General features: G+C 41.4%; 1 protein-coding gene and 1 long non-coding RNA gene across 5 annotated transcripts; both read right to left on the reverse strand.

Moving 5' to 3' along the window:
* Nucleotides 1-2,119: 2,119 nt before the first annotated feature.
* Nucleotides 2,120-11,840, reverse strand: LOC106499880 (uncharacterized). 2 transcript variants are annotated; one of them, XR_001295287.2, is made up of 3 exons: nucleotides 10,942-11,840; nucleotides 8,107-8,169; nucleotides 2,120-4,679 (listed from the first exon to the last, which is right to left on the reverse strand). It is a non-coding gene; the product is annotated as an uncharacterized lncRNA (long non-coding RNA). The 2 variants fall into 2 exon arrangements; XR_001295286.2 differs by lacking the exon at nucleotides 10,942-11,840 and adding an exon at nucleotides 10,571-10,934.
* Nucleotides 11,841-25,634: 13,794 nt separating this feature from the next.
* Nucleotides 25,635-38,466, reverse strand: GHITM (growth hormone inducible transmembrane protein). 3 transcript variants are annotated; one of them, XM_067299827.1, is made up of 9 exons: nucleotides 38,390-38,466; nucleotides 36,580-36,738; nucleotides 34,816-34,915; nucleotides 33,686-33,797; nucleotides 32,167-32,308; nucleotides 30,295-30,403; nucleotides 28,506-28,694; nucleotides 27,780-27,951; nucleotides 25,635-26,936 (listed from the first exon to the last, which is right to left on the reverse strand). In XM_067299827.1, the coding sequence occupies exons 2-9, from the start codon at nucleotides 36,706-36,708 to the stop codon at nucleotides 26,849-26,851; spliced, it is 1,041 nt and encodes a 346-aa protein (XP_067155928.1). In that variant the 5' UTR covers nucleotides 36,709-36,738; nucleotides 38,390-38,466; the 3' UTR covers nucleotides 25,635-26,848. The 3 variants fall into 3 exon arrangements, with proteins under 3 accessions (XP_067155928.1, XP_067155929.1, XP_013816962.2); XM_067299828.1 differs by having other exon boundaries at nucleotides 38,374-38,433; XM_013961508.2 differs by lacking the exon at nucleotides 38,390-38,466 and adding an exon at nucleotides 38,074-38,278.
* Between the last annotated feature and the right edge of the window lie 33,623 nt (nucleotides 38,467-72,089).

Below are 72,089 nucleotides of genomic sequence, written 5' to 3' on the forward strand. Positions count from 1 at the left end.
ACCACTGATCGTGACACAGGGCTCTGCAACAACGCAAACGAGAACTTTTGGCTCAGGAGCCCATGTAGCAAACATGGTATTTTCCAGTATGCTCCAGGCTTGGGAGCTGATTCTGAAAGCATGTTATAGAGATTGGATTTTCAGAAATCAGGGCAAGCTATATTTGCTGAAGACTAACCAAAAAGCACCTCAAGAATATCTTTCCCCTGCTACAGTTGGGATCACCACTGATGACCAAATGACATCACTGAATCCAGCAGCACTTCACTGAAGGACCTCCAAGTGTCACCTTGCCTGTCAGGTCAGGCAAGCCCTGCCGCTATTTAACTTCCGGACTTAGAGGTCCTACTACCCCAGGAAATATTAGTTACTTTGACTGCACTACACTTATCACAAAGGCATATGCACATTGGTGTTGCTCGTGGACTGTACTTGTGCCTCATGCGCAGCTGATCACAACCAGCCCCTGAGCAGGCATTTTTAGGTGCACTGAACTTCTGAATGTTTGGATTTGGATGTCTCCCATGCAAGCTTTAAGTCTTCTTCTGTGAGCACCTGTGCTGTACTGCCAGCTGAGGCTAACCAGCTCTTGAACTAACATGCCAGGAACACAGTTTGAGTTTCTGACAGAAACTCGGCTTGGTTTGACAATTTCTTGTAATCATAGAAATTTGAGTGTGTCGGGCTGCAAAAGATGGACAAACCACGTTCAGTTTACCATCTCTCAGACACAGTGACCTGATTTCTCTTATGCTTTGGGAGGCTGGCCAGATGGCATTATGACAGTAAAGAGCTTATCCTACAGCAAATCCCTTCCCTTATCCATTTCCTCATGGAAGAAGCATCAGACTGAAAATGTGGAATTAATCCCCCACACCTGAAGATATTCACAGGCAATGTCTCTGAAACACAGACACATACTGACATAAGGGATGAGTGATGAATTGGCCAAATACACTTCCAGACAACTGCTCTTTCAGCAGAGAGACTCCCGCCACGAACACACTGAAAACGCATAAGTCACTCCTTCTGCGCCCATAGCCTGGTTCCAGGCTTATAGACCGAAGTATGATGAAACGATTCCAGTGTTTCCAAAATCAGCGTAGCTGGTCAACGAAGCAATGCCTGCCCTCCTATAATACTGAAGGGCTACCGAGAACCAGTGACACAAGTGGACTGGAATTAACACTCTTTCTTGCGTCACTTAATTTGCACAGGCAAGAAGCTCTCTTTGCTTCCCACTAGTACTTAAACAGTTGATGAGCTCTGCAGAAGAACTGGCTGTGATGGAGACAACTGCTCAGATCTAAGGGGAAGAGGTGGCTGCTTTGAGGCAAAAGACTGATCCATAAGAGGGTTTTCCCCTCACCTTCTTCAAGTGAGGAGAGAAAGTCATTGCAAAGCTTTGGACAAATTCTTCTTGGAATAAACTTCAGTCAGGAGTGGACAGGAAATCCAATCTGCATTCACCATCTGGCAATACTTTGCTGTGAAGTGGCAGTTAGCTATAATGACAGATGGGATGGTATCAGACAAGACATCTCCAAACTTGATCCAACGACCACTTAAGTCTCGAGGAGTTTGGAGAGCAACAGTTATCCTGCAAGAGTACTTTCATGAGAAAACTACAACAGAAAGGGTTTAGCCCTCTGCTTTTATGTTTCACATGAACAAGCCTATTATTTGAGATTGGAGGTTGTTTTTCCTTAGCAAATGTAATCACAAGAAGTTGCCATCCTGGCCCACACTTGGGCTTGGCAGAAATTCTCCAGAGAAAATCTTGCATTCTTCAACTGGAGACAGACTTTGACATCATTTGTGGGCCAAAGTCTAGAGGGTTGAACAGATAAGAACCCCATTATAACTGGGCTCATTTTGTACAAAAGAATGGGCAATTATTTCTAGTAGCCACTTTGAAGGAATGAAAAACCTCAAAACTGCCCGTGCCCCCAACAGTGCCTGTCAGCAGCAACTGTTCTTCCTGTGCTCCTGACAATTCCCAGTCACAGGGCCATATCAAACAGACTAATTTGGTGCCAGTTGGTGGAATAAGGGTCACATGGCTCACTCAGCTGAAAAGGGCAGATCAGGATCCATCATCTACACTGGCAGGCACAGAGATGCTTCAAAAATATCTTTACTGGAAGTTGAAAGCTGTGCAATTCTCATGCTCAACAGCTGAATGCACACAAGAACACAAGATACAGACAAATGCATCTGTCAGCTTGGACAAGCTTGATTTACTTCTTTATATAAACATACAGCTTTATACTTTGAAAAGCCACTGAGTAAATATATTTTCTCCTCAGGTAGTGCCAGACATACACAGAAGTGAAAGGAAAGCAAAAAGGAAGAACAGGCATGTTTTAAGTGAAGCCATGATCAGACTGTAGCTCTGTTCTACCACATGGGGAAAATACTTCAGGAAATGAGAGTCAAACTTTTGTTGAGGAATCACCTTCAGGTGCTGACACATGAGCTCCAGGTTCCTCCAGGCCAGGCAAAAAGCCTGCTTAAGCAGCAGTCACATCCATGCCGAAATAGCTTGATTGTTCCTGCTTTAGTTTGTTCAGTCAAGACTAGGGCCTCACACAAGTAATATTTTTCATTTGAATAGCCCTTTTACCTTATATTGAGGCTAGTCTGGGTAACTAGGTGAGTAAAAATACGAGTGCATCAGATGATGTCCCTGAATCCAAGAGGCCCAGAGTATTTCTGTAGTACTGCTGATATTCTCTCTCAGATAGCAATAGCATAAGCCCCAGGGAACATTTTGCCTGAAGAAACTGATGTTTGTGGGGCAGGGAGAGAAACATATAGCATTTTTCAGATCTAAAACAAATGTGTTTAACTTCACATTAGAGAAGAGAATCCCCATACCTGTTAGCAACTCTTTATACAGATCTGTAAACACACATGGCCATATCTTATACAGTAAAACCCTGCTCCCAATCCATTTACTACACAAAATACATTCTACATTTACTTGTCATTTGTATTCTACAGATTCCTTCTGTGAACTACAAAAGATGAAACAGAAATAAATGTGTTTGCCCAAAGATCAGCAGCAGAATATTCAAACACAGCTCTTTCACCAACCTCCTGACTGAAATCTTACAAGCACTTGCAGCTCTTTTTTTGATATAAATGCTTTGCAGGGACAGCTCTTCAAAATTAGGAAACTGATGGTCAGATCTAATCTCAAAAGCAATAGAAGTAATAACAAAGGAATAGCAGAGCCAGAAATCGGTGCAATTGCTCACTAAAATAGAAACACTGTCAGTAAGAAAGTGCAGCCACACATAAATGCCCATTAACTTTAGTCTTGGGAATTGCATTTGCCTGTGGGGGTTATAACAGGCCCCTGACTTTCCCCATTTAACTCCCTCAAATTACTGAAGGACACTGAGACCATTGCTATCACACAGGAAATTATCTTAGGGAAACAGCAGTACTCTGAGTACTGAGAGTGCAAAGAGCTTTCCACACCTCAGTCACTACAAGGAAAGCCAGGTTTATTAGCATCCAAATAATTCTGGTTCAGGAACTCACCACAGGCATAGAAGTAGAAGCACATAGAGGGGAAAGGGCAGGAGACATGAATGAAGATCTCTGTGACTGCTTATGATGTTAGCAGAAGGAGCTTCTGTTGCTCTTACTCAGACCTTTGGTATCAGTCTTAGCATTTGTTTTATTTCATGCTCCAGCTTCAGTTTTGTTTACTCTGAGGTGATATCACAATTCAGGTGCCTTAGAAGAACAGATGCCCTCTAGCTTCAGGAGAAGAAAAGATTTAATCTAATAAGCCCTAAGACCTTCTCAGAATGCTGTTTAATAACCACCTGGTAACATTCTTCTGAGAAGCTAAGGACAGACACCCTTGCTTTTAGGGCTTGATTTAAACCCCAGGGCAGATACTGGAAAAAAATTTACCACCATACTTTGATCTGGCCCTCCAACACTATGTTAACTAAATGCTAACCCAGTTTTTTTAGCTCTGTCTAAAGTATGAGCTCTTTCCCACTTCCTAGAATTCCACTTCCAAGTGGATTCCAAGCACTGAGAGCAAAGGATTCAGAAACAAGTTCATCATGCACCTAGCTACAACTAAAATCCTTTTGTCAATATAAAATCATTACAAAGGTTAAATATACATGAAAAAGGTTAGATATACATATATACTGTATATATTGATAACTAGAAACAAAAACATCAGCCCTTTCTACCCTTTAGGCAATCCACAAACAAAGTGATTCTGAGGAAAGCTCTTCAGCTACCTTTTCTCTCCCTCTTGTTTGAGGAGCAAAACACCCGACTGATGCAGATGAATGATATGCAACTGACACAAGGTCCAGTGGCAGCCAGACAGCTTTGCCTGACCCTTTAGCTGCCAGGGCTAATGTTAAAAAGATGAAGGCACCTGAGGGAAAGAATAAACATTACACCAACTGAAGCTTTTCCCAAACAAAAATAATATACACTCATGACCAATCTGTGAAAGGAGAACCCTCAACCAAATAAAGCACCGTGAAACGCGTTGGCAAGCAGATGCCCTTCACTCTGCTCTGAGTCTGCTCATTTCAACTGCGGAAGAGGTCCAGGAATCCCTAGAGGGACTGGGTGAGGACAAGGCTTGCAATATTTCCTTATTTCCATCAGAGTCATTTTGGGATTCACACCTGTAAAACAAGGATGGAAAGAAGAGAAAACAAGATGTTTAATCAGGAGTGCTTAGAATGGCACAAAACATCAATACGTGGAGCTGTCCCTTGTTTGTATGGGCAGGCTTAGGTGACTGGTGAGCTGAAAACAAAAGGGATATGAGGCAATCTTCTCTTCATTAGATTGCTGGAGATGACTCAATCCTAGCAGCTTCTCTTCCTGTGCAGAGGGTGCACAGTCACTGAAGGTACCATGATACTTGCTGCTGCTGTTGGCAGTGTCTACAAGACAGGTGAAGGTCTTCAGACAAAGTGGCAGAACTACACTCTCCCAAGTTCCAGTCTTAGTGTCAAGACTTTACACAGCTAATGTATTACACTACATAGCAGCTTTTCTGGAAAGAAACCATAGGCTGACATTTGCACCAAACATTTGCTTTCTGGGGCAGCAATTATTTTTGCTTCGGAGAAAGAACTAAGTTTTAGGAAACAAGGGTTTTTGTTTCAGAAGTAGTAGCCAGTATGGTTGGATTATCCCTCTCTTTAAGCCACACTGAGTTAACCTTTAAGCAGCTTTGCAACCACTTTTGCATAGGTCTAGCAGGAAGAACAGAGCAACACTTAAAAACATTGTGCTTGCCTACAGAGTGTAGGAAGCAAGTAACACTCCTTCCCCTAGAAAAAGCAGCAACATGGAAATAAACATCACCCAGAATTCTAATACTACTACAAAATGCAAGCCTACATCGTTCAGTTCCAGTCCAGAACTGAATATGAAACAAAACACTGCTGTGTTTAGCTTTTGGCAGTTGCTGCATTAGGCCTGTTTTTAGGTCTGTCTCAGTAGAAGTCAAACAGATTCAGATCAAACATTTTCATATAAGCAGATCTGTAACTGAGGGACGAGCAGTAGCGCGCAGCAGACCAATAGGCACTGTACAGAAGCAAAAAAATGGCAATACTGATTTAGAGAAGACTTGGCTGCATCCGGGGACAAGAGACAGTTATAGGAGGTAGGCTAGGTGCTCACAGGGAACCAGAGAGCAGTCAAACAGGGTACAAAGATCATCAGGTATTATTGCAGCAGAGGACAGCACTTTGGATTCCCCTCTTAGAGATCTTTGTGGTGAATTTACAGGTTTTAACAGGTTTCTTCACACATTTTTCCCCCACCTCAGAGGAGTACTAAACACTGTCCTGGGAGACCAGTGTCATTGTGTTTTACCCATGGGAAACAGCTGGCCTGTTTTCAAGGAGATATTCTAGTTTAGAAGCACTTCTAATCAGGAAGGGCTCACGCCCATTGCACAAGAAGGCCTGAAACACCTGTTACATTGTCGGACAGTGGAAGGTCCCTCAGATCGAAAAGTAATTGCTATGCTTATCTCATGAAAGCTCAGTATTTTGGAAAGGTGATAGGTTCAGCTCAGATAAGACACGGTCTGTCTCCAGCCAAGAGTCACCTCTGTGTATGCAGTATTGTAATCCAGTGACATTGCAGCTGGGTTGGGAATACACTGCCCTTGCTGTAAGACATAATACATAGCTGAATAAGCCCTCAGTTGCTATTCCATCTGCCAAATAAAGAAAAGAGGACAAAACTATACACCCCTGACCACAGGCATAATCCTGTGGAGTGTTCACTGCCCCGATATCAATGGGACTCTGCTTTTCATAAAATAAAGCCCATGATACGGAGAGAAGCACTGGCAGGCTGCAAGGGAATGATCATAGTCACCACCTAAAGGAAGCCTGTAAGAACTTTTTCTGTAGAGAAACGTGGATTTCAGCTAGGTTAGGCAAATACAAAAAGGAATAAAGAACTGAAGGTATTTTAGAACCAAAATTATTTCACTGGAAGTTTCAAAATTAATAGTTCTATGATTAAGGGCTGAAAGAGGGTAAATAAGTCAATGGGAAATAAGCTATTTCCAATCAAATATTATATTTTTAAAGTTTAATAAAAGTTACCAGCTAACTCTTTTTAATGAAGTTAGAAACTTTCTAAAATTTAAAATATTATTACTCTGCAAAACATACATGGTATCCATGTATAAATGCTACTGTAATATTTAATGATATCTAAAGAGCATATCTAATATTTTAATATTAGACTTACTCATGGTTTAGCTTTTTACCAGGGTCACTGAAGCCAGGGAAACTACAGACATACAGAAAGAAGCAATCTGAGTGTTTTCAGACTACTGCAGGTGTTGAATCATCTTGGTAAGATATATGAGAATTAACACTACTTAGGAAACTGTCATTTATTCAGCGGAAGCACTGATGTGATGACAGGAGTTCCAGTAACTGCTTAAAAAAATGCATGCAATTCTTTCTGCAAAGTATTTCTTTTGCTATCAAAAGTAGCCCTAACTAGAAACTGGGCAAGTAGATCTAGTTCTTCTACTGTCCTTCTGAACAAGAAGCTAAGTTAAGTCCCAAATGACTTACTTGCTTCCTTGCTTTTGCTTTCTACAGAGCCAGGCAAATGGAGCTGTTTGCAGGCCTGTGCAGGTACCCAGAATGTTTTATGTAAACAAAAGAAGGCACACAAAGAGCGAACCCTGAGCCTGTAGTTGGAAGTATTTGCATCAAACTCCCAGCTCTCAGTGAGGCACCAGTCAGGTAGGAAACAAGGAAAAAAGTGAACTATGATCAAGGCTTTATGAAAGTACAAATGCACCATCTGAAGTTCCTACCAAAAATGAGGCTACTTAGAAAGCAAAATACTTTGCCCTCACTTTAAAGACTATGGCTTTTCTGCATTCCCCATTAAGAACAGGTGGTCTTGAAAGACTAGAGGGTGGCCCTTGCCTTTCACTCACTCAAGCCAGGGAACACAGCCTAAAAATAGCTCCAAAGTACTTGAATGCAAGTGTACTCTTACTTGTGTAGTCCTTAGAGTCTGTCCTAAGCAGGGGTGTCTACCTCAGGCAGTTCTTGAACCCTGAACAAACTTTGATTTTTTTTTTTTCTTTTGAATTTACAGAATCACACTTTGGTTGTTCTCTCATAAGATATGGAGACGGATGCAGTCACAAATAGATGGTGACATAAAGGAGCAAGGAAAGCCACCACAAAGCTCTTCACTTTTGCGGGTTCTCCTTATTCTTTTGAATAAGGAACCACAGCATGATATTATTTTTCCTGCCCTCAAAAGAAAAGCAATATCTTCTACAAAGCAGGAACTGATATGAACAGTATGTTTTCAGACTATCAGGCTTCTCTGATTGTTTTACATGGTAAGCATTAAACGGTTTCCCTACTCGCATTTCTTCCCAATCCAAACACTGATGCATCGGATGATTGAGAAAAAGTTATTTTTGTGGTACAACGAAGGTAATTCTCACCAATGTGGAAAATTCTGTGAAGTTTACAGATGAAAAAACAAAGTAACATCAAATTTTTACCATTATAGATGAATCAAAAATGTGGATATTACCTTTCTGTGCTTTTTTGTTGAGTTTGGTTAGTTTTGAGCAGCAGATTTTTCTAACCTTCCGACCTAAGGGTGAAAAATAATATATTACCAATGGAGACAGAGGATGCAGTTATCTGTGTGCATTCACCAAGCAGGTTAAACTCCTCAGACATTTTGGCTATTGCTTTACATTTGAAATCCTTGAACAGAGATCTGCAAAACAAAGGATCATCATGACTGATTTTTCATTACTGCATATAGCCTTATCCGTAGGACAGAACAGGAATGAATTTTTCTTTCCCATCATTGCTAGTGGATACACTACATTAGACAAATTGTGGAGATTTTCACCGTCGATGAATTTCAATTGCCTTAACCCAATAAACAGACTTTGCACTGTTTTTATAGTTAATTACTTAATGAAAAGTATAAAAATTATTGAGAGAGAGACTGTGTAGCCACATGCACAGGGGTGTAGAATAGGTTACTATCCCCTGCCTACTAGATCTAAATAAGAGACTTTGATTGCATACTGAACGCTGGATACAGAGTGTTGGCTACATTAGAAAAGAAAGGTCAGTTCTAAAGCGACCATGGAGCAGAAAGGACTGCGAGCAGTGAATCCTCACATATGCTCAGTGTTTCCAGTAATCTTGGTGGCATGGCTCTACAGCTGCGGCTAGCGATGGCAGCTGCTCTAGCATCCTAGGAGGTTGGGGTTTCTTACCAGTGTTGCTTCCTTCCGATCTAACAGGTTTCAAATGACAAGACACACAGCCAGGCACTTCTACCGCAGCTAGAGCGGGTAACGCTGCACTGAGGCAAGAGAGAACTACACAGACGAGAAGAGAAGGACAGACGCTGGGCAATGCCTTCAACTGCAGGCATAAGTAGGTTTGGGTGAGGGTGCTTGGCTGAGTGTTAAAGGGTTGATTTATCTTAGCCAACCCCAATCGGAATAGGGGTATTTTTCTCAAGGAGCAGTAAGAGGTGGCTAAAGCTTCTCCCAGGCTGTTCCCTCACACTTCTGCTCCAGCTGCACTCAAGCACACTCACATGCTTAAGAGGCTTTGGCAACCTCACGCACATTACTGAAACTGTGTTCCAGTCAGTGTGTTTGCAGATAGTGTCCTTTGCACATTTCCTCTCCCCTTTCTGACACAGGGAAGGGCTAAACCTCTAGGATGCACACTAACAGAAGGGAACATCATTGCAGGAACCTGCATGTTTTGATTTGGGTTTTTAATCAGGGGTGGTTTTCTCCTATCCTTCCTTCTGTGCTCCTGAAGACTCATCTAGCTATCCTTCTCCAACTCCCTTTGCACCATTTCTTCTCAAGTTCCCCATAAGGGGCCTGGGAAGCCTGAATAGAAGTAAAAAATGCAAAGGGGGCAGAAACACTTCAGGTATATACATACACACTGATATTTCCCTAGTTTTCACTCACCCTCACCACAGCTCTAGCCAATAGCTCTAACAGGATAGATAAAAAGACTGGCCTGCTCGTCTGACCAGTCTTAAAGACAGCTTCTACATGTTTCTCCTCAGTCACATGCACACTTAAAATGATTCCTATGAGGTTTCTAGAAAATATGAAGCACAACAAATCTGCTGCCCCTGACCTTTGGACACTTAGCTTATTTGTCTTTCCTTATCTCATATTCATTCTCTACATCTATGTAAAAGCTAAACACCATGGAACAATCATGCCATCTGAGATTTACAACATCAAACATTAAAAAGCTGAACAGATAGCTACAGAAGTTAACACCTTTCAGATCAAAAATCTGCTACATTGCCCCCTTCAAATCCAGAATGACATCTCCAGATGCGTTGCAGTAGAAAGACAAAACTCCACTTTTAAAATTTAAACTGCTTTGTGAAGCTCTGTGCATTCAAATACTGCAAAATGCTGAGTGGCACAAAGTAATACAGTAATTAAAACATGTAGCATCGGGGGGTGGGGGGGGGGGGCAACAGTTTTTCTGACTGAGGGTCAGAAGAGCTGTTCCCACACGCTCTTCAGCAAAGAACTCATTTACTCCAGTTCTGGGTATCTGACTTAGCTTCATACTCTCTTGTTCCACAAGGACAGCAACTTTATCCATTAAGGTATTTCCTGATTAGCAAGAAATATTTTTATATTGTCAAATGGATATCTACTGAAAAAATAACAGGAATTCTTTTCAGGGGAGGGATTATTTCAGGGAAATTAATCATGCTGAACTACATGCAACAGGTAGTAACAGAGGCCTCTGCAAGGCAGAGGAAACACTACTGTGAAAGCCAAATGAAGCTTTGATACACAACCACATTCGGCAACTCTAGATTCTTTTCCAAGTTAATTTTGCCCTTCCATCTCTATTGCCAAGTTTTGTTTTCTAGAATTAAATCAGCATACAGTTAGAGAATAAGCATTTTTATATCACAAGAGGAAAGAACAGGAAAAGAAACAAGGCAGTTGTGTTAGAAGAAAGTACTGTACCTTCTACCATAAAGGTGCTGAAGCACAGAAGTAAGACAAACAAGAAGCTACAGAGTGCCAGCAGCTTCATCCTTTCAGCTAGTCAGGAGGCTTCTCCAATGAGACCGAAAGCAGCGTTCTGGTCTGCCTCCAGCATAACCTTACGTTTTTATAAGGTAGATCGGAAGGAATGCTGTGTTCAGGATGGGTGGAGATTTGGCCTTTGTATTGCACTTCAAGGGATGGAAAGAAACAGCCCTCCCTACTAGAAGAAACAGTTGACTCACAAATCAAGCAGCAATTAACTTACATTAGAGAGGGTCCTTCCAGTTAATGTGGAGAGCCTGGCTTTGAGTACCAGAGTAAAGGGATGCTCTGAGGCACAGTCTCACCTTACAGCCGGGTCCTGTGGTTCTACAGCAGCTTCCTTAGGTCACCTCATGTGCTCTTTTGAGTGCTTGCAAAGGCAGAAAGCACTATGAAAAATGAAGCTGTGTGGACAGGTAACTGGAAAAGGCAAAACAAACCCGTAGTTTATTATTAACTTCTCAGTATCTATCATACCTGGATAATGAAGTCTCTTAGAGACTCCTTTTAACAGTCAAGATAAAGAAGTCCACCAAATTCGACACAGTACCAAGGTTCAGAGAGAATGTATTAAAAAACTCTTTCAAGCAGGGATGAGCTGCAGAGCTGACAGTCTCCTACATCAGGCAGGAATTTAGGTTTGGCACCACCAGCTTATTCTGAAAAGATTTGGTTCCCAACTGGGAGAATAAGCTATGAGAGTCAGGCAGCCTCTGAGGTACAAGCGGTATCTGCAAGCTGCTCATGCTTGAAATGGCAGTGGGAAAGGAGGTTTCACGCTAGCATATAGCATGCAGGTACACCCCCACCACACACGTACTGAAATTCAGAGGTTTCACATTTGAGGTTCTGGATTTGGTTTCCTTCTTGTGCCGGACTGCCAACCTTCCAATCAGGTCATCCCTTTATCTACCAGTTTTAGCTAAAAACACCCTTGTATTTCTACATTGCTACCTTGTGATGTCCAAATATTGTGAGATTTGCTAATGCCCAATAGTCTTTTTTGCCAAAGCTGACATTACCAAGCCTGTAAGATGAAAATTAGTAACAACACGTGCTACAGATAGCATTATCTTCAAAGCACTTTATGAACAGTCCTGCCTTACCATTAGCACACCTCAGAACATGGTATGGTTTCCAGTTCATAACACTGCTAAGCCTCTCAGAAAGTACTCTTACAGTTCAGTCAATAAAAAGGAAAAAAAAAAAAAGGACAAGACAGCTTTAGTGCTGCTTTTGTTCTTGGGTTTCTTATCAGGAGTACAAACATACAGACATAAGCCTAATCTTGCACTTTTAAAAATCAGCAAAATATTTGCCAGTTAATAGAGAATCAATCCTATAATTTGTAGAGAATTTTTATACTCCCCTCTAATGGTAGAACAGTCATTAGCACAGCCAAATTTGATTTGTTTTTATATTTTTAAAATATAAATAGTTATATTTAAACCAGAAGTACTATAGGAAGTGTTTTTGACTTGGAAACATCTAGAAAATCCATTTTATTAACTAAATCAAATTTAGGACTTCGGCGCACCAACAGAGACATTAAATTACTTTAGATGTACTCTGAACTGGGAAGAATATTTGAGCCATAAGCTTAGAATACAGGATGAAATCTAAGTTGATTACAGCTGAATCTCTTCTGAATGGCTTTCCTGGAACAATCTTTTCAGTTCCATCAGTAAACTTCTATTTTAACAGACAGCTTGATTTGTGGCTAAAGCATTTCAAACATGCATTTGTGGAAGTTGTGGCACAGTCCTTCCCACCTCAAATTAGGAAAAGCCTTGAGTGCCTTTTTTTGTCCATTCTTGTTCAGGAAAGTACTCACCTGATTTTAACAGGGTGGCAAATGACTCTCCTGTATAGGGAACTACACCACACAAAATCAAGACTGAAATTCTCAGTTTTCTAGGCTAAATGATACTCTCATCAAGACAATGATAGTTACCTCTTCTTCCTGTACAACCCTGACAGCAAAGCTGCAGATAGGGAGAGGAAAAGAAAATGAGATTTTAAATAGGATACGTGACCTGCCAAGCTATTTAAATTCTTCCAGATATTAAGTCAAGTTTTATTAACTAAAAAGAAAAGCCGGCTAGGTGGTATTCACTGTCAGCAAAGGCACTAGGAACACAAGAAGGGATAGTACAGGTAGTCAAATTTTGCTGAGGGTGTAGTTCAGCACGCAGCCCTTGCAATTGTCTCCTTACTAGCAATTAAATTAAGAGGACAGAAACAACGCAGTTTTCTGCCATTTGTTTCATCTTTTCCTTCAGAATCTCCAGTATACAGAAACTTTCTCACTGGATAAGCCAAATCTTTGCACAGACAGAGCAAGTAGACATGATCTTTTTCCAAGAAAACAAAAAACCAAAAAATTCAGCCTAAACTGAGCATGTAGAACATGCTGGGAAACATCACAGGCTAGTCATCCTAGTTGCTAAGATCAGCAGAACATCCAACATGTTCAAAGGCAGGAGAGAGGACAGGTGGGAGAGTCATTTCTCTGCAACATTCGATCAGGCTGCTTGAATAATGGTAGTGCTCAGGCAGGTAAGTACCTCAAACTACAGTATTTTATCTCCATCGCACTGGGAAAATTCCAGGCAAGCTCATGTATATAAGAGGACATTGCACAATACAGGGAGATAATTAACACTGCAAAAGGAGCCTAGCTGTTAGCAGTAAGACATTTTCAATATATCTGAGAGCTAAAGTAAAACAAACAAAACAAAACAAAACCCCCCACTAATTCCACAGAGTTTAGTCTACTACCCCATGAATTTGAATCAGATCTCACTTAAATCTGGAAGTGTTTAATTACTATATGTAATTGTTATCCCTGTAAAAGCTAAGAAATCACATCTTGTTTTAAATTTTGGTCTTGTCAAAGTCAGTGAGGACTTTTCTACTGAGTGGACTCAGGCCAAATTTTTTTGTTTGTTTTTTGAAACTGAAATCCTCCCAAAATGTCTGGGAAAGATGGGGCAGCAGGGATAGTGCATGGAGTCTGAAAGCTAGAGAGGGAATAACTGTGGTGATTATTCCATGTGTTTTGTGATGTATCACTACATATACTTGTAGTTCAATTAACTCTGCTTTATCTGTTAGGGATAAAAACTGTACACTGAACAGAAGACTGAAAGATATTTTTCAAGAGCTGTATTGCTTTGGTTTGCTGGAAGAAAAAGGTAAAAAAAATCCTGATTTACTGGCAAAAAAGTTAACTTCGTTACTTAGCATAATCATATGTAGGTAATAATCATGTGAACAGAATGCTTTAACAGTAACCCACAAAATAAATATTGGAAATCAAAGTATAGCCTCTCTAATGAGAAATGGTCAAAATTCTCATGTTAAAACTTGTTACCTATTCTGATCTATTAAAGCCATCTTTTTTTTTAAATCTCAAAAATAATTTTAGTTTCACTGACTCTAAGGTGGTTATTTCTGAAACTCACTGACACTCAAATCTTCCCATTCTTCTCTGCCAAGAACGAACTATTATCTTTTTTTCCTTAAGAATGACTCTGTTGATATCAGGAAGACAACAGAAAAGAAATTCAAGTCACATCTCAGCTCTGCCTCTTAAAATGGCAGCTGCCTCACCCAAACAGCTTTCTTCCTTAAACATGAAAGTGAAGTACAGATGAAAGAAATCTCATAGAAGGTACATATTAACTCAAACCTACCACGACTTTATCCCCAAGGAATACAGGTCTTTAAAACATTGAATAACACCGCTGCCTTCCTTTCCTGCGTACAAAAAAAATAGCTTAATATAGAAAAGGAAGTTAGCAGGTAATACTGGATATCAGTTACAGAAGAGAATCTCATCACAAGATGGCTATTGACACTTCCAGTTACATTCATTTAATTAAACTGGACGATTGCTGGAATGTTAAATGCATTACAGCTGCTGCCAGCATCTACCTCAAAGAAAAAAAATATTTTTCTTCTGAAATATTTACAACAGAACATTGGCAATAGGAGTGTTTACAACGACTTGTTTTCCTAAATAGAAATGACTAGACCGCAACTTTACCATCTGCCCTGAGCAAGAAGCGAGCAAGCGCTACTTGAGGGTCCCCTTTGTCTTCCGAGCAGAAGACACAGGCTGCTGCTAGGTCTCCCCTTCTGCAGCAACCAAAGCCTGCCAGCTACCGTGATTGAACCTGCCTCCTTTCCTTATCCCTGCACACCCAGCTACGCCACAGGGGGGAAAAAGAGCAGGCGGCAGGAAGCTGTGCTATCTGCCCAGGAGAGCAGTTTTAAACTGTTCACCCCTCTTCTGCCCGTAAAGCCTGCTCTTGCATTTCTTGTTCTGTTTTTAGAGAAGCCAGTCAACCACTTGTCTAAAACCTTTTGTCCCAGAAGAGCGCAAAGGACTTTGGCAGACGAGTCCAAAAATTGCCCACGAACCTCCAAGTCCGCTTGCCAGTAAGGGAGGCTGCCACTACAACTAAGGTGCACACAAGAACGAGCAGTAGGACTTTATCTGCAAAGCGTTAGCTGCCCTCCGACCAGAGGGGATCGGCAACCTCTTTCAAAGCACAGTAGAACAGCCAGCTTCTTTATTTTCTCTTCTCCAGCATGTCCAGCAACTACAGCCTTCTCCATTCTGCTGAAAACACATCACCTTTTCCAAGATAAGTTTTCCTTAGGCTTATACAGTTGGATCCTTCACCTTTACTTCACACAGTCTGCCTGTAACCTTTGCCATCGCTGAGCGCCCGCATCCCCTAGTCCTCACGGGAGAGGAAGTTCAAGCAGGAAGTTTCCTGTTCATTGAATGGCCACACTATCCATTCAAGCTACGTCTCATGAAACACTGTGGTTAGAAACCCTACCGATGCATATAGCAACTCAGCAAGGAGGCTGCTATGGGGCAAAAAGCAACGAACACGCTGTCAGGTGGAAAGCTCGGCCAGCCAGGAAAATGGAGGCAAGGGGCAGAACAGTAGCATTCCCAAGTTAAAGCATATGGTTTCTAACTTGACACTAGCTGAGCATTTCTGGCTTGGAGCTGGACTCAGTTAGCTTTTGAATTTTTATAAGCCAAAAGCTTTCCCTTGTAAGTAAGAAATGTCTACTCTCATCAGCTCTAATCTTGCCATCAAGCTGAACTTGCTCTCTCCAGAACTGCACTCGCCTTCCCCCCAGGAAACCCACGCCTTCCCCACGGCAGCTCTCTCCTGTGTCCCAGCACGGCCCACCATCCGCCCAACCTACTGCAACAGCATTCACCTGCCTGTAACCACACCAATTCCCATGAAGTGCCTTGCTGAAAACCATAAACTCCAGGACCCACAGCTGCGATTTTATTTTTAAATGGGCCTTGTGTTTGCTCTGTATATACCAATGAATACATCCAAATATTTCACAGTATGCCTAATTATGAGTGGAAAGGTCAAGAGTGCTCTAAGGTGGTGGGGGATTTTTTTGTTTGTTTTTTAAAGAAACTAGTATCTACTCACCCTTTTGTTAAAAGCTCCCTGCTCTTCAACAGGGCTTTGTCATGATATATACGCTAAGGAACAATACGGCTGTGGCAGAGGTTGAGCCTGTAACTAAGTTACCCTCTTATCATAGGCCAGGACTACAACTGACTGTGCCATGTCCCACGCACTATGGACGACATTTATTTGAAGCACTTTAAGTCATCATTTTAAAATCATAAGTTAGAGCAGCAGCAGATGTTAATACCTGCTGTTAATCCTGTTTCAATCCATACACATTTGTTATTTTTCTAAGGAAAGGTTCACCACAGCTGGTTAATATAACCATAATTGTCAGGTCAGTTTTCACAAAATATGGCCTTTGGCCACAATCCACTACTTTTTTGCATAGCCGGAGGAGGTATAAACACTTATTTTAACATTTACTGAGCTCAGTATATGCTTATTCTGCTTTTCAATGTTTATATTTTTAGTATGGCAGATTAATGTACTAAATTTTTCACTTATGATTTTTGCAAGACTGTTCTGCTAACTCCTTTCTTTACAGCTGGAAGTCTCCCCTTTTTCCAGCATTCATAATTCCTTGCTGCTCTGGTAGGATGAGTTATTCCTGGATTCACTAGCTCTGCCCTTTCTTCTTCCCTCCATTGCTAAGGTTCCACGCAGGTCTTGGTTAGATAAACCCTTGTCATTATCATAAGGGTTTAACTTTACTCCTTCCAATATTTATCCCTATCATTCCTTCTTAAAGGGCAGCAGCTGAGGGATTCTTTATTCTTTGTTCCTGTCAGAGCTTCTCTTCTCTGCCTTACACCCTTGATTACGTTGCTTTCTTTCAAGGGACATTCATTCAGTTTGCCAAACATGCTCTAGCTGGTCCTATAATTTCTGTTCTTTAAAACATATTTCAGCTCATTTCTTACCCTGCTAGTTTTCCTTTCTCTTCCTATTTGATATTATAGTGCAACATCCGGTGCTTGTTTAGTGTTACATATGTACATATAAATAGGACAAATGGCATAACTAATTATGACCATAAAGCTCTGTGGCATTATATGCTGCTCCAGACATGACTCAATTATACACAAACAGAAGTCTGCTAAAAATTCCCCACCTTTTACGGGAATTCCTTGTTCCGCTGGGTATGCCAAAGAACAAACAGGGCATATGCTTACCCTGTAACTAAATTAAAATCTGATCCTAAGTACTGACTACAGTTGATATTTCTAAGGACTCCCATGATGTTTCAAGTAATTCTACTTTAAGTCATGATCTAAATAAGCAGTTGGAAAACACTATTAATAATTGATTTTCACTTTTTTTTTTTGCAACCATACACAGTTATTTTCATAAGAAAGCGTTCTTTACAAGCGGCTGGTATAAGCAAGAAAGCCAGACCTATCTCATAGATACATTTTCAGTCTGCACAGCAGAAAAGACCATGAAATTTGACTATTTTTGTAAGGTAAGGTCCAATGTAATAAGCATTGTACCTTTCATCCAACTTGGCCTTTGCCCTAAATCCAGCACTGTTGTAAACCATGAGGTAATATGCTCTGGCCTTCAAACCTATAAAATAACATATCTATAAAACAATAACACTTAGCATACCTGCTGCCTTTATAAAACTTGAATTGCTCTCCAAAAGACAAAGACGATTCCTTCCTACTTCTGCCTACATTAAAAAACAAAATTAACTCTTTAATATTTGAAGAGTTTGATAAGGCAGGTTGTTTATAAATGATCTTCAGTTGTAGCAAACAATCTAAAAATAGTTGCCATAGATTCACTTTTAATTTTGAAAGGACCTTGCTTTGAAAAATGAAAAAAAAATGCATTCAAATACCCCTTCCACCCAGTATTTCAGTAAGAACTGGGGTTTTATTTCAACACTTGGCCGTCTCAGCGACCTTCAGACATCAAAACAGGGAGGGGGCTCTTACAACACAGGAAACTGAGTAAATCAGTCTGTGGAAACTCTTGGTGAGGACAGCTGTTCAAACCTGTAGTCTGGCGCTGGAATACCAATTGCTATGACGGTAAATAACCTGCCAGTGCAAGGCCTGAGATCAGTCAGTAACCCAACATTCGCCCACCCCCATTTTACCATGCAAAGAACATTCTCTGATCAGAATTATAATGTAGAGCTGACACACTCCAGGAAAGCAAAACGTGATTCATATAGTCTCACCTGCCATGTCTCCGACTGATTACGTTTAGATCCTTTGCCACACTGCTTTTAGAGCCAAAGATGAAGGGGAATGTGTTCAAAAAGACACGTTGTCTTCATTAATTCCCCTCACCCCTTGATTTTAATACTTCAAGCCCAGAAACAGTACTATTAATGCTTACCAAGGCATGAGTTACTACCTTAGATGTTCTTTTTTTCCTCCACGTAAACATGACAAGCAACATTAGTGGTACTTTACCAGCAAATGCAAGCTAGTTGTCGCACGTGTCTGTGTTAAGTTTCTGAACAATTCTTTAGGCCTACTGTAAAGCATTTTTTTTTAGTAACTTGCACGCAGAAGCTAAACTTCAAATGAAAGACGGGGAGCGGGTTGTATGAAAGAGACATCTGTTAATAAGTTATGTGTTGCCGCTTCCTGATAGTGGTCCTGACACCAGTAAAAGTTATTGCAAATTTTTAATTACCAGAGTTGTATTTAAAGAAATAGCATGACAACATTGTCTTCCTGGAAACAGAGTTGGCCAACAGAGAATATGCCAGGAGCAGAAAAAAACCTGGAGCTTCTGACCATTATCTGCAACAAACAGCTAAACACTTAACCGGAAAAGTCTTTTAAGATTGAATGCAACTGCATGAAACATACTAGATTCCCATTCTCTAAATGTTAACGTGGTCTAGGTATCTGCAGAAGTACTAGAATCCTTCCTAGATGCTAACTCATCACCACTGCAATGGTGAGACAGCAGAGGCACGATATCTGCATTAAGGTAATGGCTGTTGAATTGCAGGTCTTCATGTACTAAGTGCAAGTCTAAAAATCACTACATCATCCCACCTAGACCAGACACAGGATGGCACCAATCTACCATCACTGTTAATTCACTTCACTGATGGTCCAGAAAGGAAGACGTTCCGTTTTTCCTCCTGGATAATACAACACATCCTCTCCCATCACCATCTTTTTCTGAGAAAAATATCACAAGAAAAGTTTGAATAACAACTGCAAAACCAAACAACTGCATTTCTTAGAACATTGCTTCCTTCAGGATTTTTGAATAACTTGTAGAAGTAATTTAACTTTTTTTCCCCCAAGACAATTTAATGAAACAAAATTCCAGGTATGTTGGCTAATTCTATTTGTGCCCCAAGGGAATGAGAAATACAAGCTGAATAGAAATGCAAAAAGCCCACTATCCCATGACTTACATCTCTTACTGAGATCGATTCAGACAAAACTTCGGCTCCCAATAAAAGCTTTGCTGCAGTTTTGCTAGCCCATCAAATTTCTGGCTAAAAGTAAAGTCATTTTTCATGAACTGCGCATTTTCTTCTATTCCTGCGCAGCCACATAAATACAACTGAGATGACCATAAATGCTTTGGGGAACAGACTGTGTTCATTGCATTGAAATGGTGCCCAGTGAACTGGATCATGGGATTTTTATCTCCTGCAAGCTAACACAAGTAATTACCACTAAATCAAAGGATGGAACATTATTCTCAGACAACTGTCTCTAGGTAGGAGCTGGGGGAAGGTGGAGGAGTTAAGATTCATACCATTCTAGAAGTGCAGACAGCCTTAGCCTTTGCTTCTAAAGGTCTTAGTTCAAATTCATTTTGGTTGTGTGGAATGATCAGCGTACCCGCAATCCACAGAAGAACCAGTAAAAGAGCCATAGCCGCTGAGCAACAGCATTTATGCCAATTCAGAAGGACACAAACTTCCTCTGCTGTCCCTGCCTCAAGGCACTGCTACCAACTCCTGTCTGATCAGTACAGACAGTTTATCTACATTTTTAAGTAAAAGATCAATATACAGATTAATCACAAAGTCTTCCTGGAAGCCCTAGAGGCTGACAGCTGCACAGTATTTTCTCCTTTGGAGGCTTGCCAGCTGAATTAAATGGCTTATCTATTCAGGAAAAGAAGAGTGCAATGTCTGCCAAGACATTTGTCATTGTACCACTTCGTTTTCTCATATTAAATTTTCTGGAATTAAGCATTAGATAACCAGACTAGTTATTTTGTACAAAATACCTGATGAAGTGTCTTGTATTCTCCTACTATCTTTCTGAAGAAAAAAGAAAAAGTATTTTCTTAAGCAGCAGCTGAGAGCAAAACAGAGTGGAATCTTTTAGAGCAAAGATTAATAGAAATAAGGATAATCTTTCCCCTTTCGGTGCCTGCATTTTCCCCCACTCTGCAGAACAACTGACATGCAGCAGGAACAGAACTGCTGTCACAACCAGAAGGTTTTGCAGCTCCTCTGGTCATCTTGTCAGAGAGATGTGAAGCTCTGGCACATTAGCTGTCCATACCAGCTTACTAACTTACATCTTGCTTAAGCAACTGGGCCAGAGTACTAGTAGTGCAATAAGAAAATGTTATTTCTCTCACATGTAGCACTGCATCCAACATCAGTATTTTTGGACTGAGGCCTTGGCTCATTTTGGTACACCTTCAGAGGCCAACAGCTACCATGATAAACTGGCCTTCATCCCACCTAAGGCCTTGAAGGACGAGAGAGAACGGAAATCACACACAAAAACACAGGGGAAGCAGGGACAAAGCTGTTACTACAACTTTGCCACCTTGCCTGTAGGGGGAAAGTTATAAACAAGCAAAATAAATGCAGCTACAAACCTCACCTAATAGTGCAAAGCCATCCAAAAGAGTGACCTGTTACAAGAGAAGAGCGAATACGCACAGCTTGCAACAGCGAACAAAGCATACAAGTCTCACAGGCGCATCAGATGCTGGTTTTACAGCAGGATTACTTGCAAGGCACAAACTCAGGAAGTTACTAGAGATTTGCTGTAAAAGCTCTGTGGAAAAGAGAAATTATTACTTCAGTTTTGCTCTTTACTCCAGTTTTTACTAGTTACTATATCCCAGACACTGTCATTATTACCTCTTTCTAATACAGAGAGTAAATACAACTCCAGTAAAACTATGCAGTCTGCAGTTTCTACAGTTCATACCCTTCTTTGAAAAGGAAGGCCAGTGTATACTCCTATAGAACCACAGTGATTCACAATTAGTCTAACCTGAATTAAGTGAACTTTGTATCCTGGAATTTCTTAATGCTTCATGCTTTCCCACAACTCCAAAGTTAGAGCTTTCATTTATCACCAAATTTAACAAGACCTTTTTCTCCAATTGTTTTATTTTCCTTATGCTACAAGCACCTGCTTCAACCTGGTTAGAGGAAGTTCTCATATGTGAAGCACAGATTTTCCTTATAATGGCATGAGCTTCTATCATTAGAACCATACTACCATACCATACAAGATTCATTAATTTTGTAATATTTTAGCATACCACCTCCAGAAAAAATGAGTACACAAAAATTAGAATTTTCAGAGTCCATCCAGCCTCTTACCAATGCAACTGCTAGGAAAAGAAAGCCTTGAACACATCTGAATTTAACCATAAGAGCTCAAACTACCTTTTTACATGACAGAGACATGCTTTGACTTTTGAACATAAAGTATTAGCAACATGAACCTAAGGATACATTCCTTATCTCCCTGGATGACCGAGAAATATTTCCCTTTGTACTTACTTTCCAGCCCCATACTCACCTTGAAAATAGCAGCAACCTCTTTTCAACTGCAAAGGTATAATAAAACATTTGCTACTCCTTTTGTAAAATAAAGGCTTCAAACAAAAAGGCTATTGTGTCTCAGACTTCTAGGTAACAGACTCTGAAGTCAGATTTGCTTGCTTTACAGTAATTTGTGTTTTCATTGAATCTCCTGTCCCCAATCCCTCTCCTGATGCACTTTTAAACTTATATATTCTTTGACCTTGTTACACTTTTCCCTCTTCTTAGTGAGTCTGGAGATGACACTAGTTCATTGCTTCTAGTCTTCCATTTCCAGTTGGCTCAACAATGTTTTCTGCCTTTCTGCTTCTCCCGTCTTATCTTAGATTGAATTTACAACGGACTTTTAATTCTCTTCAATTCCCCAAACCACAGATGGAACCTTACAAGGAAGGAGGTCCTCACTCTTCCCAACCTGTGTCTGCTGGAAATACTGCACTTTTAGCAGGTTGTTTCCGTGGAGCTTCCTAGCTTCGCCACCGCCTGTCCGACCTGCATGCCCCCCACCAAGGCAGGTGCTGCCCCCCACCAACACCCACCTCCACCCCGCTGCCCAGACAAGCAACACCCACAAACACACACTCCTATGCCAAAGGGCACATGCAGGATGCACTGCACAAAGCCTCAATTAACTTCAGTAGACAGCACTCCTACACTCTTACCCTAGGATATATATATTTTTAAAACATGCTTCTAATTACATGGAAGTCCCTTTGAAAACCAGGAAGCTACAGACAAAATTTATGCAGACATTGCGGACAGGATTCACTCAAGAAATCAGTGTTTTGGAAGCAGTCTGGCCACATAAGCCTCCATTTGCCATTAAGAACCTGAGGATGGATGAATCCCAACATCCTTCAACTGCCACCTCCAAATCGAGGGCAGATTATCCACCCTGTTTGAATTCAGCACCAGGCTGTTCAGGTGCCATCATGGACAGTGGAACTAATGAAAAAATAAGTTACAATGGGTCTAGCCATAAACTCGATGTCGCTGTATGTTAAGAGTAACATAACAGGCAAAACAACCCCCCAAACAAATGAAAACTCCACATGTTGCTCCTGACACAGTTCTTACCACCTTGGACTAACCAAGCTGGAATCACAGCACACTTCTCTGTCCACCTTCATGCTGGTATGAGCTACTAATGTGATTGAATTCACTGTAGCCAAACAGCACAAATTCCCACTTTCATTGCCTTTGGAGAGAAAACAAGCAAACAAACCAAAGAAAAAACCCAGTCTTTTCCTCCTCTCCCTGTTCTTCCCTTGTAACTCATGGATGCAACTCCAGTCCAAGCCAACAAGTGGTTCTGACAGATGTTGCTTCAGTTAAGAGATGAAATAGACCCTCGAGTGCTGCTGCTTTGTAGTTTCTATAAAGAGTTTTACATTTCAAGCTTAAGAAAGGCTGCAACTTGAACATCCAGTACAAACTGCTGGGTAACTCCTGCAAAAAAAGCTGCCCCGTAACCACTGTACCTCCCACTTTACTACGAAGTCCAAACTTGACTTAAAATCTTCCAGCAACAGGGAACCAACTGTATTTCCTGTTAACATACAGTTACTTTTGAAGGCCCCCTGCCCCAGCAATGTTCCCAAGTTCTGCCCTATTTTATTGTGATTTTAATAAACTACTTCCGGTTAATGAAACTTTTTTGCTATACTTATATAAAAATACATATAATTTTCTCCTGTATTTGTTGACAGCTAAGCTTAAACTTTTAAAAAAGTTTAATTTAAACTGCTTAAATTTTTTCCTCTCTAAACTATATTAAGCTTTTAAATCTCAAACATGAAAACTGTGTTTTAACTATAGTCATAGTTTGTTATTTACTTGAAACAGAGGAAGCCATGAAAATATTCAATCTTGCTTGCTTTTGTAACTGATTTCTCTCACTCCCCTTAAACTTAAGGCAATCATTTAAAAAAATCCCTGCAAAAATCTTCAATATAGGTTTCTACTAGTAGTCAATAAGGGAATAGTTATACATAATCTTCTTCAGTCTGAGGCAAGAGACTGAATCAAAGGGCAAAAAGAAACTCCTGTGACTTTATAACCATCAAAAAAGTGAACAAGAACATCCCAAGGGCAAAAAAAAAAAAAAAGAGAAAAGTAACATCCTTGATCCAAGAAGATATTAAGATTTACTCCCCAAACAGCTTTGATTTCTGAATTTATACCTACTGTTGACAAACATTTTTCCCCTTCCCTATTTATAGGGCCACGTGTAATAGGGCATTAAAATAAGAGGGTCTAACCATAGAGGTGATTTTTTACAGATCAAATGTTTAAGGTCTGAAATATCTAATTTCCTTCTGAAAGTACTCAGTGGTTGGGAGGAAGGCTGAAGAGATGGAAACAAACAGTGGAGTTCTTCCTCAGCTGCATTTTCTGCCCAAATTTCTCAGTAAGACATACTTCATGGATCTTAATACAGTGTTAAAAGACTCTCCCAAGTTAAAATTCAGTTTTACAATTATAACTCCTCATTCTTCAGGAAGAAACACAAAATAAAGTTCCTAAAATAACAGTGACCTAGTAAGGTCTAATTGATAAAGCTTTAGAAAATTTCACTTTTTTCAGAGTTTACATTCCAAGAGAGTAGCACTGAGTATAACAGCACAACAGCAAGCTCTCAGACAGATGCGCTCTCTCATCTTTCACCATTAGGAAAAACAGGCATCTGTTCTTGTGCTCATCACAAAGCACCACATTTTGGATTTTGATCACTCCTTGAGTCAGAACTGTTTTAATTGAGAAAATAAACCTTAATTCTTCACTTAGGACTTTATGCGTAAAGGAACAATTCTTAAGTCTGTTTTTCTCTTTGGAGACCCCCACTAAATAGCACCAACACAACTTCCTGCTGATACAATCTCATCCACAGGAGTCGAAACGCATCTTTTCAAAGTATCAAGCACACACATTAGTGCTAGTGCTTTTTCAGACATTATTTAGCTTATTAGTCTCTCAAAAGGCACTAGACCTTCTTGTTGCTTTTACTTTCCACCAAACATCTCCCTAAAGCAGTTCTACACCTCACTGTTTCAAATAACCCAGGACCCCCCTCTTGGTTCACACAGTCAATCTCTGAAAGCTTTGCCATCAAAATTCAGAAAAGAGTACCTTCCCCAGATCTTCTTTCATTATCTGCACAGATATGAGAATTTTGTTGCAAGACAGGATTTGAGGACAAGCGCACTGCTGTGTTCAGTTAAAACAACAGTATGTAGAATTTGAGTATGCATTACAAAATTGCTTAGCAAGATAAAACCCTTTAAACAGTCTACTTACACTTGACATGATCCAGAAACGTCTTCCTCCTAAGTACTACAGATTCCTTCAGCTGTAAAAGTGCTGGAAGTTAGACTGTGCAATGGACACAAAAAAGGAGTTGTCAAAAGGTTCTTCGCAATTCATTGTTCCTTCCCTATTATCCAAGATTGTAAAAATACTGCAGCATACTACAGACAAGAAAAAAAAAAAGCAGCATTGGCTGTACTCGGTAGCCAACAAGTCACACTTACTGGGCCACTTCAAGAGAGTGTAGATCAGCATCCTTGTCTGGGAAACATCCCAAAAAGCCACTGAAACTGGAAACTATCTTTGTGGATTCTTTAGAGGCATATGCATTAGCGCTCTCACAAAGGAAGAGGCAGCCAACAAAATATTTACAGGGCTCTTAACCAAGTTATTTGTGCAGGGTAATAAAATATTTCCATTAACACAGAAGTGAGCAGTAAACTTGTGAGGCTAGAATTTTATTGTTCCACAAGTCAATACATGAGCATAGCATATTTATCAGAAAAATGAAAGTTTGAGTTGTTGACATTTGCTCAAAGCTTCCTTGTGCCCAAGAACTCACCTCTTATTCCAACATATAGCAACGGAGTTTGGCAAGTATGCATTTGTTAATGTCAAGTCAACATCACTGATAGGGAACATTTTAGACCGAGCTAAACATACCAATTTGGAGAAGAGTTAAAAACGGAGGAAAAAAGATACAAAAGTATGGTAAATTTATGATACTTGGGTTTACAGCAGGACATCCTCAATTGCCTCTTTCAGTGCCAACTGCACAAGCTTGTAAGAGAAGCTGAGCACTGGGAGTTCTTCCAAAAGACTGTGCTTCACCTGCAATACTGAAATTTAATCACTAGGGAAAAAAAAAGACACACCCCTATCATTATTCAGTGACTGACAATTCTAGCATCAGAAGAGCCTAGTTGCTATTATACCCAGTCAACTTGAAAACTCGTGTCTAGTTTCCAGTGCTTTAATATATGCTCCAGAAAGAGACTAAGTTTTCATATGGAACAGATGCTGCATAGCTTCCTCTTCTTGTCCCCTTTCTATTTTTGGTCACCTCATCCATCCAGGCCAAGGTATTTCTAACAGTTACCTAAGCGTTTCTGAAGCTTCTGCCCAGGTAACAGAAGGCATCGACTGCAGTTAGTGCTGTATCCAATTTGTTCAGTTCTTCATGTGTCACTAGATCATTTTACACAATCTTTACTGAAAACTGTTTTATCTCAACAACATTTCCTGAAGTAGCTTGTATCCCTATTTGCATAAGGGATACCCACTTTACAGATTACCTCCTTTACTATGCAGTTATGTCAAAAAGGAAACAACAGAAACTGCTGTCAAGCCCATTAAAATGTTGACCAATTGTTTTACTCAATATATTAAAAATAACTTACTTTCCCAGAATAATGTACAACTAGAAGCAGTTCACACTATTTTAAACACAGAACTGGAAAGCGTTTGAGGAAAAACTATTAAGTCTGAATCACATTGCACTGAACCAAGAGTAATTTGCTGAAATGCTTTAAACTTCTGACTCCTGCAGCAAAGCTGCTTGTACCCATGAGTTTTTATTTAGTATATGCACTAGGCAGACAACCTAGAAGTTTGATCTATCAGACAGTTGCAGAGAGTCTTGGTTTACTTTCTCCTGGCACTTCCACCAGTGGCAAGCATGGTGGCCACCCGAATGAAGATGTTTAGTGTATCTGTGTAGATGCGCAGGCACCTAGGAAACAGGAAATCAAAGTTAATCTAGTTGAACAGAAGTAGCATTTGGTGTCTCATACCATTGTACTTCATTTTTAAAAGCCTCCCTTAAGGGCCTGTGACAAAACTCAAGCATATTGTGTCCTCTGCACTTGGTATGTACAAAACCTATACCTTGTTTTAATCAGAAATTTGCCAGCAAAAGGTATTTGCTAAAGCCTTGACAGACATCATACTGTTCTCAAATAGTAGCCCTCAGCTTTTATGCTGTACTTCTGTCTGCTCACCTCCAAGTATTTTTAAAGATCAAGAGTATTACTCTACTTTAGAAATCGGAGGAAGGAAGTAAACAATTCACCTAAGATCAGAAAGACAACACAGCAAGGAAGCTACTTGCTTAATCAGACTTGTACTTACTGAGGGTCAATTAATCCTTCTTTCTATACCTATTATGCTGATGAAACTTTTTTTATTTAGTGATAAAGACTTACAAATATAAGGTAACTACAAAAGAGTTAATGTGCCTTGTCTGAGGTGATACTGACAGATAGTTTCAGAGAGTAGCTATAAAAACTCTCCCTTCTGAGTAAAAGAATGCTTTCTGAAAAAGTTAGTATTGTTGGAAGCATGTAACATTTAATCATGTTTCTCTAGGCAGATGCTTTCAGTTTTAACCCCAGGCAGCTATTTTCACATTGTATTTCAAAACCCCATGATTTTTCACATTTTACAGCAATACACTTTTGGACAGTAAACAAAGGGTTTTGTTTGTTTTTTTTTTGGAAAGCATACTTCCATATCATTTGAAGCAAATTCTTATACAGACATTGTGATCAGCTTTGTGCTAACACAGAATACTTACGCATTGATTGGATCATATTTAGCTACTCCATAGTATGGAATAGTCTCTGCACGCTTGATAACATGCTGTGTATCATACAGCAGGAACATGCCGAAGAGTACCAATCCACCATAAACAGCTACTGAATACAAGCCAGCACCAAAAGCTGATGTAGGAGGCAAGAACATGGATCCTAAAAAGACACGTACAAGAGTGTTAAATGAAAGCTACTGAAAGCATCTCTGCTACTCTGGATAAGGTCAAACTTCAGTTACTATTGCAAATATTTTTCAAGCAGTACTCAAAAATTCTCATCAGTTTGTAGTGCATTTGCATACCAGCTGTTTTCATACACCAGCATACAACAGCTGGAGATGATGCATATACGAGTTGATGCAGTAATTTTAAGCACACTAGGGAATCATGTACTTTTCTTTATATGAAAGTAGTTCTGCCCCTGTGACTTGTACAACAATGCCCAGAAACACAGAAGGGAGAAGAATGAGTGGATCAGAAGCTAAGCTCATGCTTACTATCTCCCTAGTCACCCACCGACAGTAGCCAAAAATAGAAGCCACCACTATCAGCCATTTGTCAAATTAACACTGGCCAGAATTGTAATTTTATGTTTTCAACTATAGTTTGTTTCCAACACAAAATTTAACATAGTACCTTCTGCTGTGCTAGAGTTACAAGTGCTACTTAAGGCAAATCTTAACTGGAGACAGTATCAAAACAGTATTTTACCAATTGAAGAGGCAAGAACAAAGCCTAAGCCTATTCCAAGTGGTCCTCCCATATTCAGAAATTTTTCGCTCGGGGCACACATGGCCACAGTCGAGAGCCCTCCAACGATTCCAGCTGTATACCAGGCAGCTCTGATCAGCAGAGGACCACCCAAGAAGGCTAGCGGAGCCACCACTGCACCCATCACACCTGGACAAAGGAAAACAAAGCAAAACTCATTAGGAACAGTTCTACTGAAGACTCCACCTGCCAAAATCATGTTTTTTTCAGCCAGATAATGTGGCTCAGACTATACCACTTACATGACAAGATTACCATCGCGCTTGACTGTATCTATCTGGAAGGCATAAAGGCATGACAGACTGGCAATCTTAAAATAAGTGACCTACTTTCATCTAGCTTTAGGGAATACTCCAGGGAGGTGGTCTGTGGAAGAAAGCTTTAGTACCAGACAGCATATTGATCTATTCAAAACACAGCTGGTGAATAGATACTTTACATAGACTTATCAGCTACATAACAGCCAGAGGAACACTCAAAACTGAAAAGCAGGACAGATTTCTGCTACAAGAAATAGTTAAGCAAAGCAGTCGGACTTTTCCCTGGAGTCTTGTATGAAACCTCCATCTGTTCCATTAATATTGGATTAAGTTATGTTAATAACAATCACTGAAATAAATTTCATTTCCTCTTAGTTGATAAAAATCTTTAGCTCCAGAGAGACAAGTATGATTTCAGTGCCTAACATTTGTCATTCCTGAACCATAAATTGTTTCTGGCAAAACAGTTTAGAAATATGAAAGCCACTGTTACTTGAAGTAGCCAATACCTTCAGTGAGAAACTCATCTGTAATCCTGTCTTACATACCTGATAGAAATAGGCATGCAAGAAGCTGCAGTTTAAATACTAAAACCCCATGTTTCTGGTCATTTTTCAAATATTCTTCTATCCAGTACATAGAAGAGATTCATCACAAGATCAAGAACAAACATTCTTTCATATCTACAGTAAATAGTAGAATTTCCTGCTGAAAAATGCAGCCCTTCTTCTTAAAAGGCTTTAGGAAACAAGTCCCCTTTTCCAGGAAAGTTGCTAGGAATAAAACCAATTCACAACATTGCAGGGGCGGGAGGATGGAGGACGACAATGACACTTCACACAACAGCAAAAATAGCTGCTAGCTCATCTTAGCATAAAGTTAATTCAGCACCTTCCTCACTGCTTTATTAAGCCTAGAAGCTTACTGGAAAGATTGAACAAACAACTTGAAGGTAGGCCAGAAAAAAAAAATTACAATAAGTGCAGAACTATTGCTAAATATTAGTGGTAATAGCATGTTTTTGTGGAAAAACTTGATCCAAACAATACTTGACTTTCACACTGCAGCAATTCTTGTAATTGAGAACACCAATGTTCGAACAATTTCACTGTACAAAAGAGGTGATATGGTAAGTGTACACAACAATGCTTGTAGAAGCTATGGTCCTATAAAGTGGTCAGTAAACCAAAACAATTATGAAACTATTTAATTCTACCCACCAGGGCATATTTGTATCTCAAGTTTAACTTGAGCATGGCTTTTTACAAGATTATGAAGTATCAGAGTTTTGTGAAGGACACTTAAGAAAGCTCACTGACATTCAGGAGTTCTCACAGGTCTCTCTGAAAACTGTAACTCTCCTAAAACAGTATCTAAAGTTTACTTTAAAAGTCAAAGCTTTGTTAGAGTAAGTGAACATAATTACATTGAAACAAACATCTCTATAATGAAAAGTAAAAATAACATACCTGAATGCATCATCCAGGCAAGATGTTTAGCTGCAGGACTATCTTCATAGGATATAGACCTGACCAACATTCCAGCACCAATCATAGCTGCAAAAGTTGCACCTATTGCCTGTAAAAACACAGCATTACATAGCTCAATTTGGCATTAAGACATATGGTCTCTGTTCTCTCCCAAAGTCTGTTATAACTTGTGGTCTAGAAATTAACAGTGTAATTCTGAAAGAAGAGCAAAACCTTGTTTGCAGTAACTTCTGTTTTACTTTTACTCAGTCTTTTAGGAATCTGAGTTCAGTGATAAGTTAGCAACAATCTCCTACTTGCGCAAGATGGAAAGAAAACATATAGTACACCCCCTTACTCATCTTCATAAAGGTACCTGAAATGCAAACATTTTTCTTGTACATTTCTCCACCCAAAGCCAACATTCAGTTCATGTGCTTTTGCTGCCACTGGTTTTTAAACCTCATTGCCTCCCCTTACTGCTGCTTCTGAATGGAACCTTCCAGCTGCTAACAAACTGGTCAGAAAGGTTCGCCTTCTAGTTAACCACCAAGGATGCATTATTAAACTAATCTCTGCAGAATTATATTGATGCCAGCATTTAACTATCATTATTCCACTACACTTATCACACATGTACTCAGCAGACACATCTTATAAACAGTTTGCCTGTGTGATTTGACTACCAGTATCATTTTAGCCTTGGCAAACAGAAGACAGCTTTCAAAGAGGTATTGAGAAGGGCACAGGGTGGAGTAAGAATGCATAAGAATGTGTCCAGTTTTAGAAAATGATGGAAGTAGTACCATTAACCTCTGATGGCTACTTATAACAGGTTCTTATTTGCAGATAGCTAGCTAGTCAAGATAGCATAGAATTTGTGTAAACAGTTTTTCAAAGATAAGCTATCAAAGGAACATACAAGGTGCAAGTCAGCAATGTAATCAGATACCATACAGAGGTTGAAAAGTACCGTCTTTAGTATGTCAGCGCTCCTGTCTTAGGAAGCAATTGTTCTTAAAATCCAAACAAGCAAGAAGTAAAGCCATAATATTTGCAGTTTTGCTACTCAAAGCTACCAAATCATATAAGACGGAAGATCAATATTGCTCATGCCACTTTACATCTAAGGCATCTAGACCCACTTGGATAAACTTCTGACCCTACTCAGTATTCACAAAGATGAAATTATAAATCACACTCTTAAGAGCCAACAGCTTTGAAAGATGTGTACTGCTCTTAAGAACTCAAGTCTCTAAAAAGTAACTCCACCTACTGAAAGCAACTTCTACTTCTCTCCGAGGAATCCAACAATGCCTGCACCCATATTCTCTTTGGATCTATGAGGAGTCACTACTTCACAAGTTTAATACTTACATAGGGTGGCGATGTATTTCAAAAGCCTCAATGTATTCTTCTATAAGCCTTTCAGCACATTTCCCACCGAGCACAGCACATTAATAATACTTTATAAAGCCAGCTAGCAGGGTGCATTCTAGTTTTATGGAGTTTAAGCTTTCGACAAGTCTGCCAAAGCTGTGTAATGAAACTACTATGATTGTCACCGCCCACCTTGACTGATGCATGCCTGTGAGACCCAGTTCCCATTGCTTTTATCACTGCAGTTCACACCAAGACTTGTAGCTACCAAGGCTTTCATGATGCCTGCTGAAGGAAAATTGGAACATCACCTTGAGAGCTCGGGGGTCCCTTGCTCAGCTGAATTCTTCCAAGTCTCTGGACTGCTGAGTTTAGTACCTCAAATTTTGCCTTACCTTTCACAGAGGAGTTTATATTTTGCATTTTTGATACCAATTGTCACACCTGGCGTCAGCTTCTCAGTAAATATCTTTAGATTTAACATGAGCTTACCAGCCAAGAGCCTCTTGTCATAAGACTCATGAGTGCCGGAGACCTGCTCACTGCTACAGCAGACAGTGCTGTCAAGCCGATGCTTCCCGCAAAGTACATGTAAGTAGAGCGAATTCTGTCTTTCACATACTGTGGCCAAATACTGAAAAATAAGCAGTAATGCATAGTTGTGCAATTATCAGTACCAGAACGAAGACTAACCAAAAACATGATCAAAGCTATTAAGTACATTATTAGATACAGATATCAGGGAGGTTTCATAATAATGGTGTGGTTTAGCCACTTCTACCATGGGTTTACTGGGGGGGGGGGGGGGGGGGGGCAGGGACAGGCTAAAAACTTTTACTTTTAAGTCTTTCCCCAGTACATACTGGCATATCATAATCAACTCTTTGGAAATATTGCAAATTATAAATAACACTAGCTACGAATCAACTCTATGGAGGAAGCATATGTGGGAAACAAAATAACAAATGTTTTAACTACAAAAAAACCAAACAAGAAACCCAAACAATGTATATATAAACTGGTTTAAAAAATGTCACAGAATGTGTATCAAGCATTAAGTACCCTGCTGAGCCGCTCACAAAATGCTGAGTCATAACATACAAGTTTATCTGGCATCACAAGTAACACATCATTTTGAGAGCTCTCTAACAGCAACAGAACTCGACTTTTAGAGTCTCTCCACTATGCTTCAATCATACTATGGACAGGAAGCTTACCCAGCTAACACCAGGAATAAACATGCTGTACCCATTTTCTACCATTTTACTCTTTTAACCCATTACTTCAATGCTTGCAGAAGAATAAAAAAAATTATGAACAGCAGTTTTTAGATGAATGACTTCACACAGCTGCAAGCAGAAAGCATTAAATATGAATATTGATGATCACTTCCAACTATGAGTGTGGAGAAAGCAAAACAAAGTGTCTCCAACACTCAGTTGTCCCAAGCCCCAGCTTATCACTGTCTAAAGTTTAAAAGCTATAGCTTTTTCTTGCAGTTGGTTTTTGTTAGCCAAGAAGTAATCCATCCAAGTTTTAAGCACAACAGAAATTCATTATGAGCACTGCTAACATAAGCAGTGTGTTCAGAGGAAACTCTCTCCTCAACCTTCCTCACAGAATGTTGAAGTTGAACGAACAAAGTCTCACAGGAATACTAGGCAATGTATTCTTAACCAATGTTTACAGAAGATTGAGTACCCTTCCTAAATTATCTGTGGCACTCCTCATGAAAAGTATTTACATAGCCTTTGCAATGAAGTTTCAAATTGGGCAATACAAAAGAACTCAAGTCAGTCAATATGCATACAAGCTTGAGTTACCCAAGTTTTGCTTTCGATTTTATGCTTAAAAATCTTGCATGCCCAGAAGTGAGGGCTTTTTGTTCAGAGCTTAAAAAGGGTAAGCCATATGCATATTGAGGACACCAAGCAGAGAAAAGGCAGATGCAAGCACGGGAGGGCGTCATTTCATGTAGTCTTTACTTAAGAGAATAAGCCATCTTACTTACACAGCTTTTTCAATAGCTCCAATCTCAGTGGACATGCCCATTCCATAATAACACAGAGCGCCCAGGCCAACAGCAGCCCCTCCAGCAACAACTAATCTTCCCAGGCGATCAGCTGCATAAAGAAAAAAGATTCATGCTCTCATGAATGCTTTTTCTTGTATAGTTAAAAGCATTTTTTGCATATTAGTTTAGTTAAAGCAGTGATAACTGATCCAAAGTGGGCTTCTTAAAGCTTCACTTAACTTCAGTAGTTATTCAAGAGTCACTGTGTTACCAGTTCTTAAAAAGACTGGATTTGAAACACTCTAGATTTCTTGCTCTGTTTTATGAAGTTATATTGTGTTGGCAAGCTACAGGAGACCAGCCAGTCACAAAGTTTATTGACTTTCATTGCTATAACAGACAGGAATCCCAACATACACTAGTTAATAAGTTTTCCAGTAGAAAAACTGGACCTCTGTGTCTTTTCCTCTCATTGATCTGCCCTTAATGTTTGCTCCCTCAAGAGCTCTTTGGTAACAATTAGATCCAAATCAGTTCAAAAAGTGATTTCCAAAGCTCACAGGCAACAATGTATGTTCCCTATCAGTTTCTACTGATTCTTTAGACATATTGCCTGAGTCACAGGCATCAGATTATGGCTACAATTAAAAATATTAGTCATACAGTGTTGGTATAACTGAAGTAAGAACAGCTGAGACCAAATAGTCTTAAAAGAATTTTACAGCTGAAAGTGTTTTTCCTAACATGTTAGACAAGATTTTATCTAGTGAATCTAGATAAATGCTATTTATCAATTCAATTCCATTGCAGAAGATTTGCAAATCTATTTCGCAGAACACTGCTATTTATACAATCCCTTTATGATCCACCAAAAGAAAGTTTTTCTCAACAGAAGCTCAAAGAGGAGACAGCAGCAAACTTCTCTGTACCATGCAGTACTCGCAAATTTAAACATTACAAGAAAAGACAAGCAGATAAACTGACTCCAGACACTTGAGAGAGGTCACTAGCAAGCGTTAACATTAAACAGTTGTTTTTTAGTTTATTTAATAGCTTGAATGAAAAGGTTTCCCTCAAATAAGTTTAGATTTCAAACGTATTCATTATTTAAAGTGGAGCTACTCTACCTTTAAGTGCAGTTTCTGCAGATGGCTCGAATGCTGCTTCTTTGATTTCTTGGCCAATTTTTCCACGCTTTATACCCGTTCTTACTCTTGTGGCATAAGACTGTTAGATTCAGAGGCAACATAAGAAGGATTCAGTGAGACAAAAGAGAAGACATTTCTTATTAATAAGCTGTATTTACAGACTAATGACAAACCACTTTTGAGGAAAAGCAATATACTGTCATTTACTTGCTACACTTAAAATTGCTAGTTGGTCTCTTACTCATCTGTCCATACCTCCTAAGACATGCAACAATTGTGCTAAAGGAAGACAGTTTAAGATGAAAGTTTAAGAGCCTTTGTGAACAAGTAGGGAGTTGTTCTATGTATTTACACATTCTGAAAGCATAGAACCAATGCTGTGAATTTCCAAAGTATTTAGTTCAGCTAAAAAACAAGATTAAACATTTTTTTCTTCTACTCTATTCCCACAGTACTAAACAAGGCCTTAAGTTTTTATTTTGCCTTTTTATGGGAAAACAACTACATGCTGCTGCTCTCTGTACTAAGTAGACATGAACTCTAATTTATAGTTATATTTACAGGCGCTATATTTGAGAGCAGCATAAATTCTCCATTTTCACACATGTAAGCTTGATTTAGAGAACAAAACTTGAATGAAGGCCTATAAAATAAAAAATTAAGGCTGACATGCTCCAAACAATTACAGTATGCTGCTCTATCAAATTCTTAGTATAAGCTGCAAGAACAATCAAGAACAAATTCATAATTAAGTTCAGAAACAGCTTTTTAAGCTGAGAAATTTCCAAAATCACTATGCAGGCACCTAACCAATGGAGGGCTAGCTGCAAGCTTATGTTTTAATACTAAAAATGGAAATATACACATATTGTTAGAATCAGCAGGTAAGAGTGATAAAATACAATGTACTTCAGTTTTGTTGTGTTTTGCATCTAACAACATCTAGCTCTAACACTAAAATTACACAGCACTCCTCAAATTTTTAAGAAAAACCTGTAAGCTTAGGATGCTTTAAAAAGCATATATAAGACAAAGACAGAAAGGAAGCAGGAGAATTTGCCAAAGGTACTTTCCACAAGTTCATGGCAAAAGAGCAATGCCTCCACACAGTGCAACAGCCCACTAACAAGGTTAACTTTGAAGAAACTCTTCGAGGGAAGCTGAGAGTTATCTGTGCAGACAGCAAAAATGAAACATTTTCCCCTCACTGAAGAATAAACAGACAGTGTTTCTTAGGACAATAACAGTTGACTTTTGACACCACTGATGAGACTAGAAGTAGTCTGCCAGAGTTCAGAAATTACTCTAACCTGGGCTAGAGCTCTAAACACATATTGTGACCAAAGTCCCTGAAGGTAAATTAGGTTCATATCTTAACAAAATATTTAGATTTTTACTCAGAAACAGGAAACAGGTGGAGGAGGGGGAAAGAGGGGGTGTCAGACAAGAATTCCCACCCATCTTACCTTAGTAATGGACAAGCCTCATTAGATAATTACCTCCTGTTATTTTTCTAAGAATTTTGACAGGGGAACAGAAAATACCACTTGAATTACTCTTAAAACCCCTGTTTTGTAATTAAGTAAATAACACTTCCTTCATTAAGTCAGCGCTGGAACCCCATAAACAAGTAGAAGACTCATGTTCATTCACAAGAAATAGTACCTGCAAAATGATTCTTTTGGAAAGAGATTTAACCCTTTAATACATAAGCAATCAGAAACATTAGAAAAATTACCTTACCTGGCTAGGCTGCCACAGCTTGTATGCTTTTATATTGGTGTTCCTCAAAGCTGGGGAAGCCTGAATAATGGCAGGGCGGAAAGCCTGGCATGATAACGTCCTCAGGCATACTAGCCTTGCAGCCAGCATGGTTGCTTAAATGGTTAATATTCAATATTCCTGCAAGTGCACAAAGAAAATATACTTTATTATTTGGTTACACGGTTTTCAGACAAAAAGGTATACTTAGTACTCATGCCTGACCATACTGCACTATATAATAGAAACGGTACTAATGCTGAAGTACTGTAACTCAAGAACACTCTAGCTCTTTTTAAGTACACAATTTAACTCTGTTCTACCTACTTTTGTCTCCCATTTCAGTCAGCAACTTATCTCCCACAACAGGGCATGTACCAAAAAAACAGGAGAACACTACAACTTCTCATACATATGGGTTACACCTTTATGAACATCACTATGTGCTCATAAAGGCTATCCACTTACAGGTTTGAGTTACTTTGGCAACTAGTTTCTATTTTGAGAAACAACATTGCATCAACATTCTGCCCTCCAAATAGCACAAAGCGTCCCAAATTTACACAACCTTCAGCTAAGCATAAAGCCAAACGAGCACACAGCATAATATGTGTGGCAGAAAAAGATCCAGACTTTTTTTTTTAATCATCTCTTTGAAGAATTAGTTAGCTTTATAGACAAGACCTTTAGTTAAGGTCACAAACCTGAGCAGATCCCTAGGACAAGTAGAGACCAGCCTGAATATCCTACAGGTGCTATTCTAACTGCTAACTTACTTCTATAAACACTGCATATGTCATTTATTAAAAAAAAAAAAAAAAAAAGAGTCCTTGTAGTTTCACATACTTTAATTATATCTACATATAACCTCTTCTTTCAAAAAAACACCCCAACTACCAGTATACTTATTCTAACAACTTCATAGCTTACATACAGTGTCAAATATAATTTAAGAGTACAATGAACAAAGATAACTTTAAACTTGAATGAAAAGTGAGCACCCACAGCATTGAACACTTCAGGTCAACTGCAGAGAAATGAAAAATGAGAATAATTTTGCCACTACAAAAAAAAATCACTTTGCTTTGAAGCTCAGTTATGAATCTTATTTACACTTATATGGGGCAAGTATTTTCAGATACGCATCCCGTTTGTTTTACTAAACCTCAATACCCCACTCAGATAATAGTTTCCAGAACTTACAGTAACTGCTCTTATGATTTTTTTTTAAGACGCTAATATTTTCAAATACTAGATTAACAACAAAAAAGGATAACGGCAGAAGATTAAAAAGATAAAACACTATCAACATTTCAGTACTCCTACTAGGAAACACAGCAGCAAGACTGTGACATTACTGCTGCCCCATACTATAAGGAAACTAGTTGCACTCCAGGGAGGCCTACCAGACCTGTACCTTGAGGAAAAAGGGATCAGCCCCGTAAGCTATGTCACCCAAAGCGCCTGTGTACATACAATAACTGGTTAGGCTTTACTGTCACTGCCGTGCACAAAACTCCCAGCAGGCCTTCGCAAAGGCAGACAGTGCAACGAGGCGCGCACGAGGGGCCCAGCCTCGACGCGTGAAGCGGCCTTTATTTCTCTTTAACTTCGCCAGGGCACCCTCAGCCCCGCCTGGGCGCCCTGCCGTGCGGCCCAGCCGAGGCGATGGGGGCGCAGAGCAGGCCCGCTCCCCCCACCCCCTCTCCCCGGCTCCGCGGAGGCAGGCCGCGGCCCTGAACAAGCCCCCCTCCCCGCACCGCCGCCGCCGCGCACCCCCGCTCAGCCCCACCGAGCCCGCTCCACCGCCGCACACCCCAGCCGGAAGGACGCCTCGGTAGCGGAAGTCACGTGTAGCGGCTGCCCGAGCCGCCGGTGACTGGCTCGCTCGTCCCACGTGACCCCCGAGCACGCAAGCGCCATTGGCTCGAGGCGGCCGGGCGAAGCGTCATTCGCAGTCGTCAGGGAAGGCGCAGGAGCCATCTTTAATGTGGCCAGGGAAGCTTCTGGAAGTCTTCTTCGATAGGGCTCTGCGCTGCTTACTGTTCAGTTCGTGTCGTGCCCACAACAGCTGGGGCCCTGCGCCAGGCGAGGCCTTTCGGCGGTGCTTGCCGTCTCGAGCGAGGAGGCAGAGCCCAGCCGTTGCTATCTCGACGGGCGGCAGCGCTCGCTAGCCGCCATTTTAGGCGCGGCGGCCGAGCCCCGGCGCCGCCATTTTGAGTGGGGGCGGGGAAGCGCTGGGGGCTCGTTGCGGGCCCCTCGCACGGTGCCCCGCAGCCCGCAGGGGAGGCAGGCGCGGGCAGACTTGCTTCCAGTTCCCCGTCTGCCCCCTTCGCGGGTCACACTCAGCAATTAAGATGCTCTCCAGTGCATCTTTGGAGAATGCTCAGCACACGTGTATCACTGCCCTTACCGGGCCCGTGCCACGCGGGCTCCTGCGTGTTGTGTGTGCTCTGGCTTGTGAAGGAGTTGCTCCTTTTTTCCAGCAGATGGCATTAGCTGTGTGAAAATAAATGAGAGTAAGGCTATAAAAGTTAACTTTACCTTCAGGGAGTGTAATAATCCGAGTTGTTCTGTGTGTTTTTGCCCTCCATTTTGTCAGCGGCTGGGTTTGCTGACGCAGACGTTAAAATGGCAGGGAGCAGAGGCTTCCCCGCCAACGCAAGCAGGCGCCGGCTGGCCACCGCGAGGGTTGCGCGACTGCTGTGGCCTGCCGGCCACGGCCGAGGGGACACCAAGCCGCTGCCGGTGCCTGGGGTGCTCCTCTGGGGCTCGGCCTGCGGTCACTGTTGCCGCTTTCTGTGTGTGAGCTGAAGCCTTGCTCTTCTCAGGGTGCCAAAGAGCTCAGGACCTTTCCATTTGCTTCCCTTTACAGCTGAGCAGGTTACTCAGAGCTGGGAGGCAACTCTTCCCCCTTTTTTAACTCCTTCTTCTTGGGGGTTATACCTGTCTTCGTGTGGATGTATTATCTGCTGTGGGGCAGGGGCACTCGGGTGTGCAGATGCCAGATAAGCACAAAATATGGCGCTGTACCTGCAGCTGCGAGGGAGGTATGACTCCAGCAGCAGCAACCCTGGCGAGCCCAGCCCTCATCCTGGCCCTGCTGGGGCGGGGCCTTCGCAGGCTGCTGCAGCCCTCCCAGAGCCTAACCGATCCCCGGGGAGAAACCTTTCGTCATCATCGATTCTGCACCAGCAGCTTCTTTCCAGCCTCACTCCAACTGGAGCGCTGGGCTTTATTCTGTTTGTTAACGCTAACCCTAAGTTGAGCGGCAGACAAGGCACCGCACCGCCTCCCCGCTCTGTGACTTTCTCAGGAGGATGTCCTTTCCGCAGCCGTCGTTTTCCTGCGGCAGCTCCTTTCCAGCCCCACTCCAACTGTACTCCTGGCTTTTTCTTTCCACCAGCCCTAATGCTAAGCCCAAGTCAAAGGCTAGTGACACTGCTCAGTCCAGAGACTTAGCATTACTGCGAGGAGGATTGTTTCAGCAGCCCCGTTGCTCCTTGGTCAGCTCTTCTCCAGCCCCACTCCAGCTGCACTTCTGCCTGTCTCTCAGCACTAAGCCTAACCCCAGTCTGAGCCCCGAGCCAGGACTGACTATTCAGAAACGCAGTATTCTTGAGAGGAGAACTGTTTTGGCAGCCCTAAGTTTGCTTTGGCAGCCCCTTTCCAGCCCCACTCCAGCTACGGCTCTGTAGTTTCTTTCAGCCTTAACACTACATATGGGCATGGTTCTTTAGAGCCAGCTGAAACAGACTGCGTGAGCCTTGAGGCCGAGATCAAAGACAAATATAACAGAAAAGGTGTGGAATAAAGAATGAAGTACAGAAATAGAATGAGAGTTAGAGAAAAACTGTTAAGGATCATGAGATTAGCCTCCCTATACTTTGGAGTTTCCTTTTTTAAACTGTAAGAAATGGAATATACTGACCTGCTAGTATGCAAAATGAAAGACAGATGAGACAGATCAGATGTGGAAGAGGTCTAGAAATGCAACAGCACATAGGATCTTGGAGAAGAATTTTAATGAAGGGACTGAGGCAGAAAAATGCACTATATCGGTGAGGAAATTCCATATGAGGGGGCCAAATCCAATGGGATCCAAGGTCTGATTCTTATTTTCTCTGAAGCTTATTTACTTTATTTGTAGTAAATGAAAATCCAGGGCTTTGAAGTCTGTAGCCCCAAGGTCCTCTGCAACTGCAAAAAAATTGCCAGTTTCAGGCCACAAATATGTTGTTTATTTAGAGGCTTATAGTGTTTATTTCAGAGTTTGTAACACTCTATAATTGTTATGTACTAAAGGATTCATTATAATAATTAGTATTTAAATTTATAATTCAGTTATTAATAGTAATAATTTATGCAAGGAATCAAACTTATCTCTCTCACTACAGCATCATAATCATGTAAAAAAATCTCCTGGGACTTTCAAATAAGATCATCAATCCAGCTCTGTGCCAAATTGTTTCTTTAATAAATAGTTTTGCCAGAAGCTACCAAATTCACAAAGGGCCCACAGTGCAGAAAATTCAGCGGTTGAGGCTTTTTCATAGAAATTTAGCTGCTAGATGATGCTCCTTTTCCACTAGATGGTCAACAATTTTAAATGCTCTAGCCAGCTAAATCATTGATTGTGCACAAGTGGGAAAACAGTGGCCTCTTAAGTAAGGAAGTCCCAAACCATCTAAGAGCTTTTGAGTTAAAACCAGCAGGCTGAAGCCTATCTGTTGGTGTCACTGTAAAATTATTGTTTTTCTCAGACAGGAAGGCAATAGCTTCAGTCACCATGAAGCCTCATGTTACTGCAGAGCTTCAAAGCAGCTGGCTGTGCTTTTGCAGTAGTTCAAGCTCATGCTGACAAAAGCATGGGTAACAGCGTGATAGCAAGGCTCATTGGTGCAATGGCAGCCAAATGCACACATAAAAATTTGTTTTTCAACTCTGATGCACTGTTCCTTTATGGCATTGTGTTCAAATGCACTGTGCATCCAGCACCTGGATCAGGGTCCAGCACTATTAATGACCTAGATGATGCACAGAGTGCACCCTTAGAAGATTTGCAGATGATACAAGACTGGTGGTTGTGCTGCCGTTCAGAGGGACCTCGACAGGCTGGAGAAATGGGCAGACAGGAATTTCAAGAATTTCAACAAAGGGAAGTGCAGAGTCCTGCACCTGGGGAGGGATAACCCCATGCACCAGTACAGGCTGGGGCTCACCAGCTGGAAAGCAGCATTCCCAGAAAGGGCCCCATGATCCTGGTGGACACCAAGTTGAACACGGGCCAGCGACATGCCCTTGCAGCAAAGAAGGCCAATGGCATCCAGGGCTGCATTAGAAGGAGTATTGCCAGCAGATCAAGGAAGGTGACAGACAGACATGGAGCTACTGGAACGAGTCCAGTGAAAGGCTACTAAGATGATTAAGGGACTGGAGCATCTCTCATAGGAGGAAAGGCTGAGAGAGCAGGGACTGTTCAGCCTGGAAAAACGAAGACTCGGGTGGATCTTATCAATGTGTATAAATATCTGATGGGAAGGAGTAAAGGAGATGGAGCCAGGTTCTCCTCAGTGGTGCCCAGCAATGGGACAAGAGGCAATGAGTACAAACAGAAATACAAGAAATTCCATTTAAACATAAGAAAAAACTTTTTTATTTTGAGGGTGATCGAACACTGGAAGAGGTTGCCCAGAAATGTAGTGGAGTCTCCATCCTTAGAGATATCCAAAACCTGACTGGACATGGTCCTGGGCAACTGCTCTAGCTGGCCCTGCTTTGAGCAGGGGCCTGGACCAGATGATCTCCAGAGGCGCCTGCCAACCTCAACCATTCTATGGCTCTATGAAATGTGGACATAAAGATGATTCCTAAAGGCCCCACTTTTTTGAGGGGGGCTGATATGCACCAGTAAGAAGTGCTTGGAAAATATTAAACATTTTCTTTAGGCAGTATGTATGGAAATGATGACATTTCTGAAGAAACAAAAATATTCAAAAAATAAAAATCACAAACATACTTTGAAAAGGGTGAACATTTCTTCAGAAATCAAAAGGATAAACAAGAACTTTTAGTGATATACAATTTCCTGTAATTTTAATGGGCCATGTTTTCACGTGCAACAGGTTTTGCATTTGCTGGAAATTTTGTAATTATCTAGGCAGGATCAAACACAGTTCGATACTAAAGGGTTAATGTGCAATTATATATTTTGCAGCAGCAAGAAGCACCACTGTGAAGGGAGCTGAGCGTCCCTGAAGCCTGCCGGATGCGTGAGGGTTGCATGGCAGCTGGGAGGCAGCAGGGCAGACCCCATGCCCTGCTGCTCAGCGGGGCAGGAGCCAGGGGAGGAGGGTGAGAGTGCAGCGGTTCGCCTGCTTCTCCAGCCTTGCTGCTTCCTGCGAGTGAAATCTCCCAAACTCTGCTGCTGCCATGGCATTAGGGAGGGAGGTCCCTGGCTGCCGTGTCTTGGCGGGGCTGGACTAAATGCCAGCAGCCCCGAAGGGACCGGTCCAAGCTCCCGCTCAGCTCCCGTGCCGCAGTGAGCGCGTGCACAGAGCTGCAGTCCCCCTCAGGTCTGCTGTGAGAGACGTCACCTATTTCCAGACAGTGTAGTCAGTCTGTTCACACTGATAGCTGGTTTGTTAAGGGGTTTTGTTGTCTTGACAGAAAAGTGCAGATGGCCAGTAATGCAGTCATCTTCCAGGAAACACCATGTGACGTATTTTCAGCTATGCACTCTGCCTGGCCAGTCACCCTAAGCAGGACCGTGAAAAATCCTTACGTTTAGCTCAGTGCAATCCTGGAAAGCAGCATGAGCCACAACAACCCCATAACTGTGTTAATAAATAGGGTCACTGTGAATTTTGAAGTTTCAGCTTATAACTCTGCAGCTCTGACATCCTCTTGCAGAGAGACAACTTGATCAAAATGTTCACGTGGCTGTGTTCATCAGCAGAAAAGGAATGAGTCTGTGGTTAGCACAATTTCTCCTTAGGGTGAACTTTGTCATGGAAGTTTTTCAAAGTAGAGCTGATGAAAAATATTTTGAATGCTTTTTGGCTGTGTTGACTCTAGCGTTCCAGATAGCTCTCACAGCATGTTACAGGGGACTTTCGGACTTAATCTGTAGCTCCTGTTTGTGTTACAAATGCACATTCAATAAGCATCATGTTCTTATTTTAGATTAGATATCATTAAATGGTGTAGTGCAGTAGAGGGAATTTGTAGAGACAGTACTGATGTCTTTCTCAAGGCCGGGCAAGAGAAAATACTATTAAACAGAGTATCTCTTTGCCATGGAAGAATAAGGGATTTGGACATCACTGCTTCCATGCTGGAAATTGAACAGCAAGAGCAGGTTGGGATGTTCCCAAAGCGATGTGGCATCAATATTTTTGACAAGTTGGAGAATTTTTGAGCTCTTGGTTTATTTAGCTACATCTCAAAACACAAATAAGACAGTTACTTCATTACAGTGACACTGAACTTTGCTCACACTGAGGTTAGGGTCTTTACTCAGTTTATTACAAAGTTTGCACCTTGTAAGTTTTAAAAAGCACTGTACTGAAATTCAGACACTTGCGTGTGTATTTTATATCAAAGTAAAGTAACTTTAATGTAGTAATATGGCTGGAGTTAGAGGAAAAGAGAGTGAGTGTTTGTGAGAAAACATAATAGCTGCTGTCAAAAAAGCACCATCTTTAAAGAATTTCATGTTTTATCTATCTTGCTAAAACAAAATAAATGCATTGTGGCAGGCACATCTGGTGTATAGTAGTGTTTTCTGTGTTGTTATTTTTAAGAGATGGCTGGATTTTTCTGCATGTAAAAATGTGTTTTGGGCAAAACAAAATTAGAAAGCCTTCTAGATAGCTATTGTAGACATTTTGTGTTTTTAAAATAAATATATACGCATTTGTGTAAAAGATCCACTTAAAATAGAAAACAAACAATATGACTGCAACTTCTGAAACAGTCTGGAGAACAAAACAATACATCTCGAAGAACAAGAATATCGGTTTTGTTTTAAATGACTATTTTTATACTGCTTGAGGTGTTCTGCCCTTAGTCATTCATTTCCATGAAAACACTGCTATGACTGCGCATCAGAGTTTGCTCTGTGAGTACTTTGCAAACTTCTAATTTCCAAAGGAAAAAAGTCCTTCAGGTACAATTTAGGGAAACATGCATTTTATATGGAGTAACAGCTTTAAGTTAACTTAGGAACAGGTTCTGTTGTTGGGTTTTTTTTTTTCAGTCAATATGACAACATTTGTCTTCTTAGGCACAGTAAAGACAGGAGCTTTGTATCATGTGGTGATAAAGAAGCTTTGCTCTTCAAAGCCCCAAGAGGAAAAAAAGATTCTAGCTAGGAAGATCTACTAAGAAATTCCTGTTTCCATTTCTTGATCATTCGTATTTAGGCTCTATTTTGTAGAAATGACTTTGTTTTTATACTATAGGAGAGGAAATGTCACCCAGGTTATATTCACTGTTTTTATAGGTTGGATTCCCTATGGCCCTACCAATAATCCTGATGACCTTGTCTCCAATCTTTATCGGTTTTCTTAGGGAACGGCAGCACTGCCTGGCGTTGCTACAGTCTTCTCAGGATGACTCGCTTGTTTGAGCACAACCATTTTCTCTCACTTACTCCAGGTCCTTCTCTGTTCCCTACAAGCACCCAGGCCTTTTCTCTCTGCTTCAGGTTTTCCTCCAGGCTTCTCGTGGTCACAGTTCCCACGCTTTTCTCTCTGCTTCCAAGCCTGCTTTGTCTCATCTTTGCTTTCTCCCCGACCTTCTTCAGTCCCCCCTTCCGTTCCCTCTCCCATACCAACTGCTAAATCTAATCAACTCTTGGTTATAGGGAGTTGCAATCCCTCCATTGATTTCCTTAACAAGAAGTGCATGTACTTTTTTATCCATTAAATGGGGATTTTGACATTAAAGAACATTTTCTTTTAAAACATATTGTGGGATTTATTTTGCCTTAGGTAGTCTGCAGCCATTTAAACATATTCCTTTGCCCTACCAAATGTTAATGATAAACTACTACTACTATTATCTGCTACTAAAACTCAGAAAAACTCAAAAAATTCAGAAATCAGAGAGAATTTTGATAAAAAGTCTTACACATTCCATTAGTTACTTATTTTATATCTGATTTGAAAAACTGGGGGCTATCGCTGGCAAGTATATAAGTTGGGATGTCAACCCCCTGGTTCAGTAAATCACTTAAGCTTGTGAGTAACTATGATTCTAATAGGAACAGCACTCTAATGTATTTAACGTAAAGCACATGCTCAGAACTGTCGCTTTAGTTACTGAAGAATACTGCTTTGGTTACTCAGGTGCTCAAAGATAAAGGAAGATAAGTGCTTTGGTGAACAAGGACCTGACATTGTACGGTTATAAATGAATACATAGAACATTTTGTTCACTGAAGAGTCTATTTGAATAAATTGTACATAACAGGACATTTCTTCTTCTTGATCCATGTTTTGGAGTCTATAGCATGAAATATGTATTTGCATCCAATGATGAGAAAAGCTCACAGTTTTAAAATATTTTTCTATGAAAAGGTGAAATCTACACTGACAGCATGAAACCTCTCAACCTTCAGGAAATTGCTATTCATTTTGTTTAAATACAACAAATAGTCAATTCCCTAAATGCCTGTGAACTTTATACTGCAGCAAAAAATGATCTGAGGCTTTTTCTGAAATTGCTGTTTGTGCTTTCTAATTACTTTTAATGTGCAGGGCACCATTCTTCTGCAACTTCTTGAAAAAATATAATACCCTGATATTCACTAAGCTTTGATTTAGAGTGATTGGCTTTCACCTGGATGGAGGGAAATTTTCTTCTCAGGAAGTTTATTAGTACATTAAAAGATGCAAATTAATTCGTAATTCTTTTCAGTTCATTCTCTTGGGAACAATTACACAAGGAAATTATTAACATACAAGAAAACAACAGTTAAAAATCTCAAAGGGCAATAGTGATGTGGAATATATGAAAACATTTAAACCTATCTAATAGCAGAACTTGGTTATAATAATAACAGTTCATGAAGCAATTTTAATTGTTCTTTATTTGTAGTCTGATTGCAGCCACAAGGTGCACATAAGGAATCAAAGACCGTGGCAAAATGAGTTGATAGTTGAAGGCCCAGATCTCAGTGAAGTGCTATGGAAGCTCAGTGTGAAAGTTGAGCACACGCTACCAGGGTTTTGAGGATCACAAAATATGCAGCTTTGATCAGTTCACCAGTTTCGATGTTTCTGATGTATACTGTTCCATGATGATCACGTACAAGATTATTCATTTCAATGTAAGCCTCTGAACTTGAGCCTCTGATAAATAAGCCAAATATTTTGATGCAGATAATGAAAATCCCTCAGGATCCAGTTAATATTTGATGAAAAAACAGCACACACACTTGCTTTTTGGGCTTCTTTTGATGGGCTTGTTTTTTCTCCTTTTAGTTTAAACAACTCAACAGCTTCCCTTTTCAGCTATCCTTTCATAATTTATCTTACATGCTTTTAATGTTACATGTCTGATGAAAATTTTAAATATTTTTACAATCAGAGTCATAAGACAGGGTATCACCAGGACACCTGTAATTACTCTTGGATATCTGCTTTCAGCACTCCCTGACATCTGGCTATCAGTGAAAAAGACTGAGAGGGAAACACCTAATACCAACTCAGTGAAAAACATATGCTCTCAAAACACTGTATAACAAGCATCACTTACTGAGGGAAGTTTGCCCACCACGTGGACGTTATCCTATGTTAAAGAACTTCACCTTTCTTACACTTTAAGCACAGCCACATGAACGTAACAAACACAGATTCAGCTTCTGTTGTTGGCTAATATGAATTTCCTTGAGGTCACCACATGGAAAGTCTGACTGTAGCTTAATACACTGGGACAAGGTAATAGACAGGGACATCACTTGAACTCACAGCAAGATTAGGTTATGGATACACAGGTATAAAATAACTTGTATTATAGACACACTCACATACGGCTTTCTCTAAAGAGTCTAAGGAGCACTGTTCACAAACCAACAAGGTTTAAATCTAGAAAATAAAATGTTCTACAAATATTTCTCTCAGTTCTCAGAATAGCATAAGAATTAAAGTACTAAAAACTAAATAACATGGATTGACAACAATAAATCCTCAAGAAGAGAAGTGGATGCAGTAGGACATACAAATCATCCAGGCAGAAATCAAGTTCTTGAACACAGTTATATTTCTTGTCTTGTTTTCTCGTGACAGTGGGCCACTTCCAAAACTCCCTCCCTCAGAAATATTCCAAATCCCCAAACTAGAGCCATTATTTTGATGAGGTACAGAAAGGAAGAAGAGAAGTTCCTACATGTGAAAAAATAGTACTGTTGAAAGTACGGGTCAAATTCCTGTTCTGTCCTGCTCCTACAGTTGCCTGATTGCATAAAAACATTTCCTTTTGCCAACCTAAAATAGGCAGTTTGCTTCCAGAGGAGCAATTCTGTCTAGTCTTTCTCACAGTTCAATTAAGGTTACTGAGAGAAATCAAGGATTATTACCTATCTAATGCCATCATTGTGTATATTTAAAAGAACATATGGACTTACTGGAAAAAAATGGAGAGGACACTTTATGCATAATTAATTTAATATCCCTGTGCAAGTCAAATAAATTCCACTAGTCTCTTTTAGCTAGTTTGTCCCCTGTTGGTTTCCACTAGGGACAGAGAGCCCCAAGACCTCCTAGAGAAATCGGTGCCAAGGAGCTAGAAGGACATTTCTGAGTGGGAATTCTGACAAGGGGCCATTATAGCTAAACTGTTTTCAAATGCAATTTTAATTACATGAAAATACCAGCAAAAGTTTTTGCTGAGGGCAGCAGAGTAACATGATATAAAAAACCCCGTTATTTTTGCCATTAAAAAAAAAATGATATAATTTTAGAAGACTTCAGAGAAAGGATATGAAACCTCACCGGACTGGATATCTGAGGAGGACTGTGATATGCTGTGGCCAAGGAGAGGGTGAGGCCAGACCAGGCCGTTTGTAACCAGGATGTTCACTCTCTAACACTGTGCTTCAGGCTGTTAAGTGTGAAAAAAGCTGATGGCATCAATTTGATTTTGAAGGGTCATGTGCCTTTATAAGAAAACTCTCATTTAACCTAACCTGGACTAGCATTTCTCTAACTTTAAGGACAGAATGCACAGAGATATTCCACGTCACCAGCAAAGTGATTTCTTACAAGGCCAGCACCAAGGTTCAATGGCAGAGATCCCTAAGCTGTGATATGCCTCTTTGGCAGCAAACCAACAACGTCAGCCTAGCGTAAATTTAAGTGTCAGATCCATTTTTTTCCTTTGAAGTGCACAGTCAGGATAGAGCCCTGGAGAAAACGATATTCAAGTTAAATATCATCATTGTTCTGGAGAATTGACTTCAGTAGCTATTCTAATTAATCATGGTCATTCCCTATCCATATAGACAGCAGACAGAAAAAGGTGTCATCTAAGGACAGCCTTTCAGAAAGAGCTCCCACCGCTTTAAACACAAGCGCAGAGGCCTGGGCTAACGTAAGGGCTCAGCATGTGTGAGAGAAAAGAGGTGAGCTCTTCTAAAAATCAGGCTCCAGGTTTAGTTACAGTATTTCGGGGAATTTGGCCCTTAGCACTGTAGGCTTTTGAAAGCTAGCTTCTAGTTATCACCACCGCAAAAGTTCTGACACAGTTGTGTGAAACCATGAAACACTGAAGCAGCAAATCATTGCGAAAATGCAGTGATGCCTCATTGACCCAGCAAATTCACTTAAGCCACGGAAGTATCCCAAGCCCAAGTGGGGCGCGTCGAGCTGAAGTGGCTGAGGCGGCAGGATACCTCTGGCGGTGCAATCTCCTCCCCAGAAACCAGCAAGCAAATGGACGGGAATTTGGAATCTCAGCATGAAAAAGTCTTTTCTTCTTTGTAATGGATAGCGTTTCATCTGTGATCGTAAATAAGCATGAGGTGAGCAAGTGCCATGAAAACACATTGGTTTAGTTTTAAAGATATTTATGGGAAGACTCACTGATTGCTAAATGATGGAGAACAGTTATAATCCGTTATAGTTAATTTACTACTACATAAGTAAAAATGTGCTAAGAACAGCACACTTTTTAAATTAAAGCCCACTTAATGATTACACAGCAGTCGGGAATAACATCCAGTCAAGGAGTAAGCAGTAAATGGATGTTTTCTTTAGAATCATTCATTTTAGGAAAATAAGATGACAGAGGCCCTTTACATTTTTTGCTAGTTATAAAAAGAAACAAAAGAGCAAAACGTAGACTAGGAGGAATTTCTTTAAAATGTTAATTTGTGGTGGATACTGGAGTACTTATTGCTGCTGATGCAGCTTCCAAGGGAAGGTTACTGGATCTAATTCTCTACACATTACAGCAGGTTGAGCTGAAGTCTGTAGTGTTACCTCGGTATATAACTCTTATAACAGACTGAAAAAATCAGATAAAATACTGTTCTGGATATGATCTAGTTTAGGCTCTTAGTTGTTTGTTTCCCATCACCACAGTATCTGCAAATGTGATGCATAAAATCAATAGTAATAGCAAAGTCTCAAGCCTCAGATAAAGGATAATGTTTTCCTCTTTATGAGAATCAGGATCTTGGGTGTATTAGGGTTATTTGGAGGGGCTGGGAGTACCTTTGGTAGTCCTGGGATGGTGATGAGAATGAGAAGGATATGGGAATAAAGTGTTCATATTGTAAAGTCCTTTCGGATGGAAAGGTCTTCTCCAAGGGTCAGGCTTTGGAGTGTTTCATCAGGAAACTGGAAGGTGATTTGTCTTACCTCTTCTGAAAGATCATCACCAGAAAATACTTCCCTTCTCCCACATGCTTCAACCTGGGCTTTTCACTTGTTCAAAGCTATGTCTGACCCAAACATACTAAGAAGAAGGGACACTAAGGCTAGATAATCTGTAATTTAAAGGCTAAAAATTTTGCAGAATTTCTGTGGTATATATGGTTGGATATACTGGAAAAAATACTTTAATTTCAAAAGAAATCACAAAATTAATTGCTAAAGTTATATTTAAAAGCAACCCAATCATTTCTAAGTATGCAAATGGCCCTCTGTAGACTGTACCCTCATTTTCTCTCTTTATCCATAATGCACCTTTCAATAAAATATAGCATTTTTACACTGAGTACTTCTGTGAAAGGATTTGCATAATTTTTTCAATCTTAAATGTGAAAAACACTCTACAGCAATCCCAATACAACAATTCTGGATCATGTTTTGTCACCGTCCTTTCACGTGGGAGCCTTATGGAGGTAATTCTTTAGTGGTTCAGGGGCCACGCTGTGGCCCCCCCATGCCAGCGTGAAGGCATGGTGACGGTGACGGTGACGGTTCAAAGCTCGGCCCCTTTGGGCGTCTCTGGCAGAACCTGCTGTACGCCAGCTTTGCACGGATACGGGTGCAAGGAAAAGGATCGTCTGGGACTGGCATCCCCACGGGTGCCGACGCAGGATGAAGCAGGCTGATGGCTGTGAAGCGGTCCTCATCCGCCGCCAGCCTGGCAGAGCAGCGCTCCCCGAGAGGCACCCAGAGGACGGGGATGGTTTCCCGTGGCAGGTGACAAGCTGCTAAGTTATCCTGACTGAGCGCTTTGAACCAGGGCTCCCTTTTGGTCTCTAGCTGGCAGCACACCCCTCCCCACGCATCCAGGCTTCACATTTATTCTGAACGGAACAATGACAACCTGTAAAATGGATCACTGCTTTGATAACTCACTTCATACATGCCTATCTTCAATACTGAGGTGATGCTTCATCCTCAGATCGTTGTTTTTCTTTTTATATACACGTTGTAATTTCATGATACTGGACAAGGGGATTTGCAAATGTAGATGTATTTGCTCATTGTTTAATGACGCTTGCATAATTGGTGGCATGTGGGATCTTAATGAAGGCTACATGCAGTATGCTGTTTGTCTAGTAAGAACTTTAAAACTACATCTTTTGGTGATTTGTGTAAGATCATTAAGAAGGCTGGAATTAGTGAAATTACAATATGATTAAGAAAAAGGCATTCTAGTATTTTCTGCCTATTGATAAAGGAAGACTGTCTGCATGTACAGCAAGATAGATTTAAACTTTATATTTCTTCCCATGGAGACACCATAGGTAAGGACTCAGAAAAGCACTCAGCATTGATCAAAATGAGAGCCACTAAAAGTCCAGAAATCATTGTCTTGCAGAGAGAAGAACCTTTCATCTGTGATAAATCATAAATATTGAAAACTTGCACTGGGTGTGCAAAGAGGAATTGAATTCTTAATGGTGCCTGTCTGTTCAGCACCCATGTAAATCTATGTCAACACTTTTAATTGCACATTTTTCCTCAGACATGTAGGCATATACTGGCTATATTTGCTATATTCTGAAGTTCTTAGGACTCACTGTAGACTTCTGCAAATAAGATAAGGTCCATGGAAGTCAAAGAGCCCCCATTCTGTCCCAAGTCCTATGGGTTTTTAACCTTCTTCGAGTCCACTGGGATAAAAATTTTGCCTTGTTTGGTGAGGAGTGGAGAAAGAGATAATGTTTAATAGCATAGCCTGTCAGATGCTGCCTGCATCCTTAAAACAGCAGTCTGGAAAAATGTCTTTGTGTTTTTTCAGCTGTAATCATTATTCGTTTCTTTCTTAGCATTCCTCAATGGAAAAGGCAAGAAAGGCAGGCTTCCTTTGCTAACAACAACTTAGGAATCTAAAGTCAGTTGATGGCCATCTTCTTTTAGAGTTGCCCTAAAGTAAACCCCCTTTAAGTCATCTCCACAGACGTTTTCAGAAGAACTCCACTTTAAATTAAGTCATGAGGAAAGAACATTTAAAAACATAACTGATTTTGAGTTTTGGTCCTATCTCTTGAAAAGCATTTTGCCAGAAGTGATTAAACTTTGGCCAAAAAGTGTTAACTAATCAGAGAACACTGAAGCATAACTTGAAGTGGAAAGAGCTTTTTTTGAGAATATAAATGGAGTTAGGCTTATTTGGCTTATGATGGAAAGCAAGGCTCACCCTTAACTGTGGAGCAAATACAACCTCTGCATAATAATGCTACTACGTATTTTATTCATCTGAAATGCTCCATCTTACTACAGATACCCATAAAATCATATTGGTGAATTCACAAATACTTTAGGCTCTGAAGGGCATATTGTATAGAAAAGCAGCAGAAGCTGCTGCCCATGAAGACTTAACATAACTAGATAATTTTACAAGTGCTTAATAGTATTTATTTGTAAAAGGCAAGTCATTAAAGCTCTGCTCTGCAATTTGGATCTTATGAATCATTTAGCATGCGCTCAGGAAAGTTGAGATGTCCTAATAAAAAAAAAATACTCAGAAAACTCAGATACGTAATGCCCACATTCCTGAACAGAAAGTAAATGCCAACATGCAACTTTTAAATAAACTGTCCATACCTTCTCCATCTGTTTTATAAAAGTTTTTTTTTCCTCTTCCTAAAACCTGACCTACCCTTTCAGCAAAAACCCACAATAGACTGGCAAAGGGTGGCAAGTTTTTAAACTGGAAACAAATCAAAAGCATATATGGATAACCATCTTACACAGATGCATTGAATTTTAACCCAGAGAGAACTTCTGTACAACACAGGCTCTAATGTCTCAAATGATTCCTGCCTCAACTCTAGGACTTCTGAACGAGGTGAAACTCAGCATTTTACCTTAGGAAGACACCCATTCTGTAAAGGGTAGGGGGGCCACATCCAGGTGGAATCTGGTTCTGTGGCTAGAAATCCTGAGTGTGAAAAATGTATGTGTTATTTCCAGTCTGCATGTCCCTAGTTTGTGTGGGAGAAACCATGCTCCCACCAGAGCATCTCGGCCATCGGCACAGGAGAGCTGGAACAGTGCCGCCAGCCTGCCTCTAATCCATCCTGTGGGCACGGCAGGACTGTAGCTACATTCGTCTCAATCTCCCAGAGGTTAACCTGGTCCACAAAAGGATTTAGACTTAGAATGCCTGGAAGATACCCCATTAAAACTCGCTTTCTCTTTCCCTAGTCACAAATGCCAAAGGCGCCTTGTAAGTACTTGATGCTGTATCCTTAGGACCCCAGGTATAATATGGAGTAATTCTACACAAAGCTACTGAACTTCAGTTGGGTTAGCAAAAGGTTCCTGATTTCTATTACAGTCTTCCAGAGTAAAACTGAGCCAATCACTCGAGGATGGGATCTACAAAAGAAAGCCAAAGGAATCAGCAGCTATTAAAAACCAGGGCAATCTGGGTATTTACTTCCTTTGGCTGCCTTATTTTCTCTGTATCTCACTGTCCACCACAGTAAAAATGGTGATTCAGTGATACTTCCTTTTAGCAAGAATAGAACTAGTTGATTGTGAAAACAAACCCAATGAAATATTCAGTAATAAAATGGTCAAGTCACTAAATAATGCATTCAGCTGGCTCTAGTGGTTGACCTTTGCAAAGTTCCTTGGAGGTGAAGTGCAAACTATTATTTTTTCTATAGTCTATTCTGGGGAAAACGTTGCTATGAGAGCTCTATATTTCACAAAGAAAGCAGCTCATTTTTTAGCTTTAATTATGCATATTCTTCAGTAGGTGGCCTTCTTCCTTCTTAGAAGGTACTGAATCAATAACCTGGCATAGTGCTAATAGGCACTGTGCTGCTTGAGGTGCCATCTTTCAGAAGAGATGCTGATAGCAAGGTCTCTTTTCTTTGTGATTTTGATGTCTCTTGTGGCACTTTTTCCTTTTTTTTTTTAATAATAGAAGTGTTAGCATCAGTGTCTTGGCCAAGTTAGGTAATTACATTCTGTCTCCCTAAATTTTCCTTTGTGCAGTTTTAATTTAATATGGTGTTCTTCTGTTTCTGCCCTAGGTTGTTTGTTTCATTGCTGGGCACTCTTAAATAACCGGAGACAGTCGCATTTCAGCTGCTTTCTGCCTCACAGACGGCTGCATTTCAGCTGCAGGTGAGGCAACTCCTGCACACGGAATTTGTGAACCATTCCCAGAGAAGGAACCACAAAATCACTTGCAATTATTACACACCAGTATTTACCTGGACAAACTCCAGCTTCTCTGCTCCCCTCCAGTAGTTTGCTCTGGTTTGGGATTTAACCACCCAACTGAAAACAGGCAGCGGAGGGGAACACCACCCCTTCTCAGGAGGTCACAAGGCTCATGCTTGGGAGGCCCTTTTGGGCAAGCCAAAGGACTTTATCCTTTTTCTGAGAAGGTAAGCTGCGACAAGCAGCCTCCCTCTGCAACAAAATGCAGTATTTAACCTCAGAATTTAACACATTAATCCCCATAAAGGGATGCGGGAGCAGAGCTACCTGTCCCAATGAGGGGTGTTCCCAAACCAGTCTGTCTCGGGCTCCCTTCCCACCCACCTCTTCCCTCTTTGGGGGCAGCCTGTGCCCCCGGGGCCACAGAGGGGGCTGTGAGCTCCCTCCTGCCCAGCCGCCTGGAGCAAGAGTTCCCCTTATACAACGTCCTCCCCTTGGCCACCCCTTCAACACACAAATTCAAATAGGCTCTGCTTGAGGCTGGAAATGAAGCTAATATCAGAGGAGACGTGCAGTAGACACTATTAATCCAGAGAAGCAAAAGGCTTGAAGCCCCTGTGTAGACCCTGCTGCTGCTTGGGAGCCAGGGGAATCAGCTGAGCATTACTCTCCTGAGTTTCTCCACATGCACATGCTTTTAGGTGCTTTAAGAAGGAGAGAGAAAAAAAAGCGAGAGAATCGCATCTTACAACACAGAGCACGCTGCTCTCATGGGGCATATCCTCCTGAGGGTATAAATCAAGGTAATCAAGTTTTCATCAGCTTGACTGAAAAGTAGGCTAAAAATAAATATTAAAAAATTGCAGAACAGAGGTGCACTTCAGATGCAAACTGTGTAACCAGAGGCCATCCAAAATAGGCTTATGGCTATATCTCCTTTGTATCTCCTTATAGTTCTCAAAACAGTTCATGTATTCAAAGCCTTAACTTGAAAATAAAATCATAGAAGCAAAACTTCCATTGCTGTAAATCAGAAAGACTCCACTGATTTTCCAATTTACTCTGTTTGAGTAATCATAACTATGTATTGTCTCACTTTTCTTTAAAACCAGAACTTCAGGCTTTGAGGCTTTTCATATTGATAGTTTTGTCACTCTTACTTCCATCACTCTTGCTATTTTTAAAAAAATGCAGCATGCTTTTAATGGTTAATTTAAATCTATTCAACCTTTCCTCCTGCTACCCACAGATATTTTGCATGTGAAAATAACAATTTGGACCCCAAATCACCACCATCTGCTCATTTGTGGCAAGATCCAACTTCCATTGCAGTGAAAGGGAGTCTTTATTAAGCACTCAATGGGAGCTGGATCTTGCCATTAGTCATGCGACCATGCGATATACTTGGTTCTCATTTTCCTGATAAAAATGAGAGAATTCCTTTATCCATCACTATTATTGTTTTGTGATGTTCTCCAGTGAAAAAAACTAAAAGAACCTCCATTTTTTGAGATTTATGCCCTGTACCTAAAGCAGCTGTTGTTTCCCAGATATATGAGGTGTGTCCCCTGTCCTGGCATGCCATCACATGCCAAAATTAAATGTCATTATAGGTTTGATTTTCTTCATTCAGTGTCTGGAGGGGAGGCTGAGCTGGTAAGTGTGTTGTTTTTTGAAACTGCTGAGCTCTCCTTAGTGTGGCCCTCAGAAAAAATATGCTGCAATACCGGGGTTTTAGCTGGGTAACAGAACCAAGCAACTTAAGGAAAAAATGAAGTCAGTCATCAGCAGAAAGTGGAGATTAAATAATTGAAGCAACCTGCCTTGTGTAAGTATCAGCAGCAAGAAAAGACTCAAATGGGTTTTAAAATTGCATGAAGTTTCTCATAAACTATGATCCTGAGGGATTTTGATAATAATAATAAAAAAAAACCCCTCTGTTCAAAGATGAATATGTGGGAAAGAGGAAAGTTGTTAAGATGACATCCTACTTTGGATGGATCGCTTTTCCTTCTAATGAGGACACACACCAGTCACTGCGCGGCACAAAGGCAGACTGCTGCTGCTCTCTAAGTTCACTTCTGACCCTTAAAATACAGTGCGTGGGGGTAGGAAGTTGCTTCTTACTTCAAAATGTTTCTGAAAATCTCATTGCCACAGTCAAAACTATCCCAATGCACTTTTGCAGACATGGCTCATTGCACTACAAAGATATTTCATTTTTCTAACTTAGATCCAAAAGATATTTTATTGACTTTCTCTGAGAAGTATGACAAGTGCTCCAAGTTCACAGCCCCAAACTCTGACACATCCCATACTAAAACCACAGAGTTCCTAGCAATTACTGCTTCAGATAGACACATGCTCTTATACTAGTGGATAAACTGAGAAAAACTAGGGCTTTTAACATGCATAGTAGAAATTACTTCTATTATAATTCCATAGATAATTTGATCATAAAATTGTTCAAGTCTGCAGGGTTATGAGCTAGGATTTTGCCTGACATATCCCACTTGCCACTATGGCCCAGTATTGAGAAATCATGATACTCCAGAGCAAGTTAGCATGAATGCAAGAGGGGAAAATTTCGAGTATTTTCAAAGCTGGCAGCGATTGGAGGAAGGGGCTTTATTCCTGCTATGCAGATACGAGCTGGGATTTGTCTGTCTGAATTACAGGTCTACAATACAAATATCTGTATCTGAACTATTTAGCTAGGCTCCCTTTTCAACGAAGGAGAGAAATTAGCAATTCTAGGTTTCCTCTCCTCCTAAGGTAGAAAGCGAACAAGCACAGATGAATTATGCTATAGAAATAACTAATTTTGTCCCATGGCTATACGAGAGCATACACCTCTAGCTCTGACGTAGAGATGCTGAAAGTTTGGTGAACTGCAACCGACCCTTAATCTCTACCTGAATTCCTCATCACCTAGAAATTGATGGCTCCCAGGCACTGCTCTTTCTAGCTGATGCTAAATGTAGCCTCTGCCTAACCCTGCATAAAACTACTGAGTATGAAGGCAACTAGGTGTTGTCTGAGTATGAGGAGGAAACCAGACAAATTTGTACAAAATGCAATGTATGAAAAATTCCAGCCCTGCTCCAAAAAGGAGGCATCATGCCTTATGTCATTCTGGTGGTGGTGACCTCAGTTACCTTGCAGGGAAAGTGAGATATAGAGAGACATAGCTGTAGACTGATTTGAGTGAAATCCTCATTCCACTGAAATGAAATGCAAAGCTTGCAATCCTGAAGGGGCTCCGGATTTCAGCCCTTGTCTGAAGCAACAGCACATTTCTAGCACAACTACTGAAAAGGAAAGCACTCTCTGGAGTCTGCCCAGCCTCTGGGATGCATTTCAAGAAATGTCAAGAGGTTTAAGTCCATCTTGATGAGTTTACTGAAGGTGAGGTTCAGCCTGCAGAATACAGTGGGGACAGCAGGCTGAGGCTGATGAGCCAGAGTTATTCCCAGATTACCCTCGGTCATGGGCCCATAATAAGCGTGAATGTTCCAGCGAGGGAATTGCTGCAAGCAGCTCTCCCTTGTATCTCCAGAAAAATGGAGAGAAAACAAACAGCAATTTTTGCACTGCCTCCCAAGGAAAGCAGCAGATGCTTTCTTATTCAGGCCACCTTGTTCAAGCCCAACTACTTCACACTGGCCCTCCTCCAGCCCCAGCTCAGCCGCTGCCTACGAACATCTGGACAATTCTGTCTGAATCCAATAATAGCCAGTGGTGGTGGAGAGCCCAGAAGAAAAATCAGGTCATACCCTTTTATCTAGGCAGCTAATTTGGAGCTCAGCAACAGTCAGTGGGAGGAACTTGAGTGGTATGTGAGAATACAGATGTCAAAGGTAGGGGATCTGTGTGCAGATTGTAGCTGACACAGCACAAAGAGCTTATGACCTTTACCTCCATGAAATACCTGTCAGGCAGCTGCGCTAAACAAGACTCTACCTGCAGTGTCGTAATACACTGATCCTCTTTTCAGGCCAACCAGGTTTTGTATCTTTTTTCCTAAACATTAGAAAATGAATTGATTACAACCACAGTATTCATGCAAGAGCAACATATCCGAAATGACTGATGGAGATAACAACACGTTTCATCAAAAGATTCCCATGGGGTACTATGTATCTTATTCACAATAGCTCCAATCCTGTAACAAATTCTTGCTTAAATTTATACACAAGGTGCTCCACTGAAAGCTAATCGCATGCCTAAGTCCTTTCTGAATCAGGCACTAGTAGTGAACAAGAATTATGTTAGTCTCTACCGATAACAAAACTCTCTGTAGGACAAAGTGTAAAAAGAATCTGTGCTAACTGTTTGAATTCCCTGAGGAATTTTAAAAGTCAGGTCTGGATTTTCGAAGTCAGATCTGGGTTTTGGCCAGCACACAAGGACCATCACCCTACTCTGCCTGATGCTACTCTGAGACATTTAATAACAGAAGATAAGCAGGATTTTGTCTCTATCCCTGGTCATGACAGCATCTGAGAAGCTGAATACTCTGCTGGGAAGGTCTGGATTTTTTAAATTAACTTCTTTACCTGGATGACTAACAGTTCAGCAAAGCCAGAAGAGCAATAAAACTGAGGCATTCGAGTGGGAGAACGAGAGCACAAGAGCTCCTAAAGTTCTGGCAGACCCCGTCTTTAGACATCATCCCCAGTGACCCAGGAGACAGAAAACTATTTAATGTGTTACCAAGAAATTACATAACCTCAGCCTCTCCCAGCCTATTTTACTAACCTGCTAGGTCTCAATGTCTGTATTAATACAGATGAAGCCACAAGCAATATATAGCCTTTTACCTTATTACAGAAGGATAACTGCTCTTGTAAACAAATAAATAATGAAAAAGCTTTAAATCACATTCTCATACAGATCATCTGACAGCCCCTGTTGCAAGTTGTGATCCCATCAAAACCACCTATCTAACATGTGCCACAAATTTAAGAACAGTCATACCAAACTATATAACTGGTCTCATTAAACTATTGAGGTGTGCATTTGAATTTCACCAGAATCTAGAGTTTTGGTTTTGGTCAGTGCCATATTTCAATGAGTGAGGACAAATTTCAGAGAGTTCATTTCAAATGTTACTGCTCTTTATGCTCAGATCCAACAACTGTCACATGGCCACAGACCAACGGTCCATCCTGCTTCTCTACCAGCCATGGTCTCTTGGCAGTGTAGCTCCACCGTAAATAGTGAGGAGTGATGAAAAACAAATGTCAGATCCAACTCTCTCCAGACTTTGGGGAAATGCCAAACCTCTATTTGGACTCAAACGTGACCCTATGCTAGCATCAAACCAAAGCAAAACTTAGCCTGGGATGGGTGTTCCCATTGCTTTGAGAAATCGTGACCAAAATGCAGGTCTGTTTGCACTGTCTCTTGCAACAACCTTTTCTATTGAGCTTCCATTTAGAATCATACTTCTAAATATACAAAATAATAAACACATGATAAAAGCGTTGTCAATGTGCATCCTTTTCCCCTTCCCATGCCTACCCCTTGCAACAGTTTGTAAGAAGCATGAAAACCCCGGGAGCCCTGCGTTCATTGCAGCACTGACCAGAAGGGGAATGCTTCGCGGTGTATCTCCCATGCGGCAAGCCCCAGAGACACAGAGGGCCCTTTCGTCCCCTGCGCAGGAAGGAGGAGGGCTCGTTTCCACCTCGTAATTCAGTTCAGGTAATGCCTTTTAAATAATACACACTCCCTTCCCGCAAGGCAGTCCTTTATCAGTGTTATCAGACAACTGCTCACTTTTAGCTGTTAATGGAAACACAGTTGTCTGCCAAGCATGGAAAAGCTCCTGCCTTCTGGACAAGCGGGATTCAGCAAATCGAAATCAGAGGAAGAGGTCTGGCCTCTCGGGCCCTCACAGGTAACTCTTCCAGCCTTTCCAGAACCAGTGAAAGAGTCTGGGTTGTGCCATCTGGCAGCTTAACCTTAGAAGAAGTGAAAAGTAAACATCTTTTAAAGGCAAGTAAGTCCAAAGCCACACCATTGCCAAATCCTCTTCCCCTGGAATAAGCCTTATGTTAGAAATCCAACCTCTACTTTTGTCTATATACACTACAAAAAACAAGCCTATTGATATGGAAATCTTGAAACAGCATGAAATGAAAAATTTTATCAATATTTTACTGAAAGTCTAGACCCACTTTTATGTCACGTAAAGATATTTTAAAGTACCGGGACCGAGGTGGTGAGAGAATAAATGGACCATAATTTAATCTCCTCTCCACCTATCTAGTTGCATTTCAGAAAATTAAACTGTCCTGTTTTACACTGATGGTTTTATGAATCTGTGCTTCTCTGAACTGAAGAGTTTCCCATGTCCTTGGAAAAGACGAAGGCGACACTTTCCCTGCACCGAGCCGGTGAAGCAAATGCAGCGCTCCGCAAGCGCCCAGAGCGGCTAGCGCGCGGGCCTGCCGCCCCGTCCCTGCAGGCACACGGGCAGCCCGTGCCCGCGGGGGACGCCAAGGCTGAGGCGCCAGGAGCCGCGGCCGCCCTTCCCGCAGGACGAGCGGGTAGCCAGGGACGAGGCACAACCGCTCTCACGCGGCTCTGGCCTAGGGAGGAGCTTTCCTCTCCGTCTTCCCACGAGTCTCTCTGGGCCACGTGCCCCGGTGCCGGCCGGCCCTTCCCCAGGCACAGACCCTCCTGCCCCACAAGTCGCGCAAGTGCTGCCTGACCTACCAAGCTCTGGAGCGGCTGGAAAACATAAAGCTTTGCTCCAAACAGTTGTCTGAAATATGTTACTTGGAAAAAACTAACTTTTTTTTCCAGTAGAGGAGCTGAGGATAGAAGCCAAACCAAACAAAAATAAATAAAAAAATCCTAAAGAAATAAATGGTTCCCATCTACCATCCCAAATCCAACCTCACTTAATCCATTTCTAGAACTGGAGCCCACTCTATCATGCTTGGGGTTCAGTTCTGCATCGCTCTGCATCCCGCATGGTCATTGACTTTGACTTTGGTAGCATTTTTAACTCCACGCAGCTACAAGTGCCATCAGACCCCAGAGGGCAACAGAGAATCAGCTTGTCACATTTTGTTTTTCCATCCCCCAAAGTCTTTTAAATTGTTCTGCATTTAATAACCCGCATCCCTGTTTTGAGCCCCACTTTCAGAGTCGAATCCTTCTGATTTCTTCCATCAAATTGACAAGATGAAGGGTTCTTTTTCTTAAATATATCTTTTAACAGATCCTGTATGGAATATGCTCAGTGTGTCGGTGCTCTGGAAAACGTCCTTTGTCTTTCTTGCAGAGAACATGCACATTTCAGATTCCCTTAAGCTTTCATAATTATTTCTGATCTCAGTGGTTTTACTTTGTCAGCCCAGCTGACACCAACCAGATGAGAGAAATGATTTGAGGGTGGATTTTGTCTAGGAGGGAGCAGAGGAGAAAACCGGCGAGAAAATTATGGTAATTTCTCATTTCATTGTAAAGACATGTCGTGGGTATTTGCATATTCTGGCTGCGAAGTAAACAGAGCTATAATCAGATGACATGGCAAGAAAGGCTTGAAATGCTATTCAGGACTTAAAATGTACGTGTTCACTAAACAAGAAATCTTTCCTGTGGGGAATGCTAAAAGGAAAGCACCAGATTATGCATCTTGCGCAGTAAGTCGAGCCTATTCTCCCAAGTAGTGCAAAGACCAGAATAGAGAACATAACACAACACGTTTATATATGGGCAAGGATGTGTGTGCATGGCAGTGGTATGTACACGATACGTTAGTTTAGGATGCAATCCCCGTAAATAAAAAGCCTGCTCCTGAAGAAATCACGGCATGCTGAGAGCTCCTTTTAGCATTTCATTAGCCCCGTCGCTGCATCGCTGGTCTGCGACGCGCAGGGTGTGTGAGGCAGGGATGATCAAGATGCAGCTTGTGATAGTCTCAACACTGAGCTTCTCCACCTCAGATGAAAAGGGTCATCAGAGCAGCTATGGCTTGCTGTGACACCTGCTGAAGAAGAGAGGAAACTCGGGGCACTTAACATTTTAGAATAAAACTCCAACTTTCCCTTCAGCTGCGTTTAATGTCTGAACAAACTCCAGGGCACAAACTCCAGTGCCAATTTAATACAGACTTCTATTTGTGGAGACTCATTAACATTGTACGCAACCGCTTTAAAAAGGTTAAAGTCTCGGCAGAAAGCGGCAATAGCAACCGCCGATTCAGTGCTAGGAAGTCTCCAGCCCTTACCCGAAGACTCTCCAGGGGGGAAGCCCCGCGACGCCAGGCGGACGCAGGGTGCAGCGCCGTCGCCAGAGCCGCCGGGCAGCAGGAGGGCCAGGTCGGCGCCTGCCCGGCCGCCGCCGCTGTGCAAACCTCCTGTGGGGCCAGCTCACGCGGCCCCGCATGGGCTGCCAGCATCCCAGCTCACTGCCACGGTTGCTCTCTGCTAAATTAAACCTGCTTATACCCTTCCCTTAAGTACATGCTTTAGTCCTTTATTAAAGCAGGGCCTTAAAAATGAGACCCCACCATTCTGAAGGCCTTATTTTATACTGGAATGCATACTGCAAATTCCCTTTCTGCAATTCCTTTGGATATGAGGTGTAATCTTGACTCCTACTCCCTTTGTAGATTCTTGAGCACATTAAAAAAAAAAAAGAAAGAGAGAAAAATCAGTGCCAAAAAGCATTTTCTGCTCATTCTCAACAGTGGTGGCTTTATAAATGGATTGGAAGAAACTCAGGAAAAACTTCCAATTCAATTGAAAAGGGTCTAGAAAGAAACAAAAGCAAAAACGTGAACCCGGAGAGGCACGGCCATCATGCAAGTTTCAATCTGGTGCTGGTCTTGATGGCCCAGACTCACTTTTCATTACCTGCGTCTTTCCTTGCCTCAGACCTATAGTCTAAAATAGAGATCTCAAGTTCTTTCACTGAGATTAAGAGCAGACACTATTTTAGGAGAAGATAATGAAACACTTCGAGAGTACGATTTGGCATGAAATGCTTTTCATCTCCCAAAGATCTCAAAGCACTTTACCATTCAAATGAAGTGATATAGATGGCTTACTCTCTCCCTGCTCAACTGTAGCCAGCTGAGGAGTGGACTGCAAGAAACACTTAATAGTTCCCTCTAACCCTACATAAATCTTTAGAAACGTAATTGAAGGATACCTCTCTCAGTTGAAATGGGAAGGGGAATGTAGGTGGAAAGAATTTAATTATCTGGGTTGCAATTTGACATGGGGAGTGTATCACTCTTTCTTTATATGCCAAATTTATCCACTTTGAGTGGCGTTGTGCATACAGCATATATAGCAACTAGTGCAAAGTGCTCGAGCCTGAAATTACTACCTGACCTGAACAGCTTCCTGCAGGAATTAAGTTGTGTAATTAACACAACTTAACGCATCTGAAAACCTTATCAGTTGAGGGGCAAGGGAGAAGCAATAGGGTCCTCAGTCCTTTGCCTGAAGGACAGGTAAGATGGCACAGCTCCAGGAGAGCTGTGTGTCCTTGGTCCACTCCCTGGCACTCGCACTGAGAAGCCATTAGTGGGGCAGGTCTGCAACGGGAGCCACCAAGGAGCTGAGGCTTGGAGGACCTGGTCACTGAAAGGCTCCCCAAGAAGCAGATGCCAGTTCTCAAGCCAAGGGGGAGTTGCTCTTCATCTGCTGCCTGGAGGGTCTTACAGGTATTGCTGCAGAATTCACTAGCCATAGTAATTCCTCTTATATTTATTTTTTTCCCTAAAGTCATAACAGCAGGCAGCGGCCGGCAGTGAGTTGAACCTGGCAAGACTATCAGTATTCAGTTATAGTCCTAGAATCAGAAAAAAATCAGTGCGGGAAGGATCTTGAAAAGTCACCTGGTTTCGTTTCCTGCCCCAAAGCAGGCTCACTACATCTACAGCATTTCTGATAGAAATTAATCTAAACTGTTCTTAGAGCCCTCCACTCCTGGTGAGTCGGCTTATCTTGAGAAATCTGCTCCAGAGCTTCACATCCTCACTGTCAGAGAGCATTTCCTCCTATCTAGCCTGGATATCACTGCCCTGTCCACTGCAGAAATTGGGAGGGAATTACGCAATGGCATTCAGTTTGGACTAATGCTTCCTTTAGGAGACTGGAAGGAATAGGTTTTGGTTGGTGCTACATTTATGGAGAGAAGCAGGAAAAGGTGGTATTGAGAAAAGAAAGGAAGGCGGGAAGGCAGCTGAAGCATCGGGCAAAGAGAGAGTCATTTGTGAGTGACATTTTGTAGAGTTAAATGAATGCAGATGTGATGAGACGTAGAAGTAATATCCCGCAGGGTCAGCAGGGAAACCCTAGTTAGGCAGGATGCCCTCCTCAATATTAATAGAGTTGTACACTTGACTGAATAGGTACAATTCTTCCTAAACTTGCAGGTGGTCAACAGGATGCCTACAGTGCACAGCCAAGCTATTTCTCCCAGTATCTTGCACAGACGCACACCAAGCTTTGCTTTGCACAGTTTCTCCCTTATCCATATACATCCTTGTGCACATATAGACGCACACAGTTATAACCCGTGCAGCCCCTCCATCTACCTTCTGTCATTTTGCGACAGATGCTACTTACTGGGTGACCAGGTTTAGAAGAAAGCAGGTGTTGCGAGACAACCGACTATCTTACAGTCCCGGACCGTGTGGGTTTCGTGTGGCGTGAGGGAGGGGAGGAGGGGGAGAGGAGATTTAGTACATGACTCCCCAACTTGTTCCAAAGACCAAAATTTACTACAGAAGCTACAATGGTACAAAGCAAGAATTCTTGTTAACAGAAACTTAGCTCAACTAGAATAGTTATTTCTAATTACACTAAAAGTTATGCTAACAGTAACTACTTAGTAAACAGAAAAAGATAGCTAATTTATACTAACTGTAAATACCCAAATGGATGAACTAGGCAAACCAATTCTGATCGATCTTATCCATGCGTTGCCTCAGCGGCCAACGTACACTCAATCCCAGGGAAGTAACTGCAGGAGGGCATCCCCGTCCTGAGGGGCTCCGCAAGCTGGCAGACCCGCTGTCACCCGCAAAGAGCCCCAAAGACGGCCTCCGGGACCAACCTGTTTGTACCCTTCAGGGGAAGGTGGAGGTGGAGTCGCTAGGCCAGCTGCCGTTCTCTTCATGCAGGCGCAGGCCCTCGCTCTTGGCTGCTGCAGGGTTCAACTCTCCTCCGTCGTCATTATGACCATCGCACCCACAGTCATGGGTTGGGGAGGTGACCGAGCACCCCCAAGGGCAGGCTTGCTGCCTCGCGCACTCTTCAGCACTGAAGAGAGGAGTCTGAGTGACTGCGGATGACTGCTTTACCCTTGCAGTGGGGGTCCCAAGGAGAGATCCCATGGCTGGGCTAAGAAGGAGTTAATTCCAGTCCGCAAGGGGGCCCCAGCAGTGAAGGCAGGTGTTATCTCTCAGGGTCCTGATGAGGAGGAGACAGTCCTGACCACAGCAATTAACACTGCCCCAGCAGTGAGAGGAGGCTTTTGTCTCTCAAGGTCCTGGGGCCCAAGCAGGCCTTATCTCAAAGTCTTGACATCCTCCCTTTTGGAGTGCAAAACATAGGAATTCAGGCTACTTGTAACTGGCACCAAATGTGTATGGTGTGGGGGGGAAGCTGGGAGCATCCCCCCGCAGCAGGGTTAACACATCCTCCTTTAGATGAGTAAGAAAGATGGTGTCTAACAAGCAAGGGTCAGTTGACGAAAGGGGAAACCAGAGTAATACAAAGCAAATAAATAGCTTGTGCCATTTCATAACACACATCTCCCAGCAGATGCCAGAGGTAGTTACACAACCGAGGGGAGCATTTCTGGGAGTACTCATAAAATTCAGCTTTTATCTCATTGCTTCCAGCCCGTGTCTGATAACGTGTAAATGCTAACAGTACCCACACAGACTGATGCCGCTTGAAGGTGCACTGCATACACATGCCTAGCGAAATACAGATTTTGCTGCAAACTTGAGATGTGTTAGAAGAGAAGGGAAGACGTCTACCTCTTTAAAAAAATAGGCCCTCAAAACACACATACCAAGGTGCTACCTATAAGGAACAAAAACCGCATGCAAGATTGGAAGAGCCGGGTACTTAAGGATGTTTCAAGTGTCCCGTTAGGACAGCAGCCTTCAGCCTGATTCAAGTCAGGTTACAAATATGGGATGGCAGCTCCCTGGCACGTGCCTGGCTCCTTACAGCAGGCTGACAGCTTCGTGTGCCACGAAACTTCAGTCCTGCGACAGCAGGCTCAGTGTGTGCCAGCACTGTTAACAACAGAGTCCGGCGTAAGCGGGACCGACATCAGTGTAATGACAAGTTTTAACATGCTTAGGCAGAATAAGCAAGAAATCAAAATGAATCTGTGCTGCGTTTCATTTCCCATATACTCACATGCTCACATTTTTGCATGTGCCCCATACACGTGCTGGCTGTGCCAAGCCGCTCTGCAAGGCACCTTTCACGCGTGGCCTAGGCTTGTCCCATTTCAGTGACCACAGCGAGTGATTTCTTTAGGAACTCTCCTTTGCTTAAGCTCAGTGATCCCCTATGATTAGGGACACTCTCCTGCCGCTTAAAATGTGCTAAGCATATGGTGAATACCATCAGCAAAATTGGCAAGAAAATGGAGAAATAGGTGGCTTTTGAAGCAGGTATGGAACAAGAGAAAAAACATCTGTGGAGGACCTAAAACAGCGAAGGGAGAAAATGAGCTACTGATATTTTCCAAGGATACAATCACATGGGAAGGGATTAATGAAACTACCTTGTTAGGTTTGTTTTTCTTCAAAGGTATCTTAATTTATCAAAACAAGAACAGTACCTGAGAGGAACAACTCTGCAAACTGGACCAACATCGTTTATGATAAGTAGATTCCATTTATGAAGGTGGCTTTAGGTGCATTGAGATAAACCACATTATTGTAGTTTATCGACAGAATAAATATATGCAATATAACAGGCTCACGATGGCTGCAAAACTGAAGGAGACCCTATTATCTATAAGGAATTTCTCATGGCGTGTCAGCTGTAGGAAGTGCAGAGCAGCTAAGTGAGCTAAGGGAGGAAGGAGATCAGAGGAGCGTGGGGCAATCGGAGAGCACACAGCCCAGAGCACGCAATCACAGCACGGCTTCCGGTTGGCTCTTGTGGTTTCTAGCTCTTTCCCTCCTAATTAGAAAGGGTCTTCTAATTGAATTAGTCTTACCTGGGGAGACCTTCAGGTGTATTTGGCATTTGTCAGGAAAAAATTAGTTTGGAGGGGGAGCAGTTTGGACATACAGGCAACAGGCATATAGGCAACGGCATCTGACATTGTCAGATTTATGTCACTCACATCACAGCCATTTAAACCACCAAGGAACTTGCTTCATATGAAAAGTCCGTTTCTATGAATCAAACCATATGAGATGAACCATTTTGCATTTCATCCTGAGCATCTTTTTTCAAATGGAACCGTGCAACACTTCTCAAAATTTCCTGCCACTATCCTTTGTGATTTTGCATCCAAATCCGTTCTGCTCCACAGTACAATGACAATTAGTTTAGAGGTACCAAGGTCCAAGATAGGCCCACGGTCATTTTTGGTACTAAGCACTGACATTGGTCATATAACTTTTTTACTGTTGCTTTTCCTTACAACAAAAATGCTGCTTTTTAAACTAAAGTTGAAACATTTCACTGCCTTCCACCATTTTTCCTGAATTTTCTGTGACAAGTTATTTTTTAATGCAGCTTGTGGCATTAAAAAAAAAAAAATTCGTTACAAGTCTATCTTATGAAATATCAAGGTGCTTTGCCACTGTACAAAGCAAAAAAAACCTAGAAAATAGGACATGTTATAGTAGCATCTGCCCATCATGCTTTTGTAAATAAAAATGTGCCATTTTGCATATTAGTTTGTGTTATTGCACATTTAATACCATAGACTAGAAAAGCAATCCGTATGAAACAAAATCTCAAAACAAGAAAGAATGTAAAGTAAGTTTTATTTTCAAAAATCTCCCTGTAGTTTCTCTTTCATATTGAATATCACAGAGATTTGTATTTCTCCAAAATAGAAGAAAATATTTAAACTGCCAGCATTTCATGGCCCTGATTTCTGAACTTTGGTTGGCTTTCTTAAAGAAAACCATATGAAATGAAGAAAGCAGCAGAAAGCTGCACTTTTATTTACTTTTTAAAATGTACTCTATCTTGTCACACAGTATCAAACTCCTAAAAAGCAATCACCCTGTCATGTGGCTTTCTGTAAAATTATTCACAGAATTATATGGGCACAAATATCAATATACTGAGGAGCTTAATTTTCTGTTTGTGACATAACTACATCTTCTGAAATAACTTTCTAAAGTCTGTGCTTAAATGGCCAATATTAAAAGTGCTGCTTCAGCACGACGAACAAGGTTGCAGTGCAGAGCGGTAGCATACGTAAGCCAGGAACTGAATATCCTGCAGCATGTTGTGTGTGGTAAGCATTTAAGGGTAGACTAATTTCAGGGATATTTTATGTTCATCCCAGTCAGAACTAGTAAGTGCATAATAATTTGTGATTGCTTCAACTCAGGAAAACTATGCCATGTCCATTTTCTGTATTTCAGTAGATCAGAGAAGTTATTAAGAGGGGGAAAAAACCCCACAGTGCTGGTATCCGTAAGATGCACGATGCGAACAGCGAAGGGAGGACGTGCTGGTTACAGAGGAGTCGGCGCCCAGCCCTTCAGGCCCGCGCGACGTTTCTGGCTTCGGCACAAGCCAGTAGGAACCTTTTGGCTCTTCCGAAACCCCCATGGGGGGGAAGCGCTCTCCGCGGAGCTCCTCGCGGAGACCCGCTCTATCAGACCTGCCCTTCGGGGCACTCGGCGTCAGAGGCGGCCAGCGCCGAGATGGGCTGGGGACGCAGCCAGTCCACGAGCCCCCAGGTGACGTCCCCAAAGGACAACGCCGAGCCTCGCTTGGAGCACGGGAAAGGGGCAGTTTTCACGCTTTGCTCGCAGGGTTTGGGTCTCCAGGGCTGTTTCTTTGGCCCTGTGACAGGTTCTGCATCCCTGCGCGAAACAGCGGCCAGCAGACCGCCGCCGCCAGGCCCTGGGACAGCGGCTGCTCTTGGGCACTGCTGGAAATAAAGGAGCAATAAAAAAAAAATCTCTGAAAGTGGATACCAGTTTGAGTTAGAAGGAACCTTGCCAAAATATGCTTTTGGAGCAGGTACAGAACATGTATTATTGAAAAGCTTTGTTTCTATATGGTGTGCCAAGCTGGCAGAAATGCAGATTTAAAATTTAGAAGTGATTGCTAAGGAGCTGGGCAAGAAGAAGAAACTAGAAAAGGAAGAAGGAATTAATAGTATTTATTTCTTTCAAAGAATAAATCTTGAGTTAGTTTTCTTTTTTATGGCAATCTTAAATTATTTATCTGCCTTTTTAGATCAGAAGATAGGAGTAAATTTTATATGTGATGCTTTCTTGAAATCATGTGGTGCAAAATGGACTCTCACAGGATGCTGTAGTATTTTACTCTGCTGTGCTGGCGTTTAGGGAGATTCATTTTGGGGCTGTTTGTGGTTTGGGTGCTGATATTGTGCCTGGTGAGATCCTCATGCCTTTTTGAGAGGGGGAAAATAGCAGAACACAAAAAATAATAAAGGGAGTAAAACTAAATAACACACCATCTATATGAAGGATGTTAGAGATACTTCCCTAGGGAAAAACGAGCAGGTTTTTCATTCTCTTTGGAGTCCATCATCTTTTTCAAAGTCTCTGTTTATTCTCAGTATTCAGAAGCAGAACTTATTTAACAGACAAGGCGCTAAAGTTACCAGGATGCACTTCAGCAATTTCTGACCCACAACTAGAAAACAAAAAGCAGGGCTGAGAGGTGTCATTAAAAAACCTCCACTATTCTATATTAAAAAAATATGCATCTCAGCAACATCTCTGATAACTGCAGAGGAGTCATTTGGTTAACATGAAAAAAGTTTCCAAAAGCAACTTCACTTGCTACCCTCAACCCTTTGTTCTCATTATTGCTCCTCTCTAGACAACAAGAAAGAACAAAAGCACACAGCGTTTGCCACCCCATATGGAAATAACTTGTAGCTCTAACTTCAAGAACTGATATTGCTTTTGTACTTAAGATGACCGCAGCCAGATATCCTTCTCATGCACATTTATTATCCTGGCCAGACATGCTTTATCACCATGTATCACAGCAACATCTACACGTCTAAATCCAGGATGATGGCCCTGAAGAATTAATGACAGTTTCCTAAGTGTTCACACTGTATGCAGACAGGGGGAGGGAGAGCAGAACTTATGCTAAGGACATGCTATTTGTAAGTCGATGAATATTAAGTGATTTCTGCAACATCACACAAAAAAGCCTACGGGAGCAGCATGACCTCAGTGCAGGTGTGTGAGTGCTGTGTCACAAAACCATCCAAACTCAGATACCTTCTGTCACCACTGCCCTGGAAAGATTCATTTTCATCCAGATATAAAGGTTCACCACAGAACGACAGTAGTATTTTGAATAAATTAAACGGGAAGTTCTCACGCAGGATTCAGCTGTAAAAATGGTTATGTTCGTGGTTTCAGTGTAACGCTCAGTGCATACCAGCAGCAAGACATTTTGTCAGCACCACGCACTACAGCTTGCTTCCCTGTCTCTCCTCTCTGTAGATCCATAAAAGTGAGATAAGTAAGTTCCTGGTTCATGCATGCAATATCTCTTGGCTCCATTTGTGGCTATGCCTGAACAGTCTGCCAGGAGATAAGCATTAGGCTAAAGCACTAGCAGATACTAACTCCAAGGCAGGATTCCGCTAAGCAAGGACTGTAGCGGCACAGTTGTAATTTGGCTTTAGATGAGGTTCCTAAACAGAAACTATCAACAACAGACAGTATCAGATTTTTTGTTTTAACTAATGTTAAGTCCGTTTAGCTTTTAGGCAGTCAGTATGAAGCCTCCAGAAATATATAGCAGGCTCCTTCAACTGTCAGTTTGTTTCCTTTGAATAGTTGTAAAATTCTGACCAGAGAGGGCAACAAGCCAAAAGAGCACTCAAATTAATTAATATACAAAATAGCAATAATAAAAAGAGCTGCCTGGTTCCACATTTCCAGGACTGTGTGACCTGCATCATTCCTACACCTCAAATGGAAATAAGAATTAAAAAAAGACCCACAAAATCCCCAATGAAGAGCTGGCTAAAACCCAAACAGTTACGAATTTTCTATGGCCTGAGGTCTCTGCACCCAGGTACACCTTCAATTTTGGACAGAGAAGCAGCAGAGCTCCACAAGCCAGAAATTGCAGCATTGCTGTGGCAGCTCATTCTCCACTCACAGCTGCTTGAGCTCTGCTTGCCTTGATGCAGCCTGGAGAG

Source organism: Apteryx mantelli, chromosome 7 (assembly GCF_036417845.1).
Source record: "Apteryx mantelli isolate bAptMan1 chromosome 7, bAptMan1.hap1, whole genome shotgun sequence".
In the NCBI taxonomy this organism is placed as follows: Eukaryota; Metazoa; Chordata; class Aves; order Apterygiformes; family Apterygidae; genus Apteryx; species Apteryx mantelli.

Coding starts and splice junctions, on each gene's coding strand:
- GHITM (XM_067299827.1), bottom strand. CDS start 36,708: ATGCTGGCTGCAAGGCTAGTATGCCTGAGGACGTTATCATGCCAGGCT. Junction 30,404..32,166: donor TGACAAGAGGCTCTTGGCTG/GTAAGCTCATGT, acceptor GTGTTTTTACAG/GCAATAGGTGCAACTTTTGC. Junction 26,937..27,779: donor AAATATGATCCAATCAATGC/GTAAGTATTCTG, acceptor CCTGTTTCCTAG/GTGCCTGCGCATCTACACAG.